Source organism: Bradysia coprophila, unplaced genomic scaffold, assembly GCF_014529535.1.
Source record: "Bradysia coprophila strain Holo2 unplaced genomic scaffold, BU_Bcop_v1 contig_89, whole genome shotgun sequence".
Lineage (NCBI taxonomy): Eukaryota > Metazoa > Arthropoda > Insecta > Diptera > Sciaridae > Bradysia > Bradysia coprophila.
Window position 1 is genome coordinate 72,090 of NW_023504016.1, and position 63,631 is coordinate 135,720.

The following is a 63,631-nucleotide window of genomic DNA, read 5'->3' on the forward strand; positions in this document are numbered from 1 at the left end:
GGGTACCACATTTTTGTACAATTGTTATTAGAATTTCAGGCACTATCGATTGAAACCACAACCAGTTTTCCTCCACTCTCTCTGTAGACAGGATGGACGATGCACCACTGTCACCGAAAATACGGATGAAAATCAAAAATTTTTGTGGAACCTTGTTCAGGGCTCCGAGCTGACTAATAATATCGAAAAATATCAAAAGTGCATCGAAATGCTCAGTTAAAATTAATTCAACCGCACCGTGAGGTATAACTACTAATAAAACAGAAAAATATTTCGAGGACTCCGTTCTGAGTTAAAATGTGTAAAATGATAACATTTTTTGTAGGCGAAGTACCATGCCAAAGCACCTAGCAGGGTAATAGAGATTTTTTGGTGTCAAATAGAGTAGTTTTTAGTACGAGTTGCCATTTACATTATATTAGACAGGAGTCGCCGTGAGATGCCGCATTGGAGGCAAATTTGAAAACGAAAAAGTGGTTACTGCGAAGGGTTTTCATTTAACTTTTATTAAAGAATTTACATTCAGTTACGTAATTTAGTTATTTGTATGCAGACTGCTAACGTGATGTTAGATTATTTGTTAAAATAATGTACATTTCAGTGATCATATTTTCATTGAAAGAACGTTCGTGCCTATTTTTCGAATATATCTTGGCTCCTACCGCATTTTTAAGAGTGTAAAAATCTTATAAAATAAAAATGACATTTGACACTGCCAAAATTACTTACTTTATTTTTTTCTATTACCCTGCTTGGTGCTTTGACCATGCAAATTGTGAATTTGATCCTATCGTTTTTCGTGAATTCTTGAAACCGGGCTTTTACAAGTCTTATGCAGATTTGTATAAAAATGGTAACCATGAAACTGGAATCGTTGTACGAGGATCTGTACATGAAAAATGATTTCAAATTGCTTGATGTAAATTTGTGTTCCAATAATTTTGAAATAAAACTGAACTGCAGTGTACGGGAGATCAGTTACGGACGAGAAAGATTTATGCCGCAAGCATAAAAAGTAGTTTGTAGGCTTAGTAATGCGAAATTACGCATTCATATTTTCCTTTTAATTCTTTTCAATTTAACATTTTTCTTACGATGTTTCACATAAAGCCTTCGAGCATTGTATACTACTGTGAGGTGTATACTACCAAGCTTTGAACAAAAACTTCGAACAACTTGAAATCAAGCCATTGGCGATTTTTAAAAGCTAGGCGTTAAATGATTCAGCGACTTTTCTGAGTAAGTTACAGAACCAATTTTGTACTGAATAATTTCGGTTTCACGCAGGAACCGGTCTACACTGGGGTAGTCAAAATCGTTTTTGGTTGATATCTCTCACAAAAAGAAACGGGTTTCCCTGAAATCATGGTCGGTGGTGGACATTTAAAAGTAGGCGTCTTTGGACTTTCGAAAAAGTTTCCTAAAATCAAAAGGTTTTTGAGAATCCGGCAAATCCTGAAGTTCTTGATCCGGGAGGATTCTGAACCATGGGGATTGATGGAATTTCAGGAACCAGCCAACTACTATCTTAATCATCCCTTTCAGAATCCAAAAAAATGTGAGTTTTCTCAGAGTTCTAGAACTGGACACTGCTGGACAATGTGGAGTGATTGAATTTTAGGAAATAGTCCTCTACCAGGTCAATAATCCCAGAAGGAGCACAGGAAATCAGCAAAAAGAACGTCCTTCAAAACTTTCAGTTCTAGAATTAGGAGCGGTAGAAAGAGGCCAGAACTATATTGGTCTGTAATTCTTCCTTATTTAACTTAAATAATGTATAATGTCTTTCAATCCCCGAAAAACCAAAAACCTGTATCGCTTCCAACCCTGGTTCTGGCTATATCCCATCAGGACAATAAGCTAAGATGTTAGGGATTATTGAGGAATCATGCAGAGCTTCTGAAAGTCCCAAATTCAAAACACATTCAAAAATTACACTGAAAAGTCGTAAAATTCCTTCAAAATGGAGCAAAGGCGGAAAAGTAAAAAAAGTCGTGTATATATTGTTCCTCAGTCCTGCGGATTTTTTTTTTCAAACTTTTTCTCTCATTTGTACAATTTTGCTAATCATTGTTAGCTGAGGGACAACATGGGATGTACACAAATTATGATCGTCCTAGATGTACATTTTGCGTTTTTCTTTGTAGTGATGCTCAGGCTAGTTGTGGTATTGCTCGAGTCTCCATGACTGACGTTGAACGGTGCCATCCATACGTACATCTTTCAGAACATTGGATCTAACGAATCGTTAGTAACGATTCAGACCATTTGTAGTCGGAATTGATGCTGAAGAGTGAAACAAACGCTTAGTACGGTTCTAGGATAACTTAATCAATATGATACCCAAAACAGTCAACAATCAAAAATTGAATATATAATCTATAGACCAACAGGACGACCCTTCAGGAATTAAGGCCAACACACATTAGCATCTAGTGTCATCGGGAATACGATATTTCTATTGTTTCAATCAGGTAAAATCGGTTGAAACCGGTTTTAACAATAGAAATATCGTATTCCCAACTGACACCAGAGGTGAGCCGGTTATCCGAAAAACCGGAATTTTCGGTTCGGTTGGAACCGAACCAAAAACTTCGGTTCGGTTTAGACCAAACCGAATATTCCGGTTCGGTTCAAACCGAACCGAAAAATCCGGTTTTCCCGTAATGCAATATGAATGAAGCCAGACTCGTCAAAATTGATTGATTTGATCATAAACTCACCAAAAATATGTAAACGGGGCAATTGTATACGAATTGCAATGAAATCAGAAAATCTATCGAACATGATTTTTCACACAAATTGTATATTATTGCTCTGTTTACTTATTTTCGGCGAGTTTATAATCAAATCAATCAATTTAGACGAGTCTGGCTTCATTCATATTGTATTACGGGTAAACCGGAATTTTCGGTTCGGTTTGAACCGAACCGGAACATTCGGTTTGAACCGAACCGGAACATTCGGAGTTTTTGGTTCGGTTCAAACCGAACCGAAAATTTCAGTTTTTCGGATAACCAGCTCATCTCTGACTGACACTAGATGCTAGTGTGTGTTGGCCTTTAAAGAATGAGCGGATGGACTAATTCAGTGACACTTTATTTTATTGCAAAGAACACACACACGGTAAAATCAAATATAATTTACAAAATTAAACTGATGTTCACTTAATTCACTTCAACTTAGAATTATTTGGTTAGTTGTTGAATTCCAAACTCTTATTCAAATTCGACTAGAAATCTCCTAGCTATCTTTCCAAAACAATAATTCCGCTCAAGTAACAAGTATTTTCAATTTAATTTCCTTTAAATTTGCTTCACATTACAAGGTACCAACGAGCTCGATAGAAAAACTGACATATGTTCCTGAAGGAGGAAAGCCTTTTTTAGCGACCAACTACTTGGACTCAAAAGTAGTAAATTGTAAATCATGTAAAACAAACAACAATATTGTGGTTTGGTGTGATATGAGTTGCAGATAGAGATGACCCAGTGGAAATAAAATGACGGCGGTAATCTTAAAAATTACGTTTTAGCGGAAACGCTTTACTTTAAATGTGTGTACATTTCCGGTGAAATAAATTATTGCGAAAGCATCCACTTTTGAGAAGCTTTACGATAGCACCATTAGTCAGATGGCTGCCACATCTCTTATTGTAAAGCTAAACAAAAATCGTAGAGTAAAAATTCTGAATATTGAATGGGCCCGTGATTGACGTTATGCTCGAAAAATATTCTCTGGTCAAATTCGTGCAACTTGTCGCTCATTACTCAGTACCGACCTCTGTAAATAATTGTTCCACTGACGAGCTTCTACATGCGGTGATGCGCAACCGTTGGTTTGCGCATTGAGCTTAATTATGGTTATCCAAATGTTTTGTAGTGTGGTGAATCGAAATGGTGAATGTTTGTTGTTTCGTTCAACGTAATTTAACTCCGAAATTGCTCATTTCATATAGTACTTGCATTTCTTTCGTAACGACAGGAATCATGATTTCGTGGTGTGAATAAAAACACTTGCGATCGTACATACAAGCAAACATATTTGAAAATTTTGAGGCTTTTCGACGTTGGAAAATTGAGTGTTCGTGCTGCAAGCAGCGCTATGCTAGAACTCATTTAACGAATTAACATCCAATTGCGTGACGCTTTACAAAATCTAAAAAATGTGATCGTCAATCATCAAATCGACCGTGCGTCGGATAACGCGCTCATTTCTATTTCGTATACGGAATTTGATTTTATTCCAAATTACTTCGCAAACAAAAGTAACTGCACTCATAATCCATCCGCACCACAACAGTGTCGGCACAGCAAATTCGTCATTCACATCCAATTTGTTATGGTTTCTTCTTTGGACATTTTTATTCACCATAATTTTCACCGACAGATCACTCTCCTCTTTGAGCCATTTATCGATAAGTCCTGCACCATTCAATCGATGAATTATGTCCTCTATGGGTTCAACGAAAGGAAAATTCGATTTCAATTCAAAATTTATCGGATATCTACCGAAAGGAATCTCACTTAACAAGTGATAAGCTTTTAGGCCCAATCGTTTCTGTGCTTCTAAGAGATTTTGAGCATATTCATTTGGAATAAAACTTGCTATGGAATTGTTAAATTTTCTTTCTTCCAGTACCAGCTGATCAAATGTCAACCCATGAATTTTATCACTCCAGCCACCAAAATTCGTTGAGTTTTCCAATTCCATCACTAACCAATCTTTCCATCCGTTTTCACTTGCTAAAATTGGAACTGTGGACTTGTAGAGATCTGTCACTGAATTAATTTGAGGTTGGTAAATTGGCCACGTCATGTAGCTTTGAAACACCGACAGAATACCGTTCACCACAATCAGACCTATGAAAGTCAAAGGTACAACGACGAAAACGTCGGCACGGCTAAGGTCTCGATATCTGATGGCTGAATTGTCGTTGATTAAAAGATTGATGACGTCGACGATGCATTGAAAAAACACAATTTTCTTTTTGTTCAAATAGCCGGAAAGGATTAACAGAAATGACGAGGCCAAAATCAAAATGGAAGTGTACAGGAGGAGATGCGTCCATGTGTCATTTTTCAAATACGTCACGAAATCAGAGTATGGCTGAGAATGAGGAACTAACGCTGCCACCATTTCTTGTCGATGTGGATACAATCGTTTTGGCGAAAATCGTGTCGGAATTTGAGCATTTAGCAATATGTCTGCGTCTGAGCTTCCGGATTTCTGAAATTCTGCGTATGACATTCCTACCAGTTGAACAGATGCATTGAAGAAACGACGAACAATACCCCAAAACTGGACTTCATCAGTGGTGAAGGTTACGTCGCTATACTATAAAAATCGAAGTGGATTTTGGCGGTAATTCGGTTTTTTGTCGGTGAAATAGATTTGGAGATGTTGGCTTCTTGTAACATTTATCAACTCGAATGCCGTGAACGGATTGTATTTGAAAACGTTGAAGACAGGTTCCTCATCCTCAACGCTGAAGTAAAATGCGCTGAAAATGTTCACAACGCCAATACTCCAGCTCCAACGGAATAGTTCGTCTACGACATCCAACGAATCGATGTGGTCAGTGAGAAACACGCCTATTCTTACCCTGGTACCAATATCTCGAATGGCCATAACTTGAGCTCGGATAACTTGCGAGTCATTTCCAATTTCTGCACGCTCTGCGACCACAATTAGAAATGTATTTTTACTGCACTTCCGTTCTGTGACGTTAAAATTGCTTTCCGCAAAGTCGTCGTTGAAAACATACACTGTCTGAGGTGTAAATCTATCCACTCCGGCTTCGGATCTCGATGACGACGGCACAGGAAACCAATCGTCGAGCTCAGTTGACGATCCCATGAAAAACATGTTGTGATCGAAACCGTAAAACTCGTTTAATCGATTGATTAGATGTACACCGTCATGGCACCAAGCATACGTCGATAGAAGGGTAACAATTACAATTGGTGTTAGCATCACTGAATTCATGCTGTTGAACCGCAGCAGCAGCATATCGTATAATGATTGTTCGACAAAAGTGAATGTTGAATAGCACGTGCCACGGTACTTGCGACTATCAAATGAATGACGCCTGACGGATTGAATCACATCACTGCGTCGATTATACAAATTGTTTTGTTGAATAATTATTGGTTATAAACTAGGCCCGACCTCGTGGGCGAGTCAGGTCCCTTGGCTGACTAAATTTTTCAATAATTCCAGTCTTAAGTTTTTTTTTACCATTTTTAAATGATGTTTTTAAGATCACGAAATTGAAGTCACATGAAAAATGTCTCTTTTATTTAGAAAACAGCAGTCATCGCACGCTTTATTTTACACAAATTTGTTTGATTTTCTGAAGAAACAAAAAGAGCTATGAGTTGAAGATCCAGCGAGCGATGTTTTACTCCTAATATGAGTCTACTGAGAAGCGCTTAGGAATACAATTTCAAGCAAAAATTGTCGTATATCCCAGATTACCTGTCCAATAAAAATCCAATGTTCGAATTAAACCGCATCAATTACGATACTGGTCGAAAACACTTAATACCTAATGTAAACTAAGGCCGAATGAAATTATAACAAAATATTTTCAAATCTGCGATTTCTAAAGCCTCTGAGAATTACTCGAGTTATCGTGTTATCAAGCAAGCAAGATTGTTCTAGACTTCCAGATTGTTAGACCAGAAATCCGGAATTTCACTTACCCGTCAAATGAGAAGTTTTTCTGGAAATCCGTTGCAAAAATTTCGTGGTAACGAGTTGTGTACAATTAGTGTTATCTCAATACTCTAATATTATCCCATCTACGAACTTATGAATATCATTACAAAATGATGTGAAATCAACTTGAAGTAAATGTTTTTTAGGAAAATTCGGAATTTTGTGTTTGTTAAGTTGCCCTTTTCATATAAACTTCGTAGCCGCTGAGGCTATTTGTATGTCACCGCCTTCGTGAGCAACTCAGAGTTGACTTAACCTGTTCTTTTAGAACCTTGTCCCCCCTGACCCCTGAGTATTTAATTTTGTCACGACTTGGTTGTTAGTATTTAAATGATTTGAGCGGAAAACAATCCAAAGTTACTTAACAGAGCATAGACGCATTTCTCTTACCCAAACTAATTTCACGTTAGGAGAAGAAGATATCTGTTACCGGAGTACGGTGGTGGCCTGACGGCCGATCGAACAACCCATAGTTGTATCCATCGGCTCCTTCTTCACAACTGAAAATATGTTATCGCACGTGTACTAGCATTGAGTAACACACAATCAGAGGATATCGTGGTGTAATAGAACACGAGGAGTCACCGACTTCCTGGGATTATTTTGAAGTCGGTGACTCCTCGTTGTAGGGTTCACTTGAAAAATCATCATAAAAAAACCGAAAACTTTTTAGAAAGCATACTGTGCAGTCACACAAATCTCCAGTCAGGTATCACAAAGAAGTCGAAAGACTTTGAGTCAAACTTAACACCGTATAAGAAAGTTCTTCGGACGTAGAAAGATACAAGCTTTGATTTACCTTAGAATCGTCGACATCAAATTCGCTGAACGCACCGACCCCACGCGCGCACTGATATATGTAGAGCTTACTGTCGAAACAGTGATGGAAACCCTTCGCTATTACAGTCTTAGTTTCTTTCTGAGCAACATGAAAATGTTCCGGATTCGAGGAACTGCGAAATTCAGTCTACGCGTTTCGTGGTATGGTTTGTAGCGCTGCATAAAGCGGTCAAAGCCGATATTTTGAATTTTTGTATGGGAATTCACATTCAAACGTTGTTATCTCCGCTGTTTTTAAAGAATAAGAGCCAGATTTTGCTAGGTTTCCATCTTTTATGGAGTTTTATCGATTGGCTCTGTTACATAAATATCTATTAATTACATAAAATTTAGTACTCCGTAAGGCCCTTTAGCACTAGATGTCATAAAATTTATTATTCAGCGCTTGGAATCGACTTTTTATTATATTATTAATTCGGTGTATTTACCATTTACGCTAGTGTACATATTGTACCTTAGTCATGCGGAAATTTTTTTTCAAATTTTTCTCTCATTTCTACAATCTTACGTATTGCAGGAGGTATGTACAATTTTGCTTATCATTGTTAGCTGAGGGACAACATGACCATGACCAATGTACATGTTATTAACTTGCCTCGATTTGAAGGATTCTCATGTGAGCTCAAGACCTATTTGTTAGGTCATAACGATTTTAATTTTTAATTTTGATTATCTCACCTTGTTAGAGCTTAATTACATGTTTCATTATTGTTGTGAATTACTCCTAATAGAAAACTTTAACTACGACTGATTACGCACGAGCATTGTGAATTTTTACTTCCTAATTGTTGTTTTTTTTTCAATTTTAATTATGAATCTCGCAATATCCATCCTTCACCCTCACCCTTGCTTTAGTTAAATTTAATTTGTTTCGATTCGTTTATCTTGAATTTTTATATTTTTTGTTCAGTTGATTTTTTTAAGAAAGTTTTTTTTCGTAGCTCTTTCGAATTGACTTCGTCACACTAGTACTACGCAGATGTTTTTGTATTTGTAATCACTTTAAACTGAAATAAATGAAATGAAATGAAATGTACAATGTACATTGTACGGATGAGATGTAGTATGGGAGTCTCACACATAAATTATGATCGTTAGACCATTCGTAGTGGGAATTGAAGCTGAAGAGTGAAACAAACGCTTGGTACGGTTTTATGATCATTTACTCAATATCAAGGTTGCACTAGCGTCGCTAGTCATTAGCGACGCTATTAGCGTCGCTACTAGCGCCGCTATTTTCAAAATTTGTCGCTACTAGCGTTAGCGCTCGGTAGAATGTCATTAGCGAAAAATTTTCCGCTGATCGCTAATCACTTCGCTAATGAAAAATAGAACTTTCTAGGAATTGAACAATTTAACATTGAATTATTAGAATAGACCCTTTAAGTTGAAAAAAAGACTAGATGGTCTGGAGGGATGAATTGACAGCTGACAGCTGTAATCGGTTCGGTTTTGATTACTTTCGTTCACTTTAATTGAATAAAATGTGAAAAGTGAACGAAAGTGATTGAAAAGTCATCCTGAAATTGGTCATTTATCCATAAAATACAATACAGTTATACGCAGTAGTGCCGCTCCTGAAAGGCTTCCCAATTTTTCGAAATTCGTTCAGAGAACCGATCGCTGTCAATTAAGAAATGAGAGCTTTGCAGATTCGTAATCATAAAATCTAATAAATTTTCCTCAAAAAATGATTGAACAATGTTCAATCAAAGTTCATCAAAAACAATAATTAAAAAATTATTGAGATTTCATCATGTTCAGCATGATCAAAAATGTTAAAAAATTTAAAAAATCGTCTTATCATGAGATCTTATAGCGAAACATTAGCGATCGCTATTAGCGGCCGCTACTAGCGCGCTAACTTTTTTTCGGTTAGCGAATAAGTTTAGCGACGCTAACATTTTTCGAAATTAGCGTTAGCGTTAGCGTCGCTAATAAAAATCGTTAGCGATCGCAACCTTGCTCAATATGATGCCACAAACAGTCAAAAATCAACAATTTAATCTCTCCAAAGCCACGAATATTGGTAAAATTTAGTGTCAAATCAGCAAGTAATCGAAATGGTGAATGTTTGTTGTGAAATACGCAATTTAACTCAAAAATCCCTTCGGGTAAAACGATAAATTAGAATCGACTTCTGTACACAAAATATTAACAAAATGTGAAAAATTCACAGTTCGTGCTCAAAATAGTTCACATCTGTACTCGAACTGTGTATCATTTGTTCACATGTTCTTGATTTCTGTGCACATTTTGAGTTGTGTACACAGAATGTGAACACTCTGTACGCCTGACTTTTTCCGTGTACAGAATGTGAACACTCTGTACACCTGAATTTCCTTTGTAAACAGAATGTGAACACTGTGCTCTGGAATTTTAGTGGACAGAATCTTCATTTTTTGGCCAGGTGGATTGCTCAAAAGACTTCACAACTAGCAGTGGTGTGGTGCCGTGTGGTCGAATAGTATTCACTACGAGCATTGCGGCTATTCGAACGCGAGGAAGAATAGTCTTCACTGTGAGGTGTGAAGATTGGCTAGCGACCACGCGGTCGAATAGTCCCTCTGAAAGAAAAACCAAGACTCACAGCTCTACTTCTAGCATTCTTAGCATGAACATAAGAAATAGTCGGAGGCCTATGCAAGCAAAATTGGCCTTGCATTTCTTTCGTAACGACAGAAATCATGATTTCTTGGTGTGAATAAAAACACATGCAATCGTACACGCATGCATATTTTCAGGCTTTTTGACGTTGGAAAAATGAGTGTTCGTGCTAGAAGCAGCGCTATGCAAGAACTCATTTATTAACATGAAAAGACTTCACAAATTAACATCCAACAGCGTGGCGGGCGCTTTATAAAATCTACAAAATTAGATCGCCAAACATCAAGTCATATGTGAAAGAGTGATATAGGACAAAGTTGAATATTCGTGGGACAAAAAAACCTGTGTTGGTCACATTGATTTTGAGCTAGTTAGATGCCAAAGTTGTATGAACGGCGCTTCAGCGTTGCGCTGTAGCACTTTATCGTCTCATACATCTCTTACGTCTAACTAGCTCAAAATCAGTGTGACCAACATGTAAAATTCCGGCTCATGTTTTTCTTCTACATTTCGTATATATCTCTCAAATCTCTCATTCATGTAATGATCAAATCGATCGTGCGTTCGTATACGAAATTTGATGTTATTCCAAATTACTTCGCAAACAAAAGTAACTGCACTCATAATCCAACCGCACCACACAAGTGTCGGCACAGCGAATTCATCATTCACATTCAATTTGTTATGGTTTCTGTTTTGGATATTTCTGTTCACTAGACTTTTCACCAACAGATCTCTCTCTTCTTTGATCCATTTATCGATTAGTCCTGCACCATTCAATTGATGAATTATGTCATCTATGGGTTTAACGAAAGGAAAATTGGATTTCAATTCAAAATTTGTCGGATATCTACCGAAAGGAATCTCACTTAACAAGTGATAAGCTTTAAAGCCCAACCGTTTCTGTGCTTCTAAGAATGATTGAGTATGATAATTGGACATGAAAAATGCTATGGAGTTGTTAAATTTAAATTGTTCCTGTGACAGATGAGTCAATGTCACCCCATGAATTTTATCACTCCATCCGCTGAAATTTGTCGAGTCTTCCAACAACATAACTAATCAATCTTTCCATTGGTTTTCATTTGTTAAAATTGGAACTGTGGACGTGTACAGATCTTTCAGTGAATTAATTTGAGGTTGGTAAATTGGCCACGTCATGTAGCTCTGAAACACCGATAAAATACCGTTTACGACAATCAGCCCTGTGAAACTCAAAGGTACAACGACAAAAACGTCGGCACGGCTAAGGTCTCGATATCTGATGGCTGAATTGTCGTTGATTAAAAGGTTGATGACGTCGGCGATGCATTGAAAAAATAAAATTTTCTTTTTGTTCAAATAGCCGGAAAGGATTAGCAGAAATGACGAGGCCAAAATCAAAATGGAAGTGTACACGAGGAGATGCGTCCATGTGTCATTTTTCAAATACGTCACGAAATCAGAGTAGGGCTGGGAATGAGGAACTAACGCTGCCAACGTTGTTTGTCGATACGGATACAATTGTTTTGGCAAGAATCGTTCCATGATTATTGTACTATGTCCTACTACGTCTGCGTTTGCAAATCCGGATTTTATAAATTCTGCTTCTGTCATTTGTACCAGTCTCTCCGATGCATTAAAGAAACGACGAACAATACCCCAAAGCATGTGTTCATCAATGGTGTAGCTAAAGCCGCTAAACCATAATAATCGAAGTGGATTTTGGCGGTAATTCGGTCTTTCGTCGGTGAAATAGATTCGGAGATGTTCGCTTCTTGTCACATTTATCAACTCGAATCCCATGAACGGATTGTATTTAAACACGTTGAAGACAGGTTCCTCATCCACAACGCTGAAGTAAAATGCGCTGAAAATGTTCACAACGCCAATACTCCAACTCCAACGGAATAGTTCGTCTACGACATCCAACGAATCGATATGGTCGGTGAGAAACACGCCAATTCTTACCCTGGTACCAATATCTAGAATGGCCCTAACTTCAGCCAACAATTGCGAGTCATTTCCAATTTCTGAACGCTCTGCGACCACAATTAGAAATGTATTTTTACTGCACCTTGATGCTTCCTGGTTTGTGACATTAAAATTGATTTCCGCAAAGTCGTCGTTAAAAATGTACACTGACTGAGGTGTAAAGCTGTTCACTCTTTCTTTGGATCTCGATGACGACGGCACAGGAAACCAATCGTCTAGCTCAGTTGATGATCCCATGAAAAAAATGTTGTGATCGAAGCCATAAAAATCATTTAATCGATTGATCAGATGTCCACCATCATGGCACCAAGCATACGTCGATAGAAGGGTAAGAATTATAATTGATGTTAGCATCACTGAATTCATGCTGTTGAATAGCATATCGAATAATATTGTTTGATAAGCGTGAATGTTGAATAGCACGTGTCACGGTACTTATGACTATCAAATGAATGACGCCTGAGTGATTACACAAATTGTTTTGTTGAATAAATATTGGTAATAAATAACGAGTAGAATCCGTGGCCCTGACAACATAAAAATTTACCACAATAGGGGTCTTCGACCAAGGTTCTGCAAGAACAGGTTAAGAGCCACGAAGCCGGGTGACACCGAAATTGATAAACACACGCAGTAGTGTGTGAAATCAACTTGAAGAAAATGTTTTTTAGGAAAATTCGGAATTTTGTTTTTGTTAAGTTGCCTTTTTCATGTAAGCTTCGTAGCCGCTGACGCAATTTGCGTTTCACCGACCGAATGTTCAGCTCAGAGTTGACTTAGCTTGTTCTTTCAGAACCTTGTCTTCGACCCCTGAGTATTTAAATGATTTGAGAGGATAACAATCTAAAGTTACTTAACAGAGCATAGACGCATTTCTCTTACCCAAACTAATTTCACGTTAGGAGAAGAAAATATATGTTACCGGAGTACGGTGGTGGCCTGACGGCTATCGACCAACCCATCATCAGTTGTATCCATTGGCGACTTCTTCACAACTGAAAATATGTTATCTCACGTGAACTAGCGTTGAGTAACATACAATCAGAGGATGTCGTGGTGTAATAGAACACAAAATGAACTACGTTGTAGGGCGAGGAGTGACCGACTTCCATTTTCCGATTTTCCGATTTTAAAGTAGGTGACTCCTCGTTGTAGGGTGCACTTGAATAAACATCATAAAAAACCGCAAACATTTCAGAAAGCATACTGTGCAGTCACACAAATCTCCAGTCAGGTATCACAAAGAACTCGAAAGGCTTTGAGTCAAATTTAACACCGTTTAAGAAATCTCTTTGGACGTTGGACTTTGGACAAGCTTTGACTTACCTTAGAACCGTCGATACCAAATTCACTGAACGCACCGACTCCACCCCACACACACACACACTCTGATGTATAAAAAGGTTACTGTCGAAACAGTGGTGGAAACCGTTCGCTATTTCAATGTTAGTTTCTTTCTTAGCAAAATGAAAATGTTTCGAGAACTTACGGAATTACATAAATCAACAACGTAATTTAGTGACTTGTGCGAAATAATGAAAGTGGTTCCGATCGCATGGAAGATGGACATGCTAAACACACCTCAATTTCCAACCAATGTACATAAATATCTATTAATTTCATAAAATTTAGTGCTCAGTAAATCAGGTATATAGCACTAGATGTCATAGAATGGCTAATAAACAGCGCTTGGAATCGAACTTTTATTATTAATTCAGTTTATTTACGATTTCAGGATTATTTTAGTATCAATTGAATTTGTCCCTTATGTGCTAGTGAGCCGCAGATTTTCATTGATTTACTCACACACATTCAATTAGAGTTCCAATGATTCTTTTTATTTTGAAAAAAAAAAACAAGCCGTCAGAACAGTCGGAGCGTTTGCTCGTAGTGCGTCCGTAACCCTCATCCGTCCGTAGCCCTAAAATTATTGCCCACCTTGCCCATGTGCGACATATGCAATTTAAATGAAAGAAATCATCTTAAAAATTGCGAAATAAAAAAGTTTATGAAATTCGGTTGCCCGGAGCGAGAACTAGGTCCCTTGGAGTCCAATTTTTTTTTTTGGCCGAGATATTGAATTTGAAAGTTTAGATTTTTATTTGAAGATATGACCGCTCCAGCTCCATCCATTCTGAATTTGAAGAATTTTGTTACTTTGAAACCAAACTTTTTAGTTTCTCGATGGATTTGAAATTTTCAGGACAGCTCAATAACTTTCATAAAAGTCGACAATTTACGAGCTATGAGCGTTTTAAGCGTAAGCTGTGTGAACGTATATCTCGGAAAATATAACATAATAGAAGGTTCGTTTCCAATACAAAGTTGAAGTATTTTAGATTCTAGCCGACACATGATTCAGAATTTTCAGAAGATATCCCAATAGATCAGTGTCAAATAGCGGTTTCTTCTCTCAAAAAGTGTCAAATGAATTGTCAATTTCACAAAGTGCATCGTACATCCGTTATCCCTAAAAATTACCTTTGTAATAAACGTAAGCTTTCTATCCGTGATGATTATTGGCTTCGAAAACAGTCTAACATTTTCAGACTAGTCCACCAAAATGTTTGTGGACTAATATTCTCAACTGTTACAAACCACAAGTCTTAAGGCTTTTCAAGCGACTCTTACAACTCTTATAACTCTTACAAGTTATTACGGAGAATTAAAGCTAGCGCTTCATAACAAATTTTGAGAAAGCTTCCTGTCTAGCAGAGCGATCTCATTTTTTGCAGTTCCTCTATTCTGCGATGCGATTTTTAGTACGTGTGAGACTTCCATACCGACAATCTTACGTATTGCAGTAGGTACAATTTACGACTGAGTGCATCATTTTGCTTATCGTCGTTAGCTGAGGACGAAAATGCCAATATGGTTCGCTGAATCGTAAATTGTACCGAAAATTGTACTTGATGGATGTACGTATTGGATGTACACAAATTCTGATCGTCCTAGATGTACATTTTGCGTTTTTTCTTTGTAGTGTTGCTCAGGCAAGTTGTGGTGTTGCTGTAGTCTCCAAGACTGACTTTGAGCGGCGCCATACAAGCGTACATCGGCAGGTCGATCTAACGTCATGCAATGTAGACCATTTGTAGTCGGAATTGCAGCTGAAGAGTGAAACAAACGCTTGGTATGGTTTTATGATAATTTACTCAATATGATGCCACAAACAGTCAAAAATCAACAATTGAATCTCTCCAAAGCCACGAACATTGGTAAAATTTAGTGTCAAATCAGCAAGAAATCGAAATGGTGAATGTTTGTTGTGAAATACGCAATTTAACTCCGAAATTGATCAACAGTCCTCACAACTAGCAGTGGTGCGGTGCCGTGTGGTCGAATAGTCTTCACTAACGAGCATTGCCTGTTCGACCGCGCGGTAGAATGGTCATCCCGAAAAAAAACAACTCATTTATTAACATGAAAAGACTTTTCCAAATTAACATCAATAGCGTCACGCTTTACAAAATCTAAAAAATTCGATCGCCAAACATTAAAACGAAAACGGCGGATAACGCGCTCATCTCTACTTCGTACACGCAATTTGATTTTATTCCAAATTACTTCGCAAACAAAAGTAACTGCACTCACAATCCAACCGCACCACACCAGTGTCGGCACAGCAAGTTCATCATTCACATTCAAGTTGTTATGGTTTCTTTTTTGGATATTTTTATTCACTAGTCTCTTCATATTGAGATCATTCTGTTGTTGGAACCATTTATCGAATAGTCCTGCACCATTCAATCGATGAATTATGTCATCTATGGGTTCAACGAAAGGAAAGTTCGATTTCAATCCAAAATACAACGGATATCTACCGAAAGGAATCTCACTTAACAAGTGATAAGCTTTGAAGCCCAACCGTTTCTGTGCTTCTAAGAATGCTTGGGCCGCCCAATTGTGCATGAGAAATGCTACCGAATTGTTAAATTCATTTAGTTCCAGTGAGAACTGATCCGGTGGCACCTCATGAATTTTATCAATCCATCCACCAAAATTCGTCGAGTCTTCCAATTCCATCACTAACCAATCTTTCCATCCGTTTTCATTTGCTAAAATTGGAACTGTGGACGTGTACAGATCTGTCACTGAATTAATTTGAGGTTGGTAAATTGGCCACGTCATGTAGCTCTGAAACACCGATAGAATACCGTTCACCACAATCAAACCTGTGAAAGTCAAAGGTACAACGACGAAAACGTCGGCACGGCTAAGATTTCGATATCGGATGGCTGAATTGTCGTTGATTAAAAGATTGATGACGTCGACGACGCATTGAAAAAATAAAATTTTCTTTTTGTTCAAATAGCCAGAAAGGATCAACAGAAATAACGAGACCAAAATCAAAATGGAAGTGTACATGATGAGTTGCGTCCACGTGTCATTTTTCAAATACGTCACGAAATCAGAGTATGGCTGAGAATGAGGTACTAACGCTGCCAACGTTTGTTGTCGATATGGATACAATCGTTTTGGCGAAAATTTTGTCATAATTATACTAGTTAGTACTATGTCTGCGTTTGCAAATCCGGGATTTCAGAAATTCTGCTTCTGTCCTTCCTACCACTCGAATCGATGCCTTAAAAAAAACGACGAACAATAGCCCAAAACTCGATTTCATAGATAGTGCAGTTCAAGTCGCTAAACCACAAAAATCGAAGTGGATTTTGGCGGTAATTCGGTCTTTTGTCGGTGAAGTAGATTCGGAGATGTTGGCTTCTTGTCACATTTATCAACTCGAATGCCGTGAACGGATTGTATTTGAAAACGTTGAAGACAGGTTCCTCATCCTCAACGCTGAAGTAAAATGCGCTGAAAATGTTCACAACGCCAATACTCCAGCTCCAACGGAATACTTCGTCTACGACATCCAACGAATCGATATGGTCAGTGAGAAACACGCCTATTCTTACCCTGATATCAATATCACGAATGGCCATGACCCTTCGTCGGATAAGCGAGTTATTTCCAATTTCTGCACGCTCTGCGACCACTATTACAAATGTATTTTTACTGCACTTTGATGCTACCCGTTCTGTGACGTTAGCATTGCTTTCTGCAAAGTCATCGTTAAAAACGTACACAGTCTGAGGTGTAACAGTGTTCACTCTGGTGTCGGATCTCAGTGACGACGAAGGAACAGGAAACCAATCGTCGAGCTCAGTTGACGATCCCATGAAAAACATGTTGTGATCGAAACCATATAAATCGTTTAATCGATCGATTAGATGCAGACCATCATGGCACCATGCACACGTCGATAGAAGGGTAACAATTATAATTGGTGGTAACATCACTGAACTCATGCTGTTGAACAGCATATCGAATAATATTGTTTGACAAACGTGAATGTTGTCACGGTGCCTACTTATGACTATCAAATAAATGACGCCTGACTGATTATACAAATTGTTTTGTTGAATAAATAAAACCTATTGCTCTAAATAAAGAACTAGTAGAACCCGTGACCCCGAGCTCACATTAGGAGAAGGAGATATCTGTTTCGGAGAACGATAATGTCCTGACGGCAGTATCGTATACAGCTATCATTCAGTTGTTGGCTCCTTTTTCACAACTTATAATTTGTATCACACGTGTTTACGGGTTAGAGTTGACTACCATAAAATCAGAGGAAATCGTGGTGTTTATAGAATAGAACATGAAAGGAATTACGTTGTAAGGTAAGAAGAAACTTTCACTTGAAGAAACATCATGAACAAAAACCACAAACATCTCAGAAAGCATACCGTGCAGACACACAAATCTCCAGTCAAGTAGCACAAAAAAACTCGAATAGCCTTGAGTCAAACTTAACCATCGTATAAGAAATCTCTTCGGACGTTGAACGATAAAAGCTTTAACTTACCTTAGAATCTTCGGCATCAAGTTCACTGAACGCACCGACCCCACTAACACCGATATGTAAAAACTTACTGTCGAAGTGGTGGTAACACTTCGCTTAGTTTAGTAGCCATGGAAGTGCCCGTGTCCATGAAAGGTGCACGAGATGTCTTAAGTGATTTGGATAGCTCTTGGTGCACTGAAATAGAAAATTTCGGTGTGCCAAGCTGAAATCCTGTCAGTTTGGAGTTAATCTGGAAGGGAGATAGAGCCTCCGGAACGGAAGGGACTCAGGCTACTCGCGCAGAGAATGACTGGTGTTATATTCTGTAGTATTTTTTGATAACTAGGTATTCATTGTTTTTTTAATTTTTTTCAAATTATTTGAATTGTTCAATAATTTCCGTTTGAATAGTACGAAGTGACTAATCGCTACTTGTCGTCGTTAGCTGACACACGACAATGCCAATGGTTCACTGAACGAAAAATTGTACGTGACAATGTACATTGTACGTATGAGCTGTAGTATTGGAGTCTCACACATAAATTCTGATCGTCCTAGATGTACATTTTGCGTTTTTTCCTTGTAGTGTTGTTCAGGCAAGTTGTGGTGTTGCTCTAGTCTCCAAGACTGACGTTGAACGACGCCATCCATACATCAGCAGGTCTAAATTCTAACGACATGCAATGGAGATCATTTGTATTCGGAATTGAAGCTGAAGAGTGAAACAAACGCTTGGTACGGTTTTATGATAATTTACTCAATATGATGCCACAAACACTCAACAATCAACAATTGAATCTCTCCAAAGCCACGGACATTGGTAAAATGTAGTATCAAATCAGCAAGAAACCGAAATAGTGAATGATTGTTGTTATACGTGCATCGTAATTTAACTCCAAAATTGCTCAATAGTCCTCACAACTAGCAGTGGTGCCACACGGCAATATGGTCTTCACTGTGAGGATTGGCTAATCGACCTCGCGGTCGAATAGTTACTCCGAAAGAAAAACCAAGAAACACAGCTTCTAGCATGAACATAAGAAATACTCTGATGCAATCAAAATTGGCCTTGTAATCTCGTAAAGATAGCAGTCATGATTTATTGGTGTGAATAAAACACATGCAATCGTATAGTCATTTTGACGTTGGAAAAATGAGTGTTCGTGCTAGAAGCAGTGCTATGCCATAACTCATTTATTAACATCAAAAGACTTTCCCAAATTAACATTCAGCGTGGGGTTTTATAAAATCTAAAAAAATTGATCGCCAAACATCAAAACGAAAACGTCGGATAACGCGCTCATTTCTACTTCGCATACGCAATTTGATTTTATTCCAAATTACTTCGCAAACAAAAGTAACTGCACTCATAATCCATCCGCACCACACAAGTGTCGGCACAGGAAATTCATCATTTACTTCCAATTTGTTATGGTTTCTGTTTTGGACATTTTTATTCACTAGACTTTTCACCGACAGATCACTCTCCTCTTTGAGCCATTTATCGATTAGTCCTGCACCATTCAATCGATGAATTATGTCATCTATGGGTGTAACGAAAGGAAAATTCGATTTCAATTGAAAGTTTGTCGGATATCTACCGAAAGGAACATCACTTAACAAGTGATAAGCTTTTAAGTCCAACCGTTTCTGTGCTTCTAAGAGATTTTGAGCATCATTATTTGGAATAAAACTTGCTACGGAATTATTAAAAATATCTTGTTCCAGTATGAGCTGCTCCGTTGCCACTTCATGCATTCTATCAATCCATCCACCAAAATTCGTCGAGTCTTCCAGTTCCATCACTAAAAAATCTTTCCCTCCGTTTTCATTTGCTAAAATTGGAACTGTGGACTTGTAGAGATCTGTCACTGAATTAATTTGAGGTTGGTAAATTGGCCACGTCATGTAGCTTTGAAACACCGACAGAATACCGTTCACCACAATCAGACCTATGAAAGTCAAAGGTACAACGACGAAAACGTCGGCACGGCTAAGGTCTCGATATCTGATGGCTGAATTGTCGTTGATTAAAAGATTGATGACGTCGACGACGCATTGAAAAAATAAAATTTTCTTTTTGTTCAAATAGCCAGAAAGGATTAGCAGAAATGACGAGACCAAAATCAAAATGGAAGTGTACACGAGGAGTTGCGTCCACGTGTCATTTTTCAAATACGTCACGAAATCAGAGTAGGGCATATCCGTTTCGCTGATGACAGGCCCAGTACATGTTACAACAATTAAATGAAGAGGCAAGCAGAATTGGCATTAGCATGTTGAACGGCCAGCGCCATCCTTTGAATCAAATAACTTGTAGCGAGTTTTTCATGTTATTTTGTTAGCAATTTTTTTTAATCAAATCCAAATTGCTTCAGTTGCAATTGGAACAAATATGAATTGGCTCATCAAATCGGAGTAGTGACGAAATCTACGATCTTCTGCTTGCTTCGCTGCCCAACCCAATTCAAGTGCCGTTCTGTTCACATAGGTGTCTGGCGCAGGTGTAATCCCATAAAAGTGATTTTCAGGCTCACGTTTGCATGACCGTTCGCTGCATGACAAACCGTGTCTACCGTAATTTCTCAACTTTAGTCGCGTAAACACATATATGAGGCTGTACTATTGAGGAGACGGTAAACATTGTAGCCAAACGACAGATTCTTTCGATGAATTCGCCAATAAACGTGCCTTGTCTATTGTCGTATTCAGTTTAAAACGAATGACATTTCATTTCATTTATTTTTCATAATAATAAAACATAACAAGTGACCTGCGTAGCTCCAGTTTGTAAACAATTCTAAGGAGCTACTTTAACGGAACAATCATCTGGTCCAGCCGCGGATCTGAACACGGGACCTCTCGAATCAAGAGTCTCGATTATGAGTCGAGAGCTCTAGCGCCAAAGCCCCGGGTTCAGAGAAAATGATATTTACTTAGAACTTCTAAGTTGTATAGCATGGTAGATTGAAAACGCTTAAAATTGAAGGTTTCGCATTGCCAGAACCTGGGAATACAATATAAGCTAAAAAATTATTGATTTGAGGTAATTCGACTTTCGCCACCAATATTCCATGTACCAAAATCACAACTTTTCGTCAGGTAAATATCAAATTTAGGTGTCCCAATTCAAATCAGATGTTGTATTTGACTCATCGCGGTCCATTTAGCACATTTAAAGTTTAATTTACATTTTTGCACATTTTTATCGAATTTTGTGGCGAGATTAAAGTCTCAAAATCACCATCTTGGTACACTGAGCCCACCGTTAAAAATCGATGTATGTGACATGGACCGAAAACGACGAAATTTTCGAAAATCGATCTGGCGGCAGCACAAAATTAAAAGTTGTAAATTTTTTTTCTTCCATAAAATGATCAGGTGGACCAGCTGAGTGAATTTCCGGCTGTTCCTTAAAAGAACTAAGACATTTTTTAAAACCGCTACACCCTACTCACCATCCAATACTTTTTTTGTTCGATTTGAGGTTCGCTTTGTGAAAATGACAACTTATTTGACAGCTCAAACGACATGGGACAAGTAGGTTGGCCTGTAGAGGCGCCAAATTTTTTTCATAGTACTTCATTCTCTGCGGCTTATTTTCATGTGAACCAACTTCACGTTTGTCATTACAGAACAAATGTCTAAGGTTCTGAAAGAACGGTTAAGACAACTCTGAGTTGATCGCGAAGGCACACACACAATTGCATGAACGGCTGCGATGTTTATATGTAAAATGGAACTTAACAAAAACAAAATTCTGAATTTTCGAGAAAAATATTTTCTTTAAGTTGAGTTTATAAAATTTGGTGTCAACCGCCTTCGTGGTTGTCTTAACCCGTTCTTTCAGAACTTTGCAAATGTCACCATATGCAGTGGGTTCACATGAAAATAAGCGCAGTGATAGCAGTAATTTAATGACAGAATGTACTAAAATATATGGGAAACCTCTATTACATTTCTTCTTAGTTCACGGGTCACAAACGACATTTTTTGGGCTTAAAAACTAAAATGAGACGAAACCACAAAAACATAAACAAAGAAATTACTCTACAACCATTTCAACAATATGAGAATGGCCGAGAAGATTATTTTTTGTCCGCAAAGATCTCTCTTTGAGAGGTAAGAAAACATTGAGTTTTTCGATCCTTGCTGATGGTAAAGTGATCTTTTGGACGGATAAAATGCAATCAAGTGAAATCTATTACTACACATGTATCTTGCGTAATGAGTGTACTACTACTACATCTATTAATGTGCACTCCGTTTTCATTTGCCGCGCCATTTAGAAAGTGCATCATGCAATCCGCTCTTTAAACTGTTTTATACTGCTCAGCCAGACCGTCTGCTCCCCTGTTCCATTTTTAATGTTTAGTGTTTTTCAAAATGTTGAACAGGCTGTAAGACATATTCAAAATCTGCAATAAAAATGCTAAATTGACTAAACCGAACAACACCAACGAAGCAACGCCTACCTCAGTAAATGTTTCCAGAGTTAATGGATACAATTTACCGATTAGCATCTCATGCGATCGCTTCAAATATTCACCAAAAAAAATCATGCACTTCTTGGTCGAATGCGGTTGCTCGATCCATTTGCATTCAAATAAACTGTAACTGAGGTAACTACTTGACAACATAATCTCATTGCCGAAGTACGTTATCATAAACAAGTCAGAAATGTTGTAAAAAAACGCATAGATATGAATAACGCGTTCCACAAAGGTGTCACTGACGTCCTGGAAATTAATCGACAATTTCAATAATTTTCAAAAATTTGTGCGAATTAGTGTTGATCATACGAATGCTAAGCAATAAGTTGAACCACAAATACAGAGGGCGCTGGTGGCGAATTGTAATAGAAAAAGTTTTGATAAAAATGACTCCAATTCGTCGATTATTCTTTTAAAAAAATGCAAATTTTTTAACAGGTTGACACAACGTTGTTCCGGAGCGTTCATATACGACGTTTGCGTTTGGGGAGAAAGGGTGTCTATGAAAATGGACAAGGGTAGTTGATCGTTTAAAATCACGTCATTTATGAACGCTCCCTTTGACATACTCTCTTAGATGTTGATGAGCTTCAATCGTCGCCAATAACCTCTGATGGAAAATGATGTGTCGTTGCTTCTCCGTCATTTTTAGCGCAGCGCCACCTGTGATTCCTCCCAAGTTCCTTATTTCCATACATAGGATTTTATATCTTAAAGAGCAATGCAGTAATAAATACCAAATGAAGACGGAAAACGTTAACCCCAGCAAGGTAACCAAATTTTCGGTAGTGAAAAAAAGATGAGCCATCCAAAAGCCAATTTCACTATTTTTATAATCCAATGGAAACGCAATTTTCATGAGCAGTGACTTCGTATTTCCAATAAACGGGGAAAGTAGAACACACACACGAGCCGACAATAGTAGCACATGCAAACACAATCACAAATTTGATGAATGTGTCAACTCTTTCATTGAAAAATGCGAACGCTTCATCAGTTCGTATTGAGAAGACACACAGTCGCTTTAGCATTCCCATAATTTGCTGCTGTTTCCAAAGCAACATCCAAACCTTAACAGCCAAAACTACGACAATAATACCTGCTTCCGCTAAGAAAATACTTTCGTCTGCTGTTTCGTTCGTTATAATTCCAACCGCGAATGAAATCGGAAATAGAGCGTAATAGCAAAAATAGAACGACTTCAGACCCAGTTGACTTGCTGTAGGTCGGTCTTCTCCATGCCAAAAGCCCATGCGACGAAAGACAGAGATCGTTCGATCGATCACTTTATGAATTCCAGTTGAATGCATCCTTCAATTTTATGTACGTCCAGTGTGTTGCGCAGGAAACGGTTCTCGGGATATTGAACACGGTCATTCATTTCCTTTTGAGTGCAACACCAATAATTTCCTTTGCCATAGGTAAATTTGAATGAATTATAAATCAACCGCAGTGGCGGATGCCACTCGAAAATTCAGTGCCGTATTAACACGATGGGCTTTAGGGGATGAACGGGGTGCTGGAAAGTTATTACTGGATCATAGTAATGCTATACAGCGGCTCACTTAGGATAAACAACTTTTGTCCATATTTAAAAAACAAAAAAATCGCTTACGACCAACGCACTTCAAGCAAAAAAGAACATAGTCGACATCTGCTTAATAGACTACTATTTTGTATGAAATGTCCTTTTTCATGTGTCGGGGCCGAAAATGAGGGAGTTTCGAGATTTTTCTCGGGTTTTCGACCCCTCACATGAAAAATTTTTTGAGTATCTGTTTTGGACGATTGATTTTAGGCACTTTCGCATGTAGCACGACAACTCACGAAATTGCCTAAAAACAATCGTCCAAAACAGATACACAAATAACTATTTCAGTGATTGTGCTGCTGTTTGACACACTGTCAAGCTTCAGTACCCTATTTAGAGTACAACTCACGCTTGACATGCGTTGCTGCGACGCATCTATGTCATTTCTTATGTGGAAATTCTTTGTATCCACGGTATCCTTAATACCGGCAAATTAGACTTCAAATTCCTGATTCCTCTTTTATTTCTGTTCACGAAACCAGTTTCACCTGGTTCACCTGGTTCATTCGCAAAAACACGCGAATCCCTACTTTGAGGTGAATTTATTGTATATCAATACACATGCGTACAACATGCTGTAAATATATGTATTGGCGTCATACGAAATTCACCTTAAAGTCGGGATCCGTATTTCTTGCTATTCCCTGAGAGACTGCGACACCTTCAGTGTTTATATACTTTGGTAATAAATAATATGGTCGACGTAAAAGTTTTATTCAAAATCAATCCAGCCAATTTTACCTATCTCAATTCCATCTGCTTGCCCGAAAAATGGTTAAACTTTGCTAGGAAGATAGCATTCTACAAAGACTCTACGTCCTCATGGATGAGGGAAAGATGGCCGTTTCTGCTGCAGAAATAAGCTGAAGCCTATTTGAGGAACGTTATGGCACAATTTTATTGATCGACTAATATTCTTTTCTTGTTCTCAGAACCCATTCACGAAACTTTTCTTTATTAAAAGCGAAAAAAAAGGCTGCAAAGAAACCATCAAGGACAATAATGTTGAAAGTTGAAAAGTCCCCTTTACATTGTAATTAAGGAACACAAATTTATATCGCTCGCTTCGCTCGCGGTTACTTATTGTCTTTTTTTTCTTCAATTTTACATGAATATAACGAAATAATTATTTACGAGCGTCGGCCGTCGACCGAGAGAAGTTGTAGAAGAAGAATAAATGAACGGAGCTGTTATTGGGACATCGACACCAAATGTAATTGTTAATTGAACACGTTAATACGGCTCTGCACAAATTAAGGAACTCTATTTAAGCCACGCAATACACCTACCGAGTGAAGCTTAATTTTCCTTTAAACTTTCGTTGCTCTAATTCTCGCGTATAGGTTTCTTCCGAGGCCGTTGAAAATGTCAATCGTCATCCACTGTGAATGACGGTTGGTTGTTTTCGGCAATGAAAGTATAAACCAGGTATGGTCTGTTCATACAAACCGGAGGACATGGCGATTTCATATAAAAAAACTCACCTCTCATGAGAGGTTTGTTTATATGAAATCGCCAAGTCCTCAGCTCCATACAAAGTTTGGCATTCGACCATACCTTGTGTTGACGTTCATTGGTTTTCGGCCTGTCAAAATTCATTTTTAACCATACGATGGAAGAATCAGTAATTCTTCGTTAAGTTTAGCGGTGAATTGTCAAAATTTTCACAATGAACTTCACCGGGCATCACTGTTCGCACTCCTATACAACCAGCCAGTGAAATGAAATTTTGACACAAAATGTATGGGCTATCTGTCAAAATTTTCAGCTCGTGTGGAAAAATGTATGAGAATTTCGTTTAACCGCCCTGTTTGTATATTAGACTTGAAAATGAGGCGAGTTGACGCAGTCTCAGAAAGAATTTCGCCCTTCCATTTTAAATTTCGATCGCACTTACGCCACGAATACGTTGAAGCGAAAAAAAAATGGCTGAAAGCACACAAATTTTCTGTTCAGTCTTCGCTTCGCGGCTATTTGCTAGTGGTACCAATAGACGCCAATACTTCGTGGGAAATTTTACGGCACTACATGCTAATAGTCGCCAATATAGACGGGTCCATCGACATGTATTGACTCACTATCTCCTTATCCTTATATTGGTAACTCTTGGTGTATTGTCTCTGCGTCTATTGTTGACTATTGACGTATATTTACTTCTTTTGGTGTCTCTATTGGTGACTTGGAGGCTGTTTAGACCCGTACGAAGTACTGGGGTCTTATGCGTTTACGCATACGTTTGTAACACGTCGAATTGGACTCCCTGAGTAAGGGGAAACCTATTGTGGTTGTCTAGAGATGCCAAATCAGTTAAAAAAAAAATGTCCGTCTGTCCGAGGGGTAATCACTGATTTACTAGCTCAGTAAATCACGGTAAATCACGGTAAATCAAGTAAATCAAAAATGAAGTTTCTACTAAATTTGAATCTATTTACTTCAATTTGTATTAGTTCATGAAATTTATCCTATATGTTTACGGCCACGATACTTCGAAATGTAATCCAGTGACAATTAAAAATTTTTCAAAAATTTTTCAAAATTTTTTGTGATTTACCGTGATTTACTTGATTTACTGATTTACTAGTGATTACCCCCTTGCGTCTGTCCGTCTGTCCGTCTGCACGATAACTTGAGCAAAACGCATCCGATTTTGAAAATTCTTTTTTTTCCCCGTTTGGTAATGTCAAAAGACAGGCTAAGTTCGAAGATGAGTGATTTTGGATCGACCCTTCCCGAGCTGTGGCCCAATAAGTGCTTTACGGTTTTTCGAAGATATCTCCGGACATTCAAACGTTACACTTGTAACTGATACGGCAAATAAGAGGTTTTTACAATACCGATCGACCCCTTGGTGTGAAACAGGCACAGGGCGGCAAGCAGTTTTTGCTTGTAGGTCGGCCACATTTCAACATATTTCGTCTGTTTTAGCTTTATTAGTTAGGTATTGACCGTACCAATCAGGGAAAAAAAAGTTTTTGAAATTATATGTTCTCCGGAGCGTGAGCTAGGTCTCTTGGAGTGAGCTCTTATCTGGCTACTCGGCCGTACAGTGAACGTGGAGTATTTTGTCAATATCTCGAATAAATTTTGACCGAATTTCATGATTTTTTTTTGTTTGAAAGGTATTAAAGAATGTCAATGTAAAGCGTCGGTGGCCATATTGGATTTTAATAAAATAGAAATATATTGGGAAAAATGGTACTTAGAGTGTTTCTGTTAACATGGAAATAATTTGTTATGTGTGTGGGGTGTTTCAGGCATTCCATATATGGACATCTATATATAACTATATACAGCTATATACAGGCATATAGAGCTATATAATAGCATATTCATCTGTGAAATGTTTATTTATAGGAAAATATAGGTAAATATAGCGGTATATAGCTGTTTAAATAGGAATTTATGAAAGTTGACTTCGTACAGGGCTGTCTATATTGCCTCCGGCAATTTATTTGTATATGCTAACAAGGCAAAGAAAGATAATGCAAGTGATTTTAAAGGGCGAATAGCTTTTCAGTAGAGAATGAAGTAAAAGAAATGAAGAGTTTCACAGTAAAGGCTTTTGATACGAATAGGTGTTTCGTACGGGTCGGCGTCAGCTATGTTTTTGTAGTATATTTCCTGAACATAAACGGTAGGGATGGTTACTTTTGTGGGATCGGTAAAAATTCTAGTGGCCAAGAGGTAAACCAAACGGCCACATGCAAACTTAATGCGATTTTTTGACAGAAATTTATAAGTTGGAAGATGAAAACACGTTTACAACCAAAATCAAATTAAAATAGTTATTTTCATGTGTCGGGGCCGAAAATGAGAGAGTTTTGAGATTTTTCTCGAGTTTTCAACCACTTACGTGAAAATAGTTGTTTGTGTATCTGCTTTGGACGATTGATTTTAGGCAATTTCGCGAGTTGTAGCCCACGAGAAAAATTCCCTAATTTTTTGTTCAAGGCATGAAACTTATTTGGAAACTTTTCTTCATTTCCATATCGGATGCTGGAATAGAAACATTGCCTAAAATATAGCGTCCACAAAAGATACGAAACTATTGGCCAAAGAAATTTCGATTTTTTCATGTTGAAAATTTTGTAAAATCTGGCCTCGACAAAACGTGATGACATACGAAACCTCGACCAGAATACTTTTTCATTTTCTTTTCTGTAGGTTAGATGAAATGTTGATTGCAGGTAAAAAAAAGGAAAAGGAATTTTTCTGCAGTGGTCCATTTCCGATACAACACAATCGATCACCCCTAAAACAGTCTATATTACCTGCGCACGTCATCCATTACAATAATACTCAGAGAGATAATTCTGCCAGCCAGGTTTCATGAAAATCCAACCGTTTTATCGTTGTTATGTTGGATTTGAAAACCATTCTTCTTGTCCGACGCTCCGAGAGAGCATTGCTTGAATTACATTCTAAAATCAATATGAAACATTCCGACTTGCCATCAAAAATTCATAGAAAAATATGGCAAACAAAGAAAACCCTCATTGGGTTGGCAAGTCTATAAATTTAAAAATAAACAAAATCAATCAACGATTTTTTTCAGTGACAAACGTGTTCTATGTGATTTATTTCGTTAAACACTTTATCAATAAATAATTCAATTATTTCTTTTTTCTTTCGCTCATGAATAAATAATGATCAGTCAAAAAAACCTTAAAGGGTAAATGTGACGCAAGTCCTCTATCTTACTTACAAAATAACTAATATCGCTGACGCAAACGTTTTATCAACAAATTTATCAATCCAAAAAATTTGTGAAAGAAAATTTTACAACAAGAAATTTGCGTCACAAGTGGCAGATGATTTGGTTTTCTTCCGTTTGAATTCTTTCAGTACATTTTTCAACCATTTTCCTAATAATATGTTCCTCAACATCTGCCACTTGTGACGCAAATTTTTTGGGTCAATTTTTGTTTATGAAACTTTTGCGTACGGCGCACAATGCGTCACCCTCAGCGATATCAGTTATTTTGTAAATAAGATATAGAACTTGCGTCACATTTACCCTTTAAGGGTTTTTAGCCCCGTACGAAGTACAAAGGGGCTTATAGGATTACGATGCCGTGTGTAATTGATGGAATTCGAAGCAGACGGTAAGGGCAAAGTGTTTGCCTATGTTCATAGATGACGAATCCGCAATAAAAATTTTGTCTGTCCGTCTGTCCGTCTGTCCGTCACGTCGATATCTTGAGTAAATCAAATCCGATTTCAAAAAAAAAAAATTTCCCTGAAAGATAGTCAAAATAGTGAGGCTAAGTTCGAAGATGGGCATATTCGGGTCGGCCCTTCGTGAGTTAGGGCCACCTAAGTGATTTAAGGTCTTTTGGTGATATTTATGGCAAAAAAAACGATGGAAATATAAATGACACGGCTAATGATAGGTATTGTCAATACCAATCCAGGAAAAACAAGTTTTTTAAAATCGGGTGAGTGGACCGTGAGTTAGGGCCTTAGAAGTGAAAAGCTACTAGGGCCCTATGTGTATTTTACATAGAACTCAAGTAAATTTAATCCGTTTTTCGTAATTTTTGTTTCATTTGGAAGGTAATCGAACGCCGAATAGAAAGTTGTTGAAAAAAAATTAAATTTGGGTCCTTGGACTAAGGCCACTACTAGGGCCCTAAGTGTATTTTACATATAACTCGAGTAAATTTCATCCGTTTTTCGTAATTTTTGTTTCATTTGAAAGATAATCGAACACCGAATAGAATGTTGTTGAAAAAAAATTAAATTTGGGTCCTCGGACTAAGGCCGCTACTAGGGCCCTATGTGTATTTTGAATATAACTCGAGCAAATTTCATCCGTTTTTCGTATTTTTTGTTTCATTTGGAAGGTAATCAAAGGCCGAATAGAATGTAGTTGAAAAAAAAATTAAATTTGGATCCTCGGACTGAGGCCGATACTAGGCCCTATGTGTATTTATACTAAATAAATTTAAATTTTAGGGCTATTTGAAATTTTTGTTTTATTTGAAAGGAACGTCGTACGGGGCTTCATAATTGCGCTATGCGCAATTTCTAAGATGTACACATTTCATAGTAATTTGACTTCAACTACGTTTACGGGTGCAATTGGTCTACGGTCAAAGTAGGGTGACAGACGCACTAGGGTCACGTACGAAATAGATATACGGGTTTGTACGGGGCTCAGTCGCAGCAGACGCTCCGACTGTTCTGATGGCTCGTTGTTTAATTTAGAAGGTAATCGAAGGCCGAATATAATGTAGTTGAAAAAAAATTAAATTTGGGTCCTCGGACTAAGGCCGGTACTAGGGCCCTATGTGTATTTATACTCAATAAATTAAAATTTTAGGGCGATTTGAAATTTTTGTTTTATTTGAAAGGAACGTCGTACGGGGCTTCGTAATTGCGCTATGCGCAAATTCTAAGATTTACACATTCCATAATAATTTTACTTTAACTACATTAACCGGCGCAATAGGCTTACGGTCAAAGTAGGGTGACAGACGCACTAGGGTCACGTACGCAATAGGTATACGGGTTTGTACGGGGCTCAGTCGCAGCAAACGCTCCGACTGTTCTGATGGCTCGTTTTTGACTGATATCACCACTTTTGTAAGTATGTCGTTTCGACAACATCAAAAAACCTTATGGAAGTTAAAAAAAAATTCTAGAGAAATCAGTCTGAATCCCACAATTTAGGAACCAACTTTGGTACACTTCATTTATATCGATGGATGGAAGTTAGGAAGTTTCAGAGGAATCATCTGTTATCCCCAATTCCAATTTAGAAACCAGCCTTGAAAAACCTCACTTATATCGAAAATAACCCAAATCCATAAAAAAACCGATGGAAGTTGGAGGGTGCCAGAGGAATCATCTGTCATCACAAAATTTAGGAACCAACATAGTGGAAGTTAATACTTAATGTTCCACACAATTTCCAACAAGAAATACATCCCACAACATTCACCACATTACCATCCATATCATGCAACAAAATATACAACACACAAACACATACAAATTGGCTTTTCTATGGCATTTGTATGGAGACTTTGGGGAACCCCAGCTCCCAAGATATGAGCATTTTCCAACTTTTGAAAATTCCATTCTTATTTTTGGGCCAATATTTGCCTATAACTAAGTAACTAACGTAGGCGATTTCAGTTATCTGAAAAAACGAAATTTTCATACAAAAATCAATATTTCGAAGTTCAATATCTCGGCCAATTTTGAAGCTGCAGTAACGTGTAATAGCTCGTTGAAATCGTATGGATTCCTAGATGCCAGATTTCTTAGTTTAGGGAGCATTGGGGCCAAGGGGTAGAAGTCAAAAAGTTGTTGCAAATATGCTCCACCGTCCCCAAAAAAAAATTAAAACACTTTTGGTAGTGGACCTGCGTCACGCCGGCCTTCTAACGTGCGGGCAATGCGATGCAATGCACCGATATTGGTAGAAAGAGTGGTGGAGCACATAGTGGGAAAAAAAACATTGGATGAATTCACGTCGTAAGTGCGGTAGATTGCTGAACTATCGAGGAGTAGAACGTCTGCTAATCACTCTTCCATTTGCAAAGTAAAAACAATTCTTCCGAACAACAAATGCTCCGAATTTATTAATTTTTTCGTTGTAGATTTGTTACTCTGGTTCCGATCTGGCTACAGTGTCGTTACTCACATTCAATCGACCGCAAACGCCATCTGTAGCCACCATTGCCACCATCGAACCCTTCACTCGTACAATAACACGATCGTTTTTGATTTCAAGAATCGTTCCATCAAAGCCCGAACTCTCAAGTTGTTTCCGGATCATGTCGCCAGTAGCTGGCACATCTTGAACAATATCTTCGAATACGGTTATCCTTTTCGTCTTGCCGGTAATTACGGCTCTCGCTGTGTAATCCATACGCAGGTCTTTTATGTGATCGTACCACGCCGATATACTTACCGTATTGTTTGGCGGTACACTGACCTCATAGGACATTTTGCACGTTTTGTCTTCGCCACTTTTCCAATTTTCGTTCGCACCAAATCCCACTTCGAAAGTGTTCTCAATTTCACCTTCAGCCAGAAATGGTATTCCCACTTTGCCCTTGACCTTAAAAGTAAACAGCGTGTGTGTGTTGTTTGAATCGAGGCTGTTTAATTTTACCTTACTTCAAAGCAGAATGAACCAAAATCCAATGAACCCAGACACATGTATGTCCATAGCCTGTAGCGGCAGTAAATCACGGACAAAAAACACCCTTTTTCCACTTTTGGTAAAAGTTCCCTAGCCAATAAAAGAATATTAAAATTAAAAACGACTGCGGTTTTAGACTATTGGGGCCAAGGACTATCTGGGCGTGTAAACAAAGCGTCGCTAAAAAATAGCGTATCAATAGGAATTGATGCTGAAGAGTGAAACAAACGCTTGGTACGGGTCTGGGATAACTTAATCAATATGATCCCCCAAACAGTCAACAATCAACAATTTAATCCTAAGCAACTGTAGAGCTAAGCTTATCTGTAGCATCTATAATCTGAAGACCATCAGGACGACCCTGCAGGAATTAAAGAATGAGCGAATGGACTAAATCAGCAAACACACTTTATTTCATTGCAAGAACACACACACGGCAAAATCAAATATAATTTACGGAATTAAACTGATGTTCACTTAATTCACTTCAACTTAGAATTATTTGGTCAGTTGATGAACTCAAACTCTTAATGAAATTCGATTAGAATTCTCCTAGATATCTTTCCAAAACAATAATTCAGCTCAAGTTACAAGTATTTTCACGGCAGAGGGACCTGAATAATCTAGTAGCCCTATGTTTTTCGCGAATTAAATTTTTCAACTTATGTCAGTGTTCATTTGAGTTCATTTTCATACAATGTATTAGGTCCCTCATTTGACGTTTCAATAATGAACCGCTCCTGCCAGGTTTACTTTTACTCTGCCGTGGTATTTTCAATTAAATTTCCTTTAAATTTGCTTCACATTACAAGGTAACGGTACCAATGAGCTCGATAGAAAAACTGGAAACACTGGAAAAACATGGACTCAAAAGAAGTAAATTGTGAAGCTAAACATAAATCGTAGAGCAAAAATTCGGAATATTTTCCTGTATGGGGACATGATTGACATGATGCTCGAAAAATATTCGGATGCTTGATAAAAACATTCTCTGTGGTCAAATGTGTCAGAATTAACAGATGAGTTTTCTTTAAGTATAGTTTCCACTTAAAAAGAGCACTCCGTTTAGCCTCCGTCTACATGACAGTTGTAAAATAGAACAAAAGAACTGTCACGCAAACGGAGTGGAAACTGAATTTATTTCAATTTTTTACTCCGTTTACGTGACAGTTCCTTTGTTCTATTTTACAACTGTCATGTAAACGGAGGCTAAACGGAGTGCTCTTTTTAAGTGGAAACTATACTTTAAGTAAAATAGTATATTTCAACATACCCCAATACACACAAGATGTGTGTGCGCGGGCGAGGCCCATTGCGAAAACACACATCGAGTGTGTATTGGGGTATTTTGAAAGAAATTTTTCTGTAATAGTGAGTGTGTTGGTGCTTTCCTTCCCAACCGTTACTTTCCTTCTCGACCGTTTACCTTCCCTACCGACCGATTCATATCATAGGTCACCAATACACTCTCACGTATACAGAAAAAGAAAGAATTGTTTTTCGTCTATGTTGGATGAACTCGTAAATTCGTGCAAATTGTCGCTCATTCCTCAGTACCGACCTCTGTTAATAATTGTTTCAATCACTGACGAGCGCATTGAGCTTAATTATGGTTATCCACATGTTTTGTAGTGTGGTGCACTACACCGATGTAAAATGTAATGTCAAATCGGCAAGAAATCGAAATGTTTGTTGTTTCGTTCAACGTAATTTAAAAACTCCGAAATTGTTCATTTGTTTCATTGGCGCCCTCGAAAAGTCACTCCGAAGGAAAAAGCAAGAACCACAGCTCTGTTCTTAGCATGAACAGAATAAATATTCGGAGGCTTATGCAAGTCCATTTCTTTCGTAACGACAGGAGTCATGATTTCGTGGTGTGAATAAAAACACTTGCAATCGTACAAGCAAACACATTTGAAAATTTGGAGGCTTTTTGACGTTTGAGAAATTAGTGTTCGTGCTGCAAGAACTCATTTCACGTATTAACATCCAATAGCGTGGCGCTTTAAAAAATCTAAAAAATTCGATCGTCAATCATCAAGTCGACAGTGCGTGGGATAACGCGCTCATTTCTACTTCGCATACGCAATTTGATTTTATTCCAAATTACTTCGCAAACAAAAGTAACTGCACTCACAATCCAACCGCACCACAACAGTGTCGGCACAGCAAATTCGTCATTCACATCCAATTTGTTATGGTTTCTGTTTTGCACATTTTTATTCACTAGACTTTTCACCGACTCTTCTTTGAACCATTTATCGATTAGTCCTGCACCATTCAATCGATGAATTATGTCCTCTATGGGTTCAACGAAAGGAAAATTCGATTTCAATCCAAAATACAATGGATATTTACCGAAAGGAATCTCACTTAACAAGTGATAAGCTTTTAAGCCCAACCGTTTCTGTGCTTCTATGAATACTTGAGCCTGGAAATTGAGCATGAAAACTGCTACAGAATTGTTAAATTCATTTAGTTCCAGTAAGAACTGATCCGGTGTCACCTCATGAATTTTTTCAAACCATCCCCATAAATTGGTCACTTTTTTCAATGACGTCACTAAAAAATCTTTGTCTCCGTTTTCATTTGCTAAAATTGGAACTGTGGATGTGTACAGTTCTTTCAGCGAATTAATTTGAGGTTGGTAAACTGGCCACGTCATGTAGCTTCGGAACACCGATAAAATACCGTTTACGACAATCAGCCCTGTGAAAGTCAAAGGTACAACGACGAAAATGTCGGCACGGCTAAGATTTCGATATCTGATGGCTGAATTGTCGTTCATTAAAAGGTTGATGACGTCGACGATGCATTGAAAAAACAAAATTTTCTTTTTGTTCAAATAGCCAGAAAGGATCAACAGAAATGACGAGGCCAAAATCAAAATGGAAGTGTACACGAGGAGATGCGTCCATGTGTCATTTTTCAAATACGTCACGAAATCAGAGTATGGCTGGGAATAAGGAACTAACGCTGCCACCATTGTTTGATGATGCGGATATAATCGTTTTGGCGAAAATTCTGTCATGATTTGTTTATATACGAATATGTCTGCTTCTGAAAATTTGAAATCAGAAAGATCTGCGTATGTCATTCCTTCCAGTTCAGCCGATGCATTGAAGAAACGACAAGCAATAACCCAAAACTCGACTTCATCAATAGTGGCGTTAACGTCGCTACTAAATAAAAATCGAAGTGGATTTTGGCGGTAATTCGGTCTTTTGTCGGTGAAATAAGTTCGGAGATGTTGGCTTCTTGTAACATTTATCAACTCGAATCCCATGAACGGATTGTATTTGAACACGTTGAAGACAGGTTCCTCATCCCCAACGCTGAAGTAAAATGCGCTGAAAATGTTCACAACGCCAATACTCCAGCTCCAACGGAATAGTTCGTCTACGACATCTAACGAATCGATGTGGTCAGTGAGAAACACGCCTATTCTTACCCTGGTACCGATATTGCGAATGGCCATAACTTGAGCTCGGATAACTTCCGAGTCATTTCCAATTTCTGAACGCTCTGCGACCACAATTAGAAATGTATTTTTACTGAACTTTGATGCTTCCTGTTCTGTGTCGTCAAAATTGCTTTCTGCAAAGTCGTCGTTAAAAACGTACACTGTCTGAGGTGTAACAGTGTTCACTCTGTTGTCGGATCTCGGTGACGACGAAGGAACAGGAAACCAATCGTCGAGCTCAGTTGACGATCCCATGAAAAACATGTTGTGATCGAAACCGTAAAAATCGTTTAATCGATTGATTAGATGTACACCGTCATGGCACCGAGCACACGTCGATAGAAGGGTAACAATTATAATTGGTGGTAGCATCACTGAATTCATGCTGTTGAACAGCATATCGAATAATATTGTTTGATAAACGTGAATGTTGTCACGGTACTTGTGACCGTCAAATGATTGACGCCTGACTGATTAATCAAATTGTTTTGTTGAATAAATAAAACCTATTGGTCTAAATAAATGACTAGTAGAGCCCGTGACCCCGAGGTCACGCCATAGAGGTAGACTACCGTCACGCTAGAAGAAGGAGATATCTGTTTCGGAGAGCGATTATGGTCTGACGGCAGATCGAACAACCCATTATCAGTTGTTCTATCGGCTCCATCTTCACTATTGATAACTTCCTATCTCCGTGAACTAGCGCTGAGTAACATAAAATCAGAGGAAATTGTGGTGGTATAGAACACGAAAGGAACTACGTTGTAGAAACACAAAGAGAAAACCACAAACATCTCAGAAAGCATACCGTGTAGTCACGGAAATCTCCAGTCAAGTGTCACAAAAAACTCGAATAGCTTTGAGTAAACGTATATTGCGAAATCTCTTCGGACGTTGAAAGATACAAGCTTAAACTTACCTTAGAATCGACGTCACCGACCCCACACACACACGCACACTGATATGTAAAAACCTACTCTCGAAACAGTGGTGGAAACACTTCGCTATTATAGGAACTCGTTCACGAACTAAAAATTCGTTACCCAAAGTGAAGATTTTGACATATTTTATATGAAAGATGTGTCAAAATTCTCACCAGAGAAACTTAACGAAGAGTTTCTGAACGATCTCTAGCTATAATCCAGTAGCCATGGACAGGGTTCGAAAAAATTTGATTTGATTTGGGAAAAAGTTGATGATCAACTTATGAGGTGTGATGTTCAAAGATGTTTTTTTGATTTTTTGTTTTTTATTACAATTGTTACAAGTTTCATATATGCAGAATGAGCACCAGCTGAATATCACCAGCTGGATCTACTAGCACACACTTATTGTATGATAAGCAATCAAAACACATTCTTAACAATGTGTTTACTTCATTCATACGTGTTATGTGCGCGTAAATGACGTTAACGTAGGAATGCACTGTGTGTAGGTTGTCTTTGGATTGTATACAATACAAAGTGTTTTTGTTTGTACACCAGCTGATCATATTCAGCTGGTGCTCATTCTGCACATAAGAAACTTTTAGCAATTGTATCATTTTAGACGAATTGAGTTGAAATTTCAATTAAAAAATTTTGATTTTTTTTGTTCGAAATCATGATGATCAACGAAAAAAAATCAAATTGATTTGATAATCACGCTTTTTTCTTTGATGATCAAGATTGATCTGATTTCCGAAAATTGATTTTGATTTTCGAACCCGAGAATTCAATTTCTGAAACCACAGAAGTTTTTTCAAATTTGTTGGACAACTCGGTTGGTCCAAAAATGTGGTCAAAGTGAAGAAATATTTTGAAACATCTACTTTTTCACTGTTTTTATCACATTTCAGATGGAAACAATGATTTTATATTTAGATAATGTTCTACAATATTGTTGACCGGAAAATTTTCTATTTTTCGAATGTCTGAAGGCATCTGATGGTTACAGGGTGGCCATCTGAACAATGGTTAGGTCAAGATTCCGTAGTAGTTAGCGATAGGAATTGCTTACAAGTTTCTACGAATACTTAAAGCTAGCGCTTCATCTCAAATTTCTTTCTTCCTTGCAACGCGATCTCATTTTTTGCAGTTCCTCCTATTCAGCGATGCTTTTTTTAGTTAGTTGTACAATGCATACCGATGTACATTTGGGACGATCATAATTATTTACATGTGAGACTTCCATACCTACAGTCTTACGTATTCAGAAGGTACAATTCACGATTGAATGCATCATTTTGCTTATCGTCGTTAGCTGAGAGACGACAATGCCAGTGGTTCACTGAGTCGTAAATTGTACAAAAAATTGTACGTGATTCTGGTCGTCCTAGATGTCTCCATGACTGACGTTGAACGGTGCCATCCAAGCGTACAACTTTCAGAACCTTGGGTCTAACGACATGCAATGTAGACCATTTGTGGTCGGAATTGAAGCTGAAGAGTGAAACAAACGTTTGATACGGTTTTTTGATAATTTACTCAAAATGGTGCCACAAACAGTCAACAATTGAAGCCACGAACACTGGTAAAATTAAGTGTCAAAAATTTTTAGCAAAAAACAAAGGTTATGTGGGTTATGTCGTCTGTGGATGAAATCGTCGTGGTTCGGGTTGTCAAAGTTTGCGTTTCCAGTTACGCTGTAGCACTTCATCGTCTCATACATCTACATAACTAGCTCAAAATCAGTGTGATCAAGACGTAAAATTCCGGCGCATGTTTTTCTTCTACATGCCGTATATATCTGTCATTCATATATGATCAAATCGACCGTGCGTCGTACACGCAACTTGATTTTATTCCAAATTACTTCGCAAATAAAAGTAACTGTACTCATAATCCAACCGCACCACACAAGTGTCGGCACAGCAAATTCATCATTCACATCCAATTTGTTTTGGTTTTTGTTTTGGATATAGTTATCCACTAGTCTTTTCACCGAGAGATCATTCTCTTCTTGGACCCATTTATCGATTAGTCCTGCACTATTCAATCGATGAATTATGTCATCTATGGGTTCAACGAAAGGAAAATTCGATTTCAATTCAAAATTTTTTGGATATATAGCGAAAAGCGTCTCACTTAACAAGTGATAAGCTTTAAAGCCCAACCGTTTTTGTGCTTCTAATAAATTTTGGGCATAATCATTTGGAATGAAAACGGCTATGGAATTGTTAAATGTATTTGCTTCCAGTGAGAGCTGATCCGGTGTCACCTCATCAATTCTATAAATCCATCCACCAAAATTCGTCGAGGCTTCCAATCACCTAGCGAACCAATCTTTCCATAGGTTTTCATTTGCTATAATTGGAACTGTGGACGTGTACAGATCTTTCCCTGAATTAATTTGAGGTTGGTAAATTGGCCACGTCATGTAGCTTTGAAACACCGATAAAATACCGTTTACGACAATCAGACCTGTGAAAGTCAAAGGTACAACGACAAAAACGTCGGCACGGCTAAGGTCTCGATATCTGATGGCTGAATTGTCGTTCACTAAAAGATTGATGACGTCGACGATGCATTGAAAAAACAAAATTTTCTTTTCGTTCAAATAGCCAGAAAGGATCAACAGAAATGACGAGGCCAAAATCAAAATGGAAGTGTACGCGAGGAGATGCATCCATGTGTCATTTTTCAAATACGTCACGAAATCAGAGTAGGGCTGGGAATGAGGAACTAACGCTGCAAACGTTGTTTGTTGGTGTGGATACAATTGTTTTGGCAAGAATCGTTCCATGATTATTGTACTATGTCCTACTACGTCTGCGTTTGCAAATCCGGATTTTATAAATTCTGCTTCTGTCATTCGTATCAGTCCATCCGATGCATTAAAGAAACGACGAACAATACCCCAAAACTCGACTCCATCAGTAGTGCAGTTCATGTCGCTGTACCATAAAAGCCGAAGTGGATTTTGGCGGTAATTCGGTCTTTTGTCGGTGAAATAGATTCGGAGATGTTCGTATCTTGTAACATTTATCAACTCAAATCCCATGAACGGATTGTATTTGAACACGTTGAAGACAGGTTCCTCATCCTCAACGCTGAAATAAAATGCGCTGAAAATATTCACAACGCCAATACTCCAACTCCAACGGAATAGTTCGTCTACGACATCCAACGAATCGATATGGTCGGTGAGAAACACGCCAATTCTTACCCTGGTCAAGACCCTGGTACCAATATCTTGAATGGATCGAATTTGAGCCAACAATTGCGATCCATTTCCAATTTCTACACGTTCTGCGACCACAATTATTAATGTATTCTTACTGCATGGGTCGTATCGTTCTGTCATGTCAAAATTTCCGTTCAAAACGTACACTGTCTGAGGTGTAAAACTGTCCACTCTGGTGTCGGATCTCGATGACGACGAGGGAACAGGAAACCAATCGTCGAGCTCAGTTGACGATCCCATGAAAAACATGTTGTGATCGAAACCGTAAAAATCGTTTAATCGATCGATTAGATGTAGACCATCATGACACCATGCATACATCGATAGAAGGGTAACAATTATAATTGGTGTTAGCATCACCGAATTCATGCTATTGAACAGCATATCGAATAATATTGTTTGATAAACGTGAATGTTGTCACTGTCCTTATGACTATCAAATGAATGACGCCTGACTGATTCTACAAATTGTTTGGTTGAATAAATAAAACCTATTGGTCTAAATAAATGACTAGTAGGACCCGTGGCCCCGAGGCCAAAAAAATTGACCACATTCGGGGTCTTCGACCCCTCAGTATTTAAATGATTTGAGCTATGATGCCCTTCTCTTACCCAAACTAATTTCACATTACGAGATATCTGTTTCGGAGAGCGATTATGGTCTGACGGTTTGACATCGAACAACCCATCATCAGTTGTTCTATCGGCTCCCTCTTCACAACTGATAACTTCTTATCTCACGTGAACTAGCGTAACATAAAATCAGAGGAAATCGTGATGTTATAGAATAGAACACGAAAGGAACTACGGTTACTTTACAGTCACAAAAACTCGAATAGCTTTGAGTCAAACTTAACACAATACAAGAATCTCTTCGAACGTTGAACGATACAAGCTTTAACTTACCTTAGAATCGTCGACACCAAGTTCACTGAACGCACCGACCCCACACACACTGATATGTAAAAAAGTTACTGTCGAAACAGTGGGGGAAACACTTCGCTATTACAGTCCAGTAGCCCGTGTCCATGAAAGGGGCACGAGATGTCTTGGATAGCTTTTGGTTCCCAGAAAAAGAAAAGTTCGGGTGTCAAGCTGAAATGCTGTCAGTTTTCGAGGAAAAGAGGGGGAAGTCTGGAGTGCATTATTGCAGTTTTCGACCATTTTCGAACACCGAACAAAATATTTCGCATTTTTTTATGGATGATATCGATACAGAATTCAATTTTCTAAACCCTAGAAATTTTTTCAACAACATATGGTGGTCCAAAAATGTGGTCAAAGGGAAGAAATATTTTGAAACATCTACTTTTTCACTGTTTTTATCACATTTCAGATGGAAACAATGATTTTATGTTTAGATAATGTTCTACAATATTGTTGACCGGAAAGTTCTCTATTTTTCGAATGTCTAAAGGCACCTGAAGGTTACAGGGTGGCCCTCTAAACAATGGTTAAGTCGCGTCTGTAGAGAAATAACCATTTTTAAAGGAATTTGTCGCAGAAATGTTGAAGAATTATGATATTTGTTAATTGTAACAGGGTGTTCAGAGTATTTAAGAAAGAAGAGGAAAATATTAGAAAAATGACAAGTTGCTGTCAGTGCGGCCACTATTTTGGTATATATTGACATTTAGAAGTAAGCAAAATTCCAAGTTCACTCATTCGATAAGTTATCGAACACCTAACAATCAGAAATATAGCTACAGGCATTTGAACAATAAAGAGTGGATTAAAATATTCGTGGAAGGCGGAAGAAGTTTTTTTTTAAATAAAAAAACTTTTTATTGAAAACTTTAATTTGATTACAAGAAGAAGAAGGTCAAGAAATGTGAGTTAGTTAATAGGAAAATTGTGATTGCACGTCCTGAGAACTTAATACAAGGCTTAGTCCAATACAAAATGAGCTTAGTGTGATGTCATTCTTGAATCTTTAAGCACCTAAGGCAACTTACAGGGTATTCTGAAAAATATCCGAACTGACAGGATTTCAGCTTGGCACCTGAACTTTTCTTTTACCATGTACCATGAGCGATCCAAATCACCCAAGACATCCCTTTCATACACAACACACGGGCACTTTAATGGCCACTGCACTAAGTCTAAGTTTCTTTCTGAGCACAATGAAAATTTCCGCCCTCGAGGACCTAAAACCTGTGCGAAAAAATGAAATTGGTTTCGATCGCATGGGAGGGAGATTGACATGCTGTACACAACTCGATTTCGGAGTGACACATATCTTGTTGCGATAAAAACCAGCGTACTTTAGCACTAAATGTCAAAAAATGGAAGCGGTTGGAATTCATTATTAATTCAGGAAATTTACCATTTTAGTGTCATCAATTGAATTTGTCCTTTATGGGTTAGTGAGCCGCGGATTTTCATTGATTTTCATTCAATTAAGTCAGGTTCTTGTCGCATGTGTAACTACATGAGTGTCGCTACTTGTGTAATTGCATAAGTAGTCTATGATAAAAGTTACGGTGTTTCCCGATGTGAAAATTTGAAAATAAAACTGAGTTGGCTTAGTCGAACAAACTGTTAGTGTTGCAAAACGTCGAAATCAGTTTCGATACTCTTTTCCTTAAAGATGGAAGGAATGGAAGCTACGACCGATTTGTTTATAAATTTAATTCAAAATAACCGCATCATTTACGATAAGTCGTTAAAGGATTTTAAAAATACGAGAAAAAAGAAGAAGTATGGCAAGATATTGCCAAGCAAAGCAGAATGACCGGTATTTTTTTGTTTATTGTAAATGCCAGCAACAGTAGTGATATAAATCAAAAAAATTTTAGTTGACAATGCCAAAAAAAGGTATGCATCGCTACGTCAGAAATACTCTCGTGAAAAACGTAGCTGCGAAGTGAAAAGACGCAATAAAACTGCAGTATCAAGAAATTGGATTTACTACGAACGTCTTAATTTTCTGAATTCATTCATCCAACCACGATCGTACGTACTTCTAGGATAATTTCGTTTTTCAGTCGCATATTATTTCAACTCGTGTTTCAGCACTTATACAAATGATACGTTTGTTGAAGAAGACGATGATTCCGTAATGCTAAATGAATGTGGTATGGAAGATACGGAGGATGCGAGTGGTGCCACATCAAAAACTATCGAGATCGAGCTAGAAAACGGCATTAACATTGATGAGCTCGGAGCTATTACTACCGATGATACCGACACTGTGGTTAATGCATGTGTGCAGCTTGGCATACCAAGAGATATTCAAACTGATCCCGATAATCATCAACCAGACGAAAACATTTGGAACTGCCGCGAACGGATTGTCTCCAAATATTCTCATGAGCAGTCAACTATTGAATATCAATCATTGAACGAACCGCGCGTTACATCACGGGATAATGAAAATGATAAAGCCACTGGAGATGTACAGCAGCAGGTTGAAAATGGTCAACAGCCCGATGATGCAAATGTTATGGACCTCGATAATTATGTGTCACCACATCCAAGCACCAGTTCGTCGATCAGCAACACTACGATCCCACCGTATCCATCTCGCTGTTATGATCCAAAGACTGGTGAGATTATAATTGCGCGGATCGCTAATCAAGCCAGAGTACGTCTATTTTTCTAGATTTTCTGATAATTGAAAGTCGGTGGAAGCTTAAGCTCGTTTCATTTTTTTCGATAGATTCCGTCAAATAACCATCAATTAAACGATGTCGGTACATCTTCACATTCTTCACATTCAGCGGCCCCAAAAAACACAACAGCTTCAGTACAGTCATCACGAACCAATCAAACACTTCAACCTACCACATCCTCCGTCGCAACTACAATCCGCTCAAATCCATCAACAAGACGATCGACTGTCGTTCCAAACATTGTCTCAGTTGCCAGTACATCGGTTTCAACCTCTTCAAACGAAAACCGAATGGACGCGATTCGACAGAAAATGGAAAACTGTTTGACAGCCATAACCAAAAAGGTTAGCGACAAGGCACAGAAATCTCCACATGGTCCTTTTTTGTCATATTTGGGGACAAGGCTTCAATCAGTTCCAAAGGAAAGTCTTCCGAGATTGGAACGAGAAATTCTAGATCTGATAGATCAATTCGTATCGTAAATTTATTGAAACAAACTAAAATCTAAGAATCTCGTTATAAAAATGACATTGTCTGATCGTAAATTGAACTAAAATGAAAGAATCTCATTGCAAAGATCATTACAATGATGTCCGTGCAATTTAAATGTAAATTAAAATTCAAGAATCTCATTACAAAACATGAACAAATAAAATGAAATCGGAAATCGGATAATTCTATTACTTCAAAAAACAACAATAAAAAACCTGGACACTCAGGTGGATGACTATCAGATTGCTTTTTATAAAACATTGCAAACATAACATCATTGTCTGATTGGTAAATGAACTAAAACCAAACAAAATCTTGTTACATGACATCATTGTCTGATTGGACAATTGGTCTAAAATGAACGAGTCTCATTACAACATGACTACAATGATGTCCGATTGAAAAATAAATTAAAATCACAAACATCACTGATCTTATGAGCAAATATAATTAAATCTGACAATGAGAGCTCTATTAATACCTTGACAGTATTTACAGGCTAGATTGAGCATAATCTATTACTTCAAAAAAAACGTGGACATTCCCGATGTGTTTCAGACTTCTTTTTACGAACATTCATTACAAACTTGACATCATTGTCTGATTGGAAAATAAACTAAAATCTAAGAATCTCATTACAAGCATGACATCATTTGTCTGATTAGAAATTGATCTAAAATAAAAGAATCTCATTACAAACTTGACTTCATTGTCTGATTGAAAAATAAACTAAAATCCAAGAATCTCATTACAAAACATCACTCATATAGTGAGCAAATAAAATGGAAGTTGACAACGAGAGCTCTATTAATACCCAGACAGGATTTACAAGCTAGATTGGACACAATCTATTACTTCAAAAAACAAAACAAAAAAACCATGACATTCCCGATGACTTTCAGACTGCTTTTTACAAAACATTCTTGAGATAGTTCGCATACGTATTCCTGGCAGCACTAGCATATTCGCTTGTATTAGCAGCGGCAAGATTGAGTCCGGATTCGTAAAAGCTTCGAAGCGATTCATTTGTAGAGTATGTGCATCTTTCCTCACGCATGTACCGGATTGCTGCTGGGTCGTCAAAGCTTTTGATGTAGTTATGTAAAACGATCGTGGCCTTCAGAATTTTATCTACATTGACTGGATGCATCTCAATCGGTCCTGTAAATATTTGCCATCGTCGCACCAATATCGCAAATGTATTTTCAATAATCTTTCGAACGCTGCTCTGTTCTTTGTTAAAATTTGCCTGCACATCTGATAAATTCGACTGGTCACCTGCATACGGAGTTAACATGTTCTCTTTTAACGGGAAAGCACTGTCAGCGATAACAAAATATGGAAAGGCGACGCATGTGTGTGGTAAGAACGATGGTGGAGGAAAATTCAGTTTTTTCATGTCAAGCCTTTTACCGAAAGTAGAGTGGAACAGAACTCCTCCGTCAGTTTGTTGACCATAGCTGCCGATGTCGACGTAGACAAAACTCTTGAGTGCATCGCATATTGCCAGCAAATTTGTACTGAAATATTTGCTGTAGTTAAAGTATATAGATCCAGAGTGCGTAGGAGCAAATATTTCGATTAATTTTCCATCCAATGCACCGACACAATTCGGTAGGTTCAACTTTTCGCGAAACTGTTCCTCGATTCGGATCCAATCCTCCTCTTCTGGGAATTTCAAATAGATTGGTTGCAAAACATCCCATATAGCGTCGCAAGTTTCCCGTATTATATAGTACGCAGTAGATATCCCTACTCGAAAATTGAAATGAAGACTCTTCAATGAATCGCCAGTCGCAAGAAAACTGAAAAAAATATCAAAATACTTTCACTTTATGATAACGAATTGACTTTGGATCAGAAATGTACCGTAGAGTCAGTAGAAGTCTACATTTAGGTGGAATTGCATTAGGAGATGTTTTCGTAATTTTGCTTTCAATCAATTCAAACAAATGATCAAATCTTTCAGGCGACATTCTTGTGAAATTGAAGAACTTTTCGTGGTCGTGAGACAACATCTCTTTAAAAAGATTGTCAAAATGGCCTTGTTCGCGTCGCATTTGATTTAAAGGGTGTACACCCCATCTTTTCACTCCTTTGCGTCGTACTTCTGGATTTTCAGTTTGTAAAAGGTATTCCAGATCGATCAAGTTTATGATACACTGCATTATGTTGACATCGGTTTCGTCGTCGTCGTCGTCTGGATCGGCATCGCTTTCCTCTTCAAGCTCATTTAAATCTTCGGCGTCACTAGAGTCTTCATCGGAAACCAATTCGCTTGCAACTTGAAGGAATTCAGTATACAACAAAAATTCCTCTTCTTCAATAACTTGATCCATTTATCAATAACTTTAGCTTCAAATAACGATTTAAGGGTAAAATCAAAGTTTGTTTTCCAAAGTATTGAATGTACTTTTCACGTTAACAGTTTGTACGACGAAGCCGATAAAACAAAATCAAATTCTCATCGGGCAACATTTCAGTATAAATATCGTGGGCTGCTTGTGCAACTACACGAGTAAGATCTACTCATGTAAATACACAAGTGACAAGAATGTGACTTTAGGATGATTAATGATTCATTTTATTTTGTACACAAATCATGGACGGAACGGTAGAGGAGTCCGTGGCGCTAGCCCCTACTTAAGGAACAAGAAATTAAACGAAGAAATGTTTTTGGGTGCGGCACTATGTATTAACATTCTCGTTTTTTGCGCTGGCAGTCATCTTCAAGGATAATTTTCTTTTCTCTTCACACACCTGCGTACGTATACTTTTGGAAAGTTATCGAAATTTGGGAAAAAGCATTTATCGACACATAGTCTTTTGAAAAACTTTCACCTTCTGAAATGTGCAAATGTTGATGTCTATTCTTACTAAATAGAGAAATAGAGAAATCCCTGGAATGAAGTTTTCTCAGAAGTCAATGAAATTGCAGATACTCCAAAAGAAGAGAGAAAATATTCATATCGCAGATGCAGCAAATACAAACTCCAAGACTTAGGCCTTTTCAATATTCCATAGTATTTAGCGATAAGAATTAGCGAGACACGTACAAGTTACTACGAAGACTTAAAGCTAGCGCTTCATCATACATTTTGAGAAATCTTTCTTCCTGGCAAGGCTATCTCATTTTTTACAGTTCCTCTAACTCAGCGATGCGATTTTCAGTTATTTGTATACCTAAGAGTATACCTAGAGAGGAAATTTCGAACAACACTACGTAAAATATGTAGTCCCAACATGAAATACGAAATGTATGTGTGTTTGCCCTCTTAATTAAGAGGGTAAATTGAACTATCAAAAGCGAAATAACGTCAACGCATAAATGGATGGCCGACGCTATTCGCAGATTTCGCGAATAGTCTTTCTTGATGACTAATGACAGAATCTGCGAATAGTGTTTCCTGGTGACTAATGGTGAAACACTATTCGCAGATGGAAAGAGTGGCGTAAGATAAATGTTGTATGTTTTTGCGCCTCGCAAAAGAGTCATAAGAGTCATGATTTCGTGGTGTGGAATAAAAACACATGCAATCATAGACGCATACAAATTTGGAGGCTTTTCGACGAAGGAAGAACGAGTGTTCGTGCTAGAAGCAGTGTTTTACATCAAGAACTCATTTATTAACATGAAAAGATTTTCCCAAATAAACATCCAATAGCCGCCACTCTAAAAAATCTAAAAAATTCGATCGCCAAACATCAAATCGACCGTGCGTCGGATAAACCGCTCAGTTCTACTTCGCATACGCAATTTGATTTTATTCCAAATTACTTCGCAAACAAAAGTAACTGCACTCATAATCCAACCGCACCACACAAGTGTCGGCACAGCAAATTCGTCATTCACATCCAATTTGTTTTGGTTCCGTTTTTGGATATTTTCGTTCACTAGACTTTTCACCGAGAGATCATTCTGTTCTTGGAACCATTTATCGATTAGTCCTGCACTATTCAATCGATGAATTATGTCATCTATGGGTTCAACGAAAGGAAAATTCGATTTCAACTGAAAATTTATCGGATATCTACCGAAAGGAATTTCACTTAACAAGTGATAAGCTTTGAAGCCCAACCGTATCTGTGCTGCCAATAAATTTTGGGCATGATTATTTGGCATAAACATCGCTACAGAATTGTTAAGTTTATATATTTCCAGTGACAACTGATCCCATGTCACCCCATGAATTTTATCAATCCATCCACCAAAATTCGTCGAGTCTTCCAACAACATACCTAACAGATGTTTCCATTCGTTGTCACCTACTAAAATTGGAACTGTGGACGTGTACAGATCTTTCAGTGAATTAATTTGAGGTTGGTAAATTGGCCACGTCAAGTAGCTCTGAAACACCGACAGAATACCGTTGACCACAATCAGACCTGTGAAAGTCAAAGGTACAACGACAAAAACGTCGGCACGGCCAAGATTTCGATATCGGATGGCTGAATTGTCGTTGATTAAAAGATTGATGACGTCGACGACGCATTGAAAAAATAAAATTTTCTTTTTGTTCAAAAAGCCAGAAAGGATCAACAGAAATAACGAGACCAAAATCAGAATGGAAGTGTACACGAGGAGTTGCGTCCATGTGTCATTTTTCAAATACGTCACGAAATCAGAATAAGGCCGGGAATGAGGAACTAACGCTGCCAACATGGTTTGATGATATGGATACAATAGTTTTGGCGAAAATTGTGTCATAATTGTACTATGTCCTACTACGTCTACGTGTGAAATTCCGGATTTATGATATTCTGCGCTTGTCATTTGGACCAGTTCAACCGATGCATTAAAGTAGCGACAAACAATAACCCAAAACATGTGTTCGTCAATAGTGTAGCTAAAGTCGCTAAACCATAATAGTCGAAGTGGATTTTGGCGGTAATTCGGTCTTTTGTCGGTGAAATAGATTCGGAGATGTTCGCTTCTTGTCACATTTATCAACTCGAATGCCATGAACGGATTGTATTTGAACACGTTGAAGACAGGTTCCTCATCCACAACGCTGAAGTAAAATGCGCTGAAAATGTTCACAACGCCAATACTCCAGCTCCAGCGGAATAGTTCGTCTACGACATCCAACGAATCGATGTGGTCAGTGAGAAAGACGCCAATTCTTACCCTGATATCGATATCGCGAACGGCCATAACTTCAGCCAACAATTGCGATCCATTTCCAATTTCTGCACGCTCTGCGACCACAATTAGAAATGTATTTTTAGTGCACTTTGATGCTACTCGTCCTGTGACGTTAAGATTGCTTTCCGCAAAGTCGTCGTTAAAAACGTACACTGTCTGAGGTGTAAAGCTGTCCACTCTGGCTTCGGATCTCGATGACAACGGTACAGGAAACCAATCGTTGAGCTCAGTTGACGGTCCCATGAGAAACATATTATGGTCGAAGGAGTAAAAATCGTTTAATCGATTGATTAGATGCAGACCATCATGGCACCATGCATACGTCGATAGAAGGGTAGCAATTATAATTGATGTTAGCATCACTGAATTCATGCTGTTGAGCAGCATATTCGAATAATATTGTTTGATCAACGTGAATGTTGTCACCGTTGTCACATTACTTATGACTGGCAAATGAATGACGGATTATACAAATTGTTTTGTTGAATAAATTAAAACCTATTGACAATAAATAACTAGTAGAACCCGTGGCCCCGGGGCCATAAAAATCGACCTGGTCCATTATCGGGGTCTTCGAAGCCTGAGTATTTGAATGATTTGAGCGAATAACAACGCAAAGTTAATTAACAGAGCTAAGACGCCCTTCTCTTACCCAAGCTAATATCACGTTACGAGAACAAGATATCTGTTCCACAAAAAATAATGAATATAAAACAAACACGACAAAAATACAAGAAACTACTCGAGCAAAATTATATTATTCTTGCTTTTGCAGTCGAAACTCTCGGGCCTTGGGCGACAGAAGCTATCAATTTCATCAATAAACTCATATGCAACTCAATGCAAAGAAATATTTAAAACAGAGAATAAGTTTGGCAATTCAAAGATCTAACGCAACTGTGATGGGTGATGGGAACATTCAATGCTTCAGTGTAAATGAAAGAAATTTTTTATATTTTGTAATTACTTTTTAGAACCTATTTTTATGTCGTCAACTCCATTGTTTTCTTCGAATTTTATTTCCCGTTTTCAATTTGTGCAAAGTAAAGTCCATTTCCACCAAGCAATCTACGTAGCCTCACTATAAAAAAAAAACTTGAATTTGACAACACGCCTGCAACACGCTTGGTAACGCGTAAAAAATAAAAATCAAAAACGAGGTGAAACTACGCCAACAAATCGTGTCCAATCTATTTGCTATTAGTGACTACTGGCGCGCTATTTTCTTCTAGCTGCGCATAAATTCCTTCTATTGGCGCCAATAGCAGAAAGCACCTGTCCCGGTTGCGGTTCACTTGTCAAACGGGAAACACATGAACAAAATCCTTAAATCTATATCGGAGTGTCACGTATCTTTGCGATAAAAACCAGCGTACAGGAGGCTGTTGCACTACAGCACTCTGTTACATAAATATCTATTAATTACTTAATATTTAGTGCTTTAGCACCGGATGTCATCAAATTTATTATTCAGCGCTTTGAATCGATTTTTGATTGTCTACCATTTTAGTCAATGGACATTTCTATACATTTATTGATTGCTGTATCGTCAATTGAATTTGTTCCTTATACGTATTATGGGTTAATGAGTCGCAGATTTTCGTTGATTTACTTACATACATTCAGACTAATGATTCATTTAATTTTGTACACAAATCATGGAGGGTAGAGGAGTCCCCACTTTCAGAAAAAAGCAAACGACGAAATGCTTTTGGGTGCGATGTTTCTAAATATCGCCAACACAATCTGATATGTGTACAAACACGCTACTTCATGTATAAAATGTCCATTCCACTCAACAAAAAGTACTCCGTGAGAGAGCCGTAAGAGAGCGAGCTGTCAAATAAACAAAGCAAAAATTGAAAATATTCAATTTTGACTCTCACTTTGAGTACTTTTTTGGTAAGAGGAAACTAAGCATAAAGCTTCACAATATCACGACGAAATTCAGGGTCTTCCGAGGTTAACAATTTGTCCCACGAAATGCACATAAATTGCCATCGGGAAATGGGCCCATCACACCGAATGTGCCTCGACTTGTTCGAACATTTAATGTCTATTTTTTCACACTAGCGGGATATTTTTCACATTTTTTTGGTGCAAATTCGTCACACGAAATGTACACCAAATGAATTCAATTGATGTGGTCCAGTAATCTACACTTTCACTGGTCCTGAAACTGATCCAAACTTATTGTACATTAAGAGTACATTAAATCACCCAAAAGTGGCAGATGATTCGGCTTTCTTCCGTTTGAATTCCATTTGTTTGATATAAATTATTTCAAATACATTTCGTATTTGATGTTGGGACCACATAATGTTACGTAATTTTGTTTGAAGTTTCCTCTTTAGGTATAATTACTCTTATCATTCCAAAAATTACTCTTAGGCTTATCGCCGTTAGCTGAGGGACGACCATGCCAATGGTTAACTGAGTCAGAAATTATACGAAAAATTGTATGTGATAGATGTACATGGTACGTATGAGATGTTGTATTTTGGAGTCTCTGTCTCACACATAAATTATGATCGTCCTAGATGAACTGAACATTCTGCGTTTTTTATTTGTGGTGTTGCTCGAGTCTCAATGACTGACGTTGAACGGATCCAAGCGTACATCGGCAGGCCGATCTTACGACATGTAGACCAGTTGTAGTCGGAATTGAAGGGGTAGGGTAATCTCGCACACCACACAAATTCATGGTGTGCGAGATTCACCTCTAAGTGGTGAATCTCGCACAGTCATGACTTTTCGTTACATGTCGTAAAAGGACGCATACTATGATCGCGTGTGCGAGATTCCCCGACACCGAATTGAAGCTGAAGAGTGAAACAAACGCTTGGTCCGATTCTATGATAATTTACTCAAAATGGTGCAATCAACAATCAACAATTGAATCTATCCAAAGCCACGGACATTGGTAAAATCTAGTGTTAAATCAGCAAGAAATCGAAATGGTGAATGTTTGTTGTAAAATAAATACGTTCAACGCAATTTAGCTCCAAAATTGCTCAATAGTCGTCACTACTAGCATTGGCTATTCGACCGCGGAAGGAATAGTCTTCACTGTGAGGTGTGAGGATAGCTATTCGACCGCGCGGTAGAATAGTCACTCCGAAAGAAAAACCAAGAACCACAGCTCTGCTTCTAGCATTCTTAGCATGAATGAAGGATCAACATAAGAAATATTCTGAGGCTTATGCATTCGTGGTGTGGAATAAAAACACATGAAATAGTACACGCATACATATTTGCAGTCATTTTTACGTTGGAAAAATGAGTGTTCGTGCTAGAAGCAGTGCTATGCCATCACTCATTTATTAACACGAAAAGACTTTCCCAAATAGCATTCAGTAGCGTGGCGTTTTATAAAATCTAAAAAATTTGATCGCTGCTCATCACATCGACCGTGCGTTGGATAACGCGCTCATTTCTACTACGTACACGCAATTTGATTTTATTCCAAATTACTTCGCAAACAAAAGTAACTGCACTCATAATCCAACCGCACCACACAAGTGTCGGCACAGCAAATTCATCATTCACATCCATGTTGTTGTGGTTTCTTTTTTGGACATTTTTATTCACTAGACTTTTCACCGTGACATCATTCTGGTCTTTGACCCATTTATCGATTAGTCCTGCATCATTCAATCGATGAATTATGTCCTCTATGGGTTCAACGAAAGGAAAATTCGATTTCAATTCAAAATTTATCGGATATCTACCGAAAGGAATCTCACTTAACAAGTGATAAGCTTCTAAGCCCAACCGTTTCTGTGCTTCTAAGAGTCGTTGGGCCTGCCAATTGAAAACGAAAAATGCTACAGAATTGTTAAATGTAGTTACTACCAGATCGATCTGATCCAATGTCACCCCATGAATTCTATCAATCCATCCACCAAAATTCGTCGAGTCTTCCAGTTCCATCACTAAAAAATCTTTCAATACGTTTTCATTTGCTAAAATTGGAACTGTGGACGTGTACAGATCTGTCACTGAATTAATTTGAGGTTGGTAAATTGGCCACGTCATGTAGCTTCGGAACACCGATAAAATACCGTTGACCACAATCAGACCTGTGAAAGTCAAAGGTACAACGACAAAAACGTCGGCACGGCTAAGGTCTCGATATCTGATTGCTGAATTGTCGTTCACTAAAAGATTGATGACGTCGACGATGCATTGAAAAAATAAAATTTTCTTTTTGTTCAAATAGCCAGAAAGGATCAACAGAAATGACGAGGCCAAAATCAAAATGGAAGTGTACACGAGAAGATGAGTCCATGTGTCATTTTTCAAATACGTCACGAAATCAGAGTATGGCTGGGAATGAGGAACTATCGCTTCAAACTTTAATTGTTGATGTGGATACAACGTTTTTGGTGAAACTTTTATCATAATTCGACTATGTCCTACTATGTCTGCGTGTGAATTTCCGGATTTCACAAATTCCGCGTATGTCATTTGAATCAGTCTCTCCGTTGCATTAAAGAAACGACGAACAATAACCCAAAACTCGACTTCATCAATAGTGTGACGCAAGTCGTTAAACCATAATAGTCGAAGTGGATTTTGGCGGTAATTCGGTCTTTTGTCGGTGAAATAGGTTCGGAGATGTTCGCTTCTTGTCACATTTATCAACTCAAATCCCATGAACGGATTGTATTTGAACACGTTGAAGACAGGTTCCTCATCCTCAACGCTGAAATAAAATGCGCTGAAAATATTCACAACGCCAATACTCCAACTCCAACGGAATAGTTCGTCTACGACATCCAACGAATCGATGTGGTCAGTGAGAAAGACGCCAATTCTTACCCTGATATCAATATCGCTAATGGCCCTCACTTCAGCCAACAATTGCGACCCATTTCCAATTTCTACACGCGCTGCGACCACAATTAGAAATGCATTTTTACTGCACTTTGATGCTTCCCATTCTGTGACGTTAAAATTGCTTTCCGCAAAGTCGTCGTTAAAAACGTACACTGTCTGAGGTGTTTCCTCTCTGGTTTCGGATCTTGATGACGACGAAGTAACAGGAAACCAATCGTCGAGCTCAGTTGACGATCCCATGAAAACATGTTGTGATCGAAACCGTAAAAATCGTTTAATCGATCGATTAGATGTAGACCATCATGGCACCATGCATACATCGATAGAAGGGTAACAATTATAATTGGTGTTACCATCACTGAATTCATGCTGTTGAACCGCATATCGAGTTAATATTGTTTGATAAACGTAAATGTTGTCACGGTACTTATGACTATCAAATGACACCTGACGGATTATTCAAATTGTTTTGTTGAATAAATAAAACCTATTGGTAATAGGCAGTAGAGGCAGAGGCCATAAAAATTGATCATGAGTATTTAAATGATTTGAGTAACGCAAAGCTACTTAATGGAGCTAGGATGCCCTCCTCTTACCCAATTTAATTTCACGTTAGGAGAAGACGAAGAAGGCATCTGTTACCGGAGGACGATGGTGGCCCGACGGCAGTTTCGCACAACCCATCATCACATCATTTCACAACTGATAATTTGTTATCTCACGTGAACTAGCGTTGAGGAGGAACATACAATCAGAGTATATCGCGGTGTTATGGAACACGAAAGGAACTACGTTGTACGTTACACTTGAAAAAACATCATAAAAAGCACAAACATCTCAGAAAACATACCGTGAATTCACACAAATCTCAAGCATCACAAAAAACTTGAAAAGCTTTGAGTCAAACTTAACCATCGCAAAAGAAATCTCTTCTGGCGTTGAAAGACCAAGCCTGAAGTCTGAACTTATGTTAGAGTCGTCGATACCAAATTCACTGAACGCACTGACCACACACACACACTGATATGTATGAAAAATAAAAGTTTATTAACATACTGAAGAATATAAGACTTGTGATGTTGGTTGCGTGACGTTTGGGCGTTTCAATGTTGGTAGAAATGTGTTGTTATCCATAGAGTATATAGTGTTCAAAGAGAATGTCAAAAAGAGTGTTCACCCATCGAGCTCAGTTAAATTAACTGGTTTTTTCCTAGTTAACTGGACTTTTACATACAAATTTTGACGTATCACCCAACGGAACCAGTTAATTTTTCTCTCTTTTACGCTCTTTGAACACTGTATTATGATGAAAGAGAAAGATATTGTTGACAAGTACCCCAAGGCAAGTTATAATAAACTGGTCTTCGGTCCTCTCGCTCTAAACGTAACACGAAAATATTATATTCACCCGAAAGTAGGATTCCATGAGTTTTTGTGGATTTGCATTACCTTCAGTATATTTATATACTTTGTGAAACATGCAAAATATGACATAAAATAAAAACCTGATTACACTGTGCTTGCAAAATATTTGACATTTTGGTAATTTTATGTCATATTCGAGGACCTACGGAATCCAAGCCATTAGTCGTATAAATTTATACGTCAGAGAGAGCTTTTTTCTCCTTTGTTACGATCTGTCAGTTTTTTCTATTTTGCGATTTAGTAAATGAAAACTAAAATTGAGATATTTTTGCTGTTTTAAGTGGTTTTTCACATTTTTTTGGACCAAAATGTTTAGAAATGTGTTTGGAATCGATTGGCATTAACAGATCGTGTGAAAATATTTTTTTCTATTTTATCATTTTGTTAATGTTAATCGATTCCAAACATATTTTAAAACATTTTGGTCCAAAAAAATATGAAAAACCACTTAAAACAGCAAAAATATCTCAATTTTAGTTTTCATTTCCATACTAAATCGCAAAATAGAAAAACTGACAGATCGTAACAAAGGAGAAAAAAGCTCTCTCTGACGTATGAATTTATACGACTAATGGCGTGGATTGCATAAATCAACATCGTAATTTAGAAACTTATGCGAAATAATGACAGTGGTTTCTATCGCATATGGTAGATTGACATGCTAAACATCTATCGCATATGGTAGATTGGACACGCTAAACTTAACTCGATTTCGGAGTGACTTATATCTTTTTGCGATGAAAAACAGCGTACAGCTCAATGTTACGTAAATATCTATTAATTACATAAAATTTAGTGCTCAGTAAAGTACTTTAGCACTAGATGTCATAAGATTTATTAGTCAGCGCTTGGAATCGACCTTTTATTATTACTTCGGTATATTTATGGATTATTTTAGTATCAATTGAATTTGTCCCTTATGGGTTACTGAGGCGCGGATTTTCATTGATTTACTTTACATTAATTAGGTCGACTAACAATGATTCATTTTATTTTGTACACAAATTCAACGTTTATCGTATACAAAATAAAAACGAACAAAATAAAATGTCGTTCGGTTTAACCAACTTAGGTAATTGATTACACAATACACACCCTTAAACGAATTACTGGAGTATCCGGAACAAGTCCAACGTTCTTTCATGTTTGAAAAATGCACACTCAATGTTGAGTAGTACTTTTGTGATAAGACACTGTCTCTAGTTCACAATGCTGCGTCTGATCATGGCATTCTGTTTGCTTCTGTTAGCAGCATGCGTCGTTCAGTCTCGTCATCTTTCAAAAGGTCTAAACTGAACCTGAATGCCGCAGTTGTCATGGTAGAGGAGAAGTTCAGTGACTGTGCGATCAGTTGCGGTAATGAGTTAAACAGTGCCTTGTCTCAGATAATCAATGACTGCACGACTACTGTCAATGTTACATCGAATCATCGCATAAATAAAACGCACATTGATCGTGATCTAATTTTGAGTATACGAGAGAGAGACCGCTTGGCATCGTTACAGAAATGTTTGCCACGTAACAGCATCATTGATCAGCTCTATTAAAACATGGTCGCCTCGGTCAAAGACCGCAACTTTCAATTGAAATCTGAGTATGAAACCAATAGACTTGAGGCTGCGGCTGGTGACGACCGGAAGACTTGGAGGATATACAAAGAAATCATATTCAACCAGTATAAAAGCAAGACCGACTCTGCTATCGAGATTAATGGTGTGCCTGTAGCCGATGATGTTAATTCATGCAATGCTGTCAACGACTATTTTTGCTCAGCTGGAGAAAATCTTGCCACTTCGGTCATCTCTGTTCATGGATACTCTACTACCGACATCGACAGTTTATATCCAGAACACGCCTCCAATACTTGGGATTTCCAACATGTAACTGCTGAGCAAGTTTCTGATGTCATTACAAGTCTACCGAACAAGAAATCGACTAGTTATGACAACGTGCCGTTACAACTGTTTAAATCATCGCTCGCCACAATCGTTTTGATAGTTGTCTCATGCTTCAATACGATGATTTCGTGCTCGGAATTTCCAAGCGAGTTGCTGAGAGGACGGTTGAAACTGATCCATAAATCAGGTAGCTGTGACATAGACAACTTCCGAGGGCTGACTATTCTACCTTCGTTATCAAAGATTTTCGAAGAGCTGCTACTACGGCAACTCTACGATTACCTTGAGAGTTTGAATTTCTTCGTCGGCAATCAATTTGGTTTCCTAAAGAATTCGAGTTGTCAGAGTGCAGCTCTTCAACTTGTTGATATCATCAAATCAAATTGCAAGGACAAATTCGTAGCAGCTACATTCATCGATCTCCGGAAAGCGTTTGACACAGTCGACAGTAAACGCTTGATATTGAAATTTAAGAGGCTGGGTCTGTCCGATAACGCTTGTAAATTGATGAAATCATATCTTACGAATCGGTGCACAGCAACTTCAATTGGTGAGAAAAGGAGCAACTTTAAGAGAATCAATATCGGAGTTGCGCAGGGTTCGAAGCTCGGCCCGATCCATTTCATCATTTATATAAACGACCTGCTGAAGGTGAATTTCATTGGGCAATTAATTCTCTATGCAGACGATGCCGTTTTGGTTTATTCCTCAGACAGCCCTTGCGACCTTCAATCAGCAATGCAACATGATGCAAATTTGCTGAACGATTGGCTAACGAGGAATGTTCTTTCTCTAAACAAAAAGAAAACGTGCTTCATGGTCTTTGGTCGCGCCAGGAATTTGTCCGAATTGACTGTTTGCTTTGATGGATCCACGATTGGTCGTGTTACTTCGTTCAAGTACCTTGGTCTCATAATTGACGACGGCTTGACTTTCCACGTTCACGTAAACCACGTGAAGAAGCAAGTGACGCCGTTTGTGTCCCTCATGTGGCGGAAGAGCAAATTCATTCCATTAGAAAAACGTAAGCAGCTTTACAATGCCTTCGTTCAGTCCCACCTGCTGTATATGCTGCCCATCTACAGCGATTGCGCACAGTTTAAATTATTGGAGCTACAGACTCTTCAAAACCGACTTTATCGGCTCAACAGGCTCACGTCCACCACTTTCCTGTACAGCACCGGAATTTTACCTGTAACTGCACTAGTGGAGGTCGAGCGAATTTTCATGATTCATAGACTATCGCATTCGATTACGAAAAACAATTTCCGTTTTGTAACAAATGCAGAGGTTCATGGACGGTCCACAAGGAGGAATTCAAGGATTCACGTTTTCAATCCGCATGCAAATGGACTTCAAACCGGTGCAACGCAGCACTTGCCTCCGCGATTGACGATTACAAAGAGCTAGACAGCGGGCTCAGAAATGTCACCTCGCTCTCTAAATCTTTTAAAGTGATGAGCGAAAGCGATCAGTTTTGTGTGATATCACCGTACTTTTTCTTGAACTGATCTCGGTTTGCCGAGGTGTGATTTGAACTTTTGATGTTGTTTTTTCTCACAGCAAGTTTATTTGCTGTTTGTGATATGTTACCTGTGTTTATTTTATTTTATTGTCGTATTAAGCTTAAATTATCTACTTTGTTAGACGAATTTGACACCAAATGATTTGATCTTGAATTAAGACGAATGAGTTGGACTATTTTATTTGAAGGAAAATTTAGACGATTTTTGTTGAATGTTTTTAAGACGAATTCGTTGTTAAATAGTGCTCCACTCAGAAATTAACCGGAGCGATAAGGATTCTTTCTTTTTTTTGAATAAAGAGTTATTTATTAAAAAAAAAAAAAAAAGACAGGTTTTGTCATTTCGCAAATAGAGACCTCCTTTAAGTCCCCGACAATTTTTGTGATGACAATTTTTGTGATGTCACAAATAATTTGTGACAACACAAAATATTTGTGCCAACACAAATATTTTGTGACATCACTAAAATTGTCATCACAAAATTTTGTGTTGTCACAAATATTTTGTGATGACAATTTTTGTGATGTCACAAAATATTTGTGTTGTCACAAATATTTCTGTTATCACAAAAATTTTGTGATGACATTTTTTGTGATATTAAAAAACGGAAAAATTTGGTTTATTCGTACATAACTGAAGGTTGGGGGTCAGAAAGATTATAACGTTTGAATGTCACTAGAAAAATGGGAAGGTCGAGCACACATTTAAAAGTTAAACGTTAGCGGCTATGCCTTACTTTCAAAGTTTCTAACGAATGTTCTAGCTTTTTCGTTGAGTCAGATGTTTAAACTAAATTTAACAATTTAACGTTTTTCAAAAAAAAAAATTGTTCTGAAAAATGTTTGGTCTTATGCATATTACGGCAGTATAGCAGTATTGTTCGATGTTCGTCACAAATTACTTTAAGACAAAAGCAGTTTATGGAAAGATTTCAAATAAGCTTTCGCACAAACTGCTTTTAACTAAAAATATTCGTGGTTTTTTTATCACTGCGATCCACTAACACAGGCACACATTATGAAAATGAAAGTGAAAATGAATATATATTTTCTTGTCACTGCGATCCACTAATATACGAAATGCAATAAAGATGATGAAGTAGTTATTTACACAACCGAGTGATAATTGTTTTTTTAGGCACTAGAAGCCGTAGGCCCAGTGTGTCAATACACATCGTGTGCCTAAAAAAGCATTTATCATCGAGTTGGATACACCGTTTTTCGCAATAAAGGCAACGGAAAGTCCTACTTTTCGTCACTTGTTCTAAAATAGTATGTTACATACCAAGGATCAAAAAGGTGTGTTTTAGACCCAGGGATGAAGCGACGCGAAGCGGAGCGGAGACTAAGGACGTTTTCACCACCGTGGTCTAAAACACACCTTTTTGATCCGTGGTTTGTATACTATTTTTCTTCCTGTAGTACCAAAGTCACATTCCGAACAAAACTGAACAACATACTGGTGCAAAAGCATTCCATATTAACCCGTTTTCTCCGGAATTAAAACAAGTTTAAATTCACCGCTAAAATTTCAGCATTTAATTTCGATTGATCGTCCATGATTTTCGAAGCGATATGGCTTCGGTTGGTGAAAATTGTTTCATAAATTTCTTTTGTAGGTGAGAAATGATCGGTCGCAATTTCGAGTATTTGTCGCTTTTGTCCAAATTTTCATCAGATGCAAAATGTAGGGATTTCATAATGTTATCGAATCGGTCTCGTCTCATCGATTCATATATCGCATCATTGCGCAAGTCCTTGCCTTTGCTCCCAATACATAGCTTTACTAGGTAATGGATTATATCCAGAGATTATTAAAATAGCGAAGAACGTTCTCAATTCAGCCTTGCTGAGGTTTATGTCCGGCCAATTTTTTGAACTGCAGTAGTTTGAGCTTTCAGAAATTATCAATTCAAGCAAATCATCGTCGAAAAAGAGTTCAAAGTAATCATTTGCATTCATATTGTTTTGATCAGTTGAAGTAACAGTGAATCCAAACCCGGTTTGAGTAACATCGGTTTCACCTCCCAGTGACCAATCAATTCCACTCTTTTTTAGAGCTTTTACCTCCAGAACTGTCATCAGCCTTCCGAATGTCATTGTTACGTTTAACGTTGCACTGAGAAACTTTTTTGATTTTCGACCGCTTCGGTAAATTACCGTCTATGTCAATAACAGCCCCCTTTCTTTTCAAAACATTCTTGCTTTTCACAGCCTGCACACCATCATTATCATAGTTTATATTTTTAGGATTTTGCTTCGAGTTATCATTGTTTTTCTGTTTATTCTGTTTACAGATTGTCCTCGAGTTATTCAAGCTCACCTTTTTAGAATTTATCACAGATGTATTACCGTTTTCGTTTTAGGAACATAATTATCACATCGTTTTCTTTTTACGGCTGTTTTCATCGCTGTTGTATTGTTCAAATGCCGCTTTCTGAGCCTCATTGGGCTTTTTCGGATTGTTTCTTTTCTGCTTGCTTTCTTTTCGGCAGGCAGCTGAAGTAATTTCTTGAAACAACATTACAGTTTCCGTCCATAAATTCATCATCTGATGCTTCATTTACATCGTTAGGTGGCTGGATGTAAATGTTTTGAACATCGTCGACTTCCAAATCGTCCAAAATATCTGCTAAATTCATACGTCTGCAAAAAGATACGTTTGGAAATTCACGTTAGGATTGTTGCTGTCATAACAACTGCAAAAACAAGCAGGTTCAATAATCTCTGAAATCCCTAAATTCAAAAACAAATACTCGAACCGATCATTTTGCGACCGTTTGCGACGCACAATGCAAAATTGCAATGTTTGCGTTTTGCTAACATTTAGACCCTATCTCACATCGAATCGTTGGTTTTTGTATATTCAGTTGTTAGCAATCTTATGTGAAATGATTTATTCAATAAATAATTGTAAAGTTGTTGAATTTTCGTATTTTAATTATAAAGTTTGTTACTTTTTCTTTCGAGCTGGCGCCATTTTGTAGCAGTTATGATATACGCGTGTAGTATACTGTCATATTCTCTTTCAAAATGCAACAAAGTGGCTCGTAATCATTTGAAACATATGAGACAGGTGGCGCTGAAAGTTGCTTTTCGAAGCCGTCCGCGTATGCGAACACTAGCAGAAAACGGGTTAATGCCGAAAGTAATCCGTATGAATGCCTAAAGAAGTCCGTTCCGTGTGCATGTATTCTCACAAATGTCGAAAAAAAAGCAATCTGTAGGAATGCCGAAAGACATCCGAATGAATGCCGAAAGCAGTCCGTATGAATGCTGAAAGCAATCCTTATGAATGCATTGTCACAAAACACTAAAAACATTACATTCGCGTACATACAACAACTTGACACATTTGGGAAAGAATAAAGATAGGATCGAAATGACATAAGCGGGAATGAAAATGAGAGAAAATAGTAGGGAGAATGTTGCTCTTTCGGTACTAAATTTGGTGAGTGAATGTGACGGTTTTGGTACTACAGGAAGAAATAGTATTTTTCATACCAAGGAAGGCAGGAAATGACGATTTTTTCAGCACCAGTCCTAAATTTTCCTTACGAGCGGAGCGACACTATATAAAATGAAATGAGATGATAGTAATAAGGTCTTCTGAACAAAATTTTCTATTTAACTCCAATTGGTCAAGATGTTTGATTACAAATTTTTTTTACGAAAGCATATTTCACATTTTTTGTCTTGTTTACCAAAGAGTTTTTGTAGATAATTCAACATTCATGGTACACATTCCAGTGTACTCAGTATCCGTTGTTGTCATTACGACATCATTAGCTTCGTTTTGGGTGAATAGGCAGCTAACAACCCAATCGTCCGTTAAAACGAGACAAACGTACATGTCAATATAACTGAACTGTTCTAATCAACATTGGAGAAATGTGCACTGTTCCCAGTCAAAATTATGTTCCACGTGTTTTGCACATTTTTATTATCATGATACCGAAAGGTATGTTAAAAAGAAATGGATTTATTGGTTTATTTTGTCGTACATCAGAAACGTTTATATGGTTATTTATGAAAAACCAGAAATGGATTACAATATAAAATTAGAAGGTTAAAAAACGAAAAAGCGAAAAACTTAAGAACAATTTCCTGTTCCGTAAGTAAACAGTTTGAACTGTTTTTCCGTACGTGCTGAGAATTTGATCTCCTTGGTGCAATTTTTACACTTGAACAGCATAGTCCAGGTCGATGAGCTACTGTATTTATTGCAACAAATATAGTTGCACGAGGATGTGACTGCTTTCAATTTTTCATGCAGAAGATTAGTTGAATCTCCTTTTTTAAACCCATTTATATCAATCATCTTGTTCCATTCTTCATCAGTCAACTTGATATCCACGTTGGTTACTTACACTACGATTTTCGATTATCATGAAAAATAGTCGAAATATATGCATAAAACATAGGCTTTCCTAACAATACATACGCATGTCACGGACTTGTTGTACTGCACGCCGTCAGGTACTTCGGAAAATCACCTATTTTTCAATCTAAAATTCATTTATATCACCGTCAGATGAACATGGACCATGGTGGTGTGTATACTCAAAATGTGCATCTCTTCAAGCCTACTAGGCTAGCTAGAAAAAGTTTTCCCCAAAATTGTTTACCTCGAGTAATTGTAAAAAAACGATTTGCCCACTTTGACAGACCCTTACTTCATACCCTCGATCGCTCGACAACAAAATAAATTTCGAATCAAACGTCCGAGTACTACTGTTACTCCTCCATTCTAGTTCAAAGACATCGAAAAGCCTAACTAACTCTAACTATAATACTGTCGCAACTATGATACTCTCTTCTTCTG

At 37.8% G+C, this 63,631-nt stretch overlaps 2 protein-coding genes, 1 long non-coding RNA gene and 1 pseudogene across 3 annotated transcripts in view; 2 read left to right on the forward strand and 2 right to left on the reverse strand.

The window, feature by feature from the left end:
* Positions 1 to 342, forward strand: part of LOC119084720 — a 3,057-nt gene extending 2,715 nt beyond the window's left edge. The window contains exon 3 of the long non-coding RNA XR_005089123.1: positions 326 to 342. This is a non-coding gene — a long non-coding RNA (uncharacterized LOC119084720). The remainder of the gene's footprint in view (positions 1 to 325) is intronic.
* Positions 343 to 22,293: 21,951 nt separating this feature from the next.
* Positions 22,294 to 23,860, reverse strand: LOC119084719 (annotated as a pseudogene).
* A 15,956-nt stretch (positions 23,861 to 39,816) lies between these two features.
* LOC119084723 lies at positions 39,817 to 43,960 on the forward strand. Its single transcript, XM_037194798.1, has 4 exons — positions 39,817 to 39,926; positions 42,682 to 42,819; positions 42,880 to 43,450; positions 43,526 to 43,960. Exons 1-4 carry the CDS (start codon positions 39,817 to 39,819, stop codon positions 43,958 to 43,960), a joined length of 1,254 nt encoding a protein of 417 aa, XP_037050693.1.
* A 473-nt stretch (positions 43,961 to 44,433) lies between these two features.
* On the reverse strand, positions 44,434 to 46,421 carry LOC119084722 (protein ALP1-like). The gene is made up of 2 exons (XM_037194797.1): positions 45,840 to 46,421; positions 44,434 to 45,775 (listed from the first exon to the last, which is right to left on the reverse strand). The coding sequence occupies exons 1-2, from the start codon at positions 46,307 to 46,309 to the stop codon at positions 44,881 to 44,883; spliced, it is 1,365 nt and encodes a 454-aa protein (XP_037050692.1). The 5' UTR covers positions 46,310 to 46,421; the 3' UTR covers positions 44,434 to 44,880.
* Between the last annotated feature and the right edge of the window lie 17,210 nt (positions 46,422 to 63,631).

Excerpts from the sequence above, each read along its gene's own strand:
- LOC119084723 (XM_037194798.1), top strand. The coding sequence starts at position 39,817 with ATGGTCGGTGAGAAACACGCCAATTCTTACCCTGGTCAAGACCCTGGT. Across the intron at positions 39,927-42,681 it reads TCCATTTCCAATTTCTACAC|GTATGCATCGCTACGTCAGA; the intron begins GTTCTGCGACCA and ends TGCCAAAAAAAG. Across the intron at positions 42,820-42,879 it reads TCATTCATCCAACCACGATC|CACTTATACAAATGATACGT; the intron begins GTACGTACTTCT and ends CTCGTGTTTCAG.
- LOC119084722 (XM_037194797.1), bottom strand. The coding sequence starts at position 46,309 with ATGGATCAAGTTATTGAAGAAGAGGAATTTTTGTTGTATACTGAATTC. Across the intron at positions 45,776-45,839 it reads AGACTTCTACTGACTCTACG|TTTTCTTGCGACTGGCGATT; the intron begins GTACATTTCTGA and ends TATTTTTTTCAG.